The sequence below is a fragment of the Salmo trutta genome, chromosome 35 (assembly GCF_901001165.1).
Source record: "Salmo trutta chromosome 35, fSalTru1.1, whole genome shotgun sequence".
In the NCBI taxonomy this organism is placed as follows: domain Eukaryota; kingdom Metazoa; phylum Chordata; class Actinopteri; order Salmoniformes; family Salmonidae; genus Salmo; species Salmo trutta.
The window spans coordinates 29,692,725-29,764,433 of record NC_042991.1 but is presented as its reverse complement, the minus strand read 5'-3'; the positions used below and the strand labels follow the sequence as shown (position 1 = coordinate 29,764,433).

The 71,709-nt window shown below is 42.0% G+C and overlaps 5 protein-coding genes across 7 annotated transcripts in view; 1 reads left to right on the top strand and 4 right to left on the bottom strand.

Annotated features, from left to right (window-relative positions):
• nrbp1 (nuclear receptor binding protein 1) overlaps nt 1-4,180 on the top strand; it is a 14,784-nt gene extending 10,604 nt beyond the window's left edge. For both annotated transcript variants that reach the window (XM_029734146.1, XM_029734145.1), the window contains exons 16-18: nt 47-110; nt 1,134-1,189; nt 1,337-4,180. In XM_029734146.1, coding sequence (XP_029590006.1) covers nt 47-110; nt 1,134-1,189; nt 1,337-1,432 — 216 coding nt within the window. In that variant the 3' untranslated portion in view covers nt 1,433-4,180. The remainder of the gene's footprint in view (nt 1-46; nt 111-1,133; nt 1,190-1,336) is intronic.
• A 2,326-nt stretch (nt 4,181-6,506) lies between these two features.
• On the bottom strand, nt 6,507-8,704 carry LOC115175023 (macoilin-like). The gene is made up of 2 exons (XM_029734144.1): nt 7,912-8,704; nt 6,507-6,750 (listed from the first exon to the last, which is right to left on the bottom strand). Exons 1-2 carry the CDS (start codon nt 8,014-8,016, stop codon nt 6,550-6,552), a joined length of 306 nt encoding a protein of 101 aa, XP_029590004.1. The 5' UTR covers nt 8,017-8,704; the 3' UTR covers nt 6,507-6,549.
• A 4,755-nt stretch (nt 8,705-13,459) lies between these two features.
• LOC115174418 (macoilin-like) lies at nt 13,460-24,680 on the bottom strand. The gene is made up of 4 exons (XM_029732925.1): nt 24,629-24,680; nt 19,258-19,340; nt 17,919-18,096; nt 13,460-15,026 (listed from the first exon to the last, which is right to left on the bottom strand). The coding sequence occupies exons 1-4, from the start codon at nt 24,678-24,680 to the stop codon at nt 14,836-14,838; spliced, it is 504 nt and encodes a 167-aa protein (XP_029588785.1). The 3' UTR covers nt 13,460-14,835.
• Nucleotides 24,524-30,900, bottom strand: LOC115175022 (macoilin-like). The gene is made up of 3 exons (XM_029734142.1): nt 30,633-30,900; nt 29,294-29,471; nt 24,524-26,380 (listed from the first exon to the last, which is right to left on the bottom strand). Exons 1-3 carry the CDS (start codon nt 30,735-30,737, stop codon nt 26,190-26,192), a joined length of 474 nt encoding a protein of 157 aa, XP_029590002.1. The 5' UTR covers nt 30,738-30,900; the 3' UTR covers nt 24,524-26,189.
• A 5,523-nt stretch (nt 30,901-36,423) lies between these two features.
• si:dkey-12h9.6 (macoilin) lies at nt 36,424-52,997 on the bottom strand. Of its 2 annotated transcripts, XM_029734141.1 has the most exons (11): nt 52,683-52,997; nt 49,848-49,989; nt 49,372-49,498; nt 48,841-48,976; nt 48,388-48,566; nt 46,333-46,828; nt 45,878-46,036; nt 44,672-44,845; nt 41,975-42,101; nt 40,633-40,810; nt 36,424-37,719 (listed from the first exon to the last, which is right to left on the bottom strand). In XM_029734141.1, exons 1-11 carry the CDS (start codon nt 52,757-52,759, stop codon nt 37,529-37,531), a joined length of 1,986 nt encoding a protein of 661 aa, XP_029590001.1. In that variant the 5' UTR covers nt 52,760-52,997; the 3' UTR covers nt 36,424-37,528. The 2 variants fall into 2 exon arrangements, 1 of the variants encoding a protein (XP_029590001.1); XR_003871896.1 differs by lacking the exon at nt 41,975-42,101 and having other exon boundaries at nt 37,643-37,719.
• Nucleotides 52,998-71,709: the final 18,712 nt, after the last annotated feature.

Below are 71,709 nucleotides of genomic sequence, written 5' to 3'. Positions count from 1 at the left end.
CAAACCTATAAAACATAGATCATCTATATCTTACTTCTTTTTCCAGCTTACGCTGTTGCTGAAACTTGAGGACAAGTTGAACAGGCACTTAAGTTGTGATTTGTTACCAAGTAAGTATCCACACGTCTTTAGTCCATGCTAGGGTTGATTTGGGGGTGTACAGAGCTATATTTCTGCATGCTGTATTTATAAATACTTAGGCATTTGGATTGACATGGATTAAAAAACAACATATACATGAGCTGCTTAAGAAGCTGAAATTTAAAGTTGGCTTTTTCTAAAACAAATCGTGTCTTTCTCTAAGCAGTAGGAAGCAGATTATTCAATCAACCTTTTTGTCTGTTGTCATGGTGATATTATTTATCAAAGTGCAGCTGCTACTACTCTTAAACCTTTTCCATCTACCATAGTGCCCTTCGTTTTGTTACAGACAACAGTTTTGATATCCATCACTGTATCCTGTATCAAAAGGTTTGCTGGACTTCGCTAAAAACATGTAGATCTCTACATTACTCCCTTTTTGTTTACAAGGCCGTACTTCAGAAACTTCCGTCTTATCTAACTTTGCTGTTGAAGTATAGACATCTGAGGTTCCTAACCCGTTCACAGGGTTGGTTAACTCTTGAGGTTCCTAGGGTCTCCGCCGAACTAGGTACATCTGCTTTTAGTTTTAATGCACCTTATTACTGGAACAAAATACATTTAATCTTGATGTTCTGGGGCAGTTTGGGCAATTTAAAGTATTGATTGGGGATTTATTTGTGGATGAATGTAACTGTTTTTCAGGGTGATTTTGTGATGTTTTATTTGTGCATACCATGATTGTGTGTTTTTTATTATACAGGGTGCATTTTGAAAAGAGACCTACGTCTCTGTCTTCCCTGTCAAAATAAAGGTTAAATACAAAAGAAATGGACACATCAAGAGTGTTGTGCTTTACCTTTTTAAATTTATTTTCAGATTTTTATTGAACATGTAGAAAGAGCGAGTGGGGAAAGATGGATTTTGTTTCAGAGGGCAGAAGGCCAGATTCAAACCTTTACCGACACTGTAGATGTGTGTGCCGGAGGGTGCAACATCATCACTAGACCAGCCAGGTCACAGGGTTGTTGACCTGTGTGTTTTGTGTACAGATGAGAATGTGCAGGAGCTGGCCGTGGAGCTCGTTCAGCTGGGATTCATCAGCGAGGTAAGACGAGGTCAATCCCTGTGACCTCACAGCATGCCTGCAGCCCCAGGCTCAAAACACTACAGCAGGATACACAGGGCTGAGGATGAGGCATTCTGACAATTTGCCTTTCAAATGGGGTCCTGAATTCTCTTTTCTCTCGTCCAGGGTGACCAGCCACGACTCGCTTCGGTTCTGGAAGAGGCCTTCTCTAAGTTCTACAGCCGGAACGGATTCTTGAATCCAGTCACCGTCTCCTCATAGCAGAGGAGCCTCACCCCCTCTCTCCTCAACCCCCCCCTTGTCCTCATCCTCTCCCACAGGACTTTGCTGTCGCTCACAAAAAAAATGATTGTGGGAAAGCTTTGCAGGGACATGGGGAACCCTTGGCCTGTCCCTGTCCCACCCCCCACTAGGTGTTTTAGTATTTTTGTACTTATGCTTCTAGTATATTTTGTGTAGCCATTTGCTTCTGTTTTAAAAGAAAAAAACTACTCGTTGTCACTTTAGTCAGTATTATGAGCTATGTTTTGAACATTTTTAAGGAGTTTTTACACGACTATCAGAATTTTCAGTCAGTGAGCGAAAAATATCTTCGGTCTCGCGTATTCCGATGTACTTATGCATGGTGCTGTGTGTGGGCAGAGTCTGGTTGTGATTGGTCCTCTTCTCTACTTTCTCCCAGCAAACGAGGCGTCTTCCTTTGATGTGTCAAGCATTCTGTATTATCAGAATGAGATGTAGCTGTAGTTATGATGACATCTTTACTGAGCTCAGGTGGGAGAGCTGATTGCAGTCCAAATGTTGGGATGATTAAGAAGTTATCAATACGGTCTATCATAAACTTTCAGCACGGAGCCAGTTGGTTCTCTTAGTGAATGTTTAGTTCATTAGGATCCCCAGTAGTTGTTTCCCATGCAGCAGCTACTCTTCCTGGGCTCCACATACAAACGTGTCAATTTGAATTATTCTATGAGAAGGAACTTTGTCACTCGACTGTTTCTTGCCCTTTAACGTTTAATTTTGCAAATGTTAGAAAGTGGTCATGCATTTTCTCCAATTTATGTTTTGGTGCCATTTCAGACACAGTGAAACAGTATTCATGTAAGGACCTCTGTTTTACACTTTAAGACTATTGGCTTACCTCAATAGTCTACATTCCTTAACAAATAAATTGACTATATATTGACTCATAACGTGTAGTGAATAGATGCATGCTCTCTTTATACCTTAAACTAAACTGGCTGCAAGTTAACAATTATCACTCCCTAATTGACAACACTACATTCCTATTCAATCAACCATTGTGAAGGGAAGATCTTTTCTTTACAGAAACTAAAGTGAGGAATGTGGTGTGGGCGAAGGCCTGTATGTTAAACTGAGAATAATGTATTGTCATAACGGACATACAGTATCAGTGTGGGAGTTACAGGACTGTCTCGCTGATCCTCTGAAAGCACACGTTCTGCTTGAAATCATATGCAGCACAGAATATGCTAAGAAGTCACGAAAGCACCCACTGTTCCTAGTATCTGTCGAGTCCACTTGCTGCTAGTTTGCACTAATGTACTGTTTTGGTTGTTTTAACTCGTCTTTTCAAATACAATAGCTACTACTGCTTAGGTATGGTTTTAACCAGCAACGTAACGATGTGCATGTGTTAGGGGAGGGAGGGGTGTGTGTCTGGTAAGCGGGATGCATGGGTTGGTATTGGTCTTCTATAGTGTATGTCATGCTGGACATAATGCTGTGTCTCGGTAGGCAACCCTGGTCCTGGAGGGCCAGCTGTGTTGAATATAGGCAATCACTGAGCTGATCAATTAGCTCCGTTGGCCAGCTGTGTTGAATATAGGCAATCACTGAACTGACCAATTAGCTCCGTTGGCCAGCTGTGTTGAATATAGGCAATCACTGAACTGATCAATTAGCTCCGTTGGCCAGCTGTGTTGAATATAGGCAATCACTTAACTGATCAATTAGCTCCGTTGGCCAGCTGTGTTGAATATAGGCAATCACTGAACTGACCAATTAGCTCCGTTGGCCAGCTGTGTTGAATATAGGCAATCACTGAACTGACCAATTAGCTCCGTTGGCCAGCTGTGTTGAATATAGGCAATCACTGAACTGACCAATTAGCTCCGTTGGCCAGCTGTGTTGAATATAGGCAATCACTGAACTGACCAATTAGCTCCGTTGGCCAGCTGTGTTGAATATAGGCAATCACTGAACTGACCAATTAGCTCCGTTGGCCAGCTGTGTTGAATATAGGCAATCACTGAACTGACCAATTAGCTCCGTTGGCCAGCTGTGTTGAATATAGGCAATCACTGAACTGACCAATTAGCTCCGTTGGCCAGCTGTGTTGAATATAGGCAATCACTGAACTGACCAATTAGCTCCGTTGGCCAGCTGTGTTGAATATAGGCAATCACTGAACTGACCAATTAGCTCCGTTGGTCAGCTGTGTTGAATATAGGCAATCACTGAACTGACCAATTAGCTCCGTTGGCCAGCTGTGTTGAATATAGGCAATCACTGAACTGACCAATTAGCTCCGTTGGCCAGCTGTGTTGAATATAGGCAATCACTGAACTGACCAATTAGCTCCGTTGGTCAGCTGTGTTGAATATAGGCAATCACTGAACTGATCAATTAGCTCCGTTGGCCAGCTGTGTTGAATATAGGCAATCACTGAACTGATCAATTAGCTCCGTTGGCCAGCTGTGTTGAATATAGGCAATCACTGAACTGATCAATTAGCTCCGTTGGCCAGCTGTGTTGAATATAGGCAATCACTGAACTGATCAATTAGCTCCGTTGGCCAGCTGTGTTGAATATAGGCAATCACTGAACTGATCAATTAGCTCCGTTGGCCAGCTGTGGTGCCTAGTTAGAACAAAATGTAAATGCACTCCAGGAACAGGGTTGCCTCTGCTGTATCTGGCTCTGCAACACCTTTCTCTTTTTTTATTCCACTTCCTGAAATAAACACGACACCTAGCACTTCAATAACTTGTTTGACTCCCTTCTGGTTTCTGTTGACCTAGATTGTTTTGTATTTTATGTAATAGTGTTTTCCTTTGAATGTTTGTCTGCTGAAGAATAGATAAACTGATGACTTGCACACAGGGTTAGGGTCAGTTCAGTCACTAAACTGAAATTCCAATTTCATAGAATTTGGTATTGGAATTTCAGTTTACGTCTGGAATGTAATTGACCCCAACCCTGCTCGCATACCTATCGTATTACCAGGTGCATGCAGAAAAATGGTATGCTCAAACGAAACAACTCCAGGTAACTGGTGATGCTCCACTGATGGAATGGATCTTATAACCAACGTTTTGGTCTCAACCTAAATAAAGATCTTTTTCCGCAAAGCTCATGTACAACTTCAGAAAAAGCAAGTTCTGTGATAATTGGTTAATTTGTACATTTAAAAAAAAAAATTATCAACTGTTTCATCAGAATTGTAAGAATAGCTGGAGCCATTGTGCAGTACATACATATTATAGTTCAATCTTTAGTCACCAATGACATTGTGCCCAAAGAACTTGTACTGTATTACACACACCAGTGTCATGCTGACAAAAACATTGATTTACTCAATTAAAGCAGTAAACTTCCATGTGAAAAGTACATCAAGCCTAAAAAGTATTGTTTTGATAGATTTAATGTTTACAGTTTTCTAACAAAAAGAGACCAAAAAAATTGTAAGATCAACTTCATTAGTATTCATCAATTTGAAAAACAATTCGGGGTGTGTTTTCAAATTCTTTACATTGTGTGTGTGTGTGTGTGTGTGTGTGTGTGTGTGTGTGTGTGTGTGTGTGTAAAAAAGACTACAAAAACATTACATATCACTTCAATTCAAACACATTACTGTCTCACATTAAATAGTGTTTTACCTCCTATTTTGAAAGTAATGTTTACAGGCACATTAAATTTATGGGTCATTTTGCACATCGCTACATAATTTTTGGTCCAACAAAATTCCATGTTATTCACAATGCTGCCCAAATTTATAGACTATCAATTTTCAGATGACTTAACATGACTGGTAAATGGTAGTGGTTTCAACCACATCTGGGTTCAAATACTAATACTATATCTTTGAAATACTTTAGCGTTTGCTTTAGTCTGTCTCGAAGAGTTCAAACCCAGATGGTTTGGGTCTGAACTCTTGCAACTAAGCTATTGGTTCCATTGTTCCAGACAAGCTCAAGGAAGTATTGATTTCAAATACGACCTGATCATCTCGAGATAAAATTCTACAGAGCTATAACATAATTATATAGACCTATGACATAATTCTATAAAGCTATGACATTCTACAAAGCTATAACATAATTCTATACAGCTATAACATAATTCTATAAAGCTATGACATAATTATACAAGGCTATGACAATTCTATAGACCAATAACAATTCTATAAAGCAATGACATAATTCTACAAAGCTATGACATTCTACAAAGCTATAACATAATTATATTTCTTTATTTCTCCTATTTTCTAGATTGTAGTATAATAGTGAAGACATCAAAACTATGAAATAACACATATGGAATCATGGAGTAACCAAAAAAGTGTTAAACAAATCAAAATATATTTCATATTTGACATTCTTCAAAGTAGCCATCCTTTGCCTTGATGACAGCTTTGCACACTCTTGGTATTCTCTCTACCAGCTTCACCTGGAATGCTTTTCCAAATCTCTTGAAGGAGTTCCCACATATACTGAGCACTTGTTGGCTGCTTTTCCTTCACTCTGCGGTCCAACTCATCCCAAACCATCTCAATTGGGTTGAGGTCGTGTGATTGTGGAGGCCAGGTCATCTGATGCAGCAGTTTCTCTTTCTTTTTCTTTGAGCTGTTCTTGCCATAATATGGACTTGGTATTTTACCATATAGGGCTATCGTCTGTATACCACCCCTACCTTGTCACAACACAACTGATTGTCTCAAACGCATTAAGAAGGTATGAAATTCCACAAATACATTTTTAACAAGGCACACCTGTTAATTTAAATGCATTCATGAAGCTGGTTGAGAGGATGCCAAGAGTGTGCAAAGCTGTCATCAAGGCAAAGGGTGGCTACTTTGAAGAATCTCAAACATAAAATATATTTTGATTTGTTTAACACTTTTTTGGTTACTACATGATTCCATATGTGTTATTTCATCATTTTGATGTCTTCACTATTATTCTACAATGTAGAAAATAGTAAAAATAAAGACAAAACCTGGAATGAGTAGGTATGTCCAAACTTTTGACTGGTACTGTAATTCTATAGAGCTATAAAATATTTCTATAAAGCTATAACATAATTATAGAGCTATAACATAATTATATAAAGCTATAAAATGATTATATAGCGCTTTAACATAAATGGGGAGGGGGACCTTGTGTTATCTCCAGCTGCCTGCGGGTGTCTCCCAGGGCTGAGAACAGGTCCAGTTTGATACGCGTCTCGGCGCTCAGGTTGTACTCCAGGTGCTGAGCCTTGTCCTGCAGGGCCGACAGGGCAGAGAGCAGCACATCCTGCTCCTCCTGTTCCACACAACGATACTTCCCCAGGGCCTGGGATGGGATCAGGGAGAGAGACACTCGCAATAGCCCCAGGGCTACATAGAAGCAGACTGGTTGGCACCCAAATGGATTAAGCTATGTTTCACTGTTGTTGTAAAGCAAAGCGATGGTGAAATGTAGCGAATTCAGTTTGGATGCCAGGCTAACACAGGAGCGTGGACCAACAGGGCAGTGTTCAGTAGGTACGATACAGGAGAACACGGTTTGGAATTGAGTGTAACGTGGTGGTTCTGCCTGGAGTTGTCCAATAAGAAACGATTGGTTTCGTTTTCCGTTTCAAAACTTTGTAAACCGTGTGTCCTACTGAACATGACCCTGGTGGTTTAGCAGTCATTCTGAGGTGCTTTTAACAGGATGTGCTTTGGTTCCCCAAACTTGTAGAATGCATTTTTTTTTTATACTCGTTTTTGTGTGCTGAAGAATTGCAACACCCTCATTAAAGCCATTTTCCCCAGTTCGGGAACCAATGCACCACATGACCACAATATCTATTTCCAACAGTGATGGTGGATTGGTGGATGGCCAGCCATTCAAAAAACAATGTGAGCTGAATATTTTTTCAAACGCTCTAAGGACATGATTCCTTCTTTGTTTTTTGTAAAAGAGGTTTTTAAATATTCACAAGTTAAGTGGAGGTAAAACAGTTGTATTGGGTTGAATTACTAAATAACTAACTAGTAACCTATGATGAATTCACTTTAAGATGTACAATGTTTTATGAAAGACTTGGCTTCTTCCTCTGCAATGTCTGCATGCTTCATGGAGTATATGTCACCACAAGAAAACAATAATCACAAACGACAAGATATTAAATATATGTGAAACGAATACAGTTAGCATACAGTATCGATGAATGCAAATACAATGTGCCCACATTACAGTACTTGAGTTCAGGCCAACACAAAAAAAAATGATGATCTGAAAGTCCTCAAAGCACTGGCCCAAACACCATTTCCTGCTACTCAAATCCACAAACACAAATAATGACACAGATAGTCACAGGAAAGCCACAAGTCTACAAAACGGCATATCCAAAAACACAAGACAACGGAGTATCACTTCAACAACGAGCAAGACGTGAAAACTCACAAACTCGACACGTACATTCGTACGGAACCCACTCATGTGAAAGAGTAGTATTTATTTTTTTACCTCCACTTCATTCACTAGAGCTATTAGACGGCCCTCTTTCCCTTGACTCTCCAGCTGTAGTTGTTTGTACTCTGTCTCTAGATCTTTTTCTTTTTTCCTTAACATTAGGGTCACAGAGTGTTCCTGCCTAGTGTGGTGGAAGATAGAGAGAATAGTACATGCTTTGTTTCAGGCGGTCAGAGAGGTGCTGCTTATTTGTGGGATTGGGGAGGTGGGGTAGTCCAAACACAAAGAAACATGACATCATCAACAGCAAGCGATCTTGGGATTTTGGGAGGGGGGCATTTTGAAATCCATCTGTACTTTTGTTTGCGTAAAACAAATATTATACTTCACTAATTATTATGCTTTTTAACTATGATTGTTGTTACCGTCTGCAATGAAAAGAAAGTTAATAGTACAGCAAATAAAAGAAAGAAAGCAAGTGTTGGTGAAAATAGGAATGATCTGGAGCAGGGGTTCTCAGGGATCCATGGAGGTACTGCAGGGGGACCGCTGTCAGATCTCAAAATATATATCTTTTTTTATGAATATTACTAACAACAACAGATTAAATTAATTTTGGCCAAGCGATCCGATTAACTTTAGAGGGTGCTATACAATACAATATTATTAATCTACAATGTATGTTTTTAACCCTGGGCAACATGGGCCTGGGAGGGTCACAGGGTTATTGGTATCCACAGTACTCCACCAATTATATTTTTTCAACTCAATAGGTCTTGTATTGAATACTTCTCAATACATGAATGTACTGTAATTTCAACTAGAAAACTGCAACATTTTCGCTCTGATGCCAAGAGGCAGCCCTTTAAAATGTTCCTTCCTAGGGCCTGAAACTTGGTTAGTCCGGCCATGCACTACATTTACATTTACATTTACGCCATTTAGCAGACGCTCTTATCCAGAGCGACTTACAAATTGGTGCATTCACCTTATGATATCCAGTGGGACTGATCAGAGCCTGAAGGTACGGAGGTGCCGTTCCCCTCACAGCTCCGTAGGCAAGCGCCACGGTCTTGTAGCAGATGCGAGCTTCAACTGGAAGCCAGTGGAGTGTGCGGAGGAGCGGGGTAACGTGAGAGAACTTGGGAAGGTTGAACACCAGATGGGCTGCGGCGTTCTGGATGAGTTGTAGGGGTTTAATGGCACAGGCAGGGAGCCCCGCCAACAGCGAGTTGCAGTAATCCAGACGGGAGATGGCAAGTGCCTGGATTAGGACCTGCGCCGCTTCCTGTGTAAGGCGGGGTCGTACTCTGCGAATGTTGTAGAGCATGAACCTACAGGATCGGGTCACCGCCTTGATGTTAGCGGAGAACGACAGGGTGTTGTCCAGGGTCACGCCAAGGCTCTTAGCACTCTGGGAGAAGGACACAATGGAGTTGTCAACCGTGATGGCGAGATCATGAAACGGGCAGTCCTTCCCCGGGAGGAAGAGCCGAGGTTCAGCTTGAGGTGGTGATCCGTCATCCACACTGATATGTCTGCCAGACATGCAGAGATGCGATTCGCCACCTGGTTATCAGAAAGGGGAAAGGAGAAGATTAATTGTGTGTCGTCTGCGTAGCAATGATAGGAGAGACCATGTGAGGATATGATAGAGCCAAGTGACTTGGTGTATAGCGAGAATAGGAGAGGGCCTAGAACTGAGCCCTGGGGGACACCAGTGGTGAGAGCACGTGGTGCGGAGATGGATTCTCGCCATGCCACCTGGTAGGAGCGACCTGTCAGGTAGGATGCAATCCAAGAGTGAGCCGCGCCGGAGATGCCCAACTCGGAGAGGGTGGAGAGGAGGATCTGATGGTTCACAGTATCAAAGGCAGCAGATAGGTCTAGAAGGATGAGAGCAGAGGAGAGAGAGTTAGCTTTAGCAGTGCGGAGAGCCTCCGTGACACAGAGAAGAGCAGTCTCAGTTGAATGACCAGTCTTGAAACCTGACTGATTTGGATCAAGAAGGTCATTCTGAGAGAGATAGCAAGAGAGCTGGCCAACGACGGCACGCTCAAGAGTTTTGGAGAGAAAAGAAAGAAGGGATACTGGTCTGTAGTTGTTGACATCGGAGGGATCGAGTGTAGGTTTTTTGAGAAGGGGTGCAACTCTCGCTCTCTTGAAGACGGAAGGGACGTAGCCAGCGGTCAAGGATGAGTTGATGAGCGAGGTGAGGTAAGGGAGAAGGTCTCCGGAAATGGTCTGGAGAAGAGAGGAGGGGATAAGGTCAAGCGGGCAGGTTGTTGTGCGGCCGGACGTCACAAGTCGCAAGATTTCATCTGGAGAGAGAGGGGAGAAAGAGGTCAAAGCATAGGGTAGGGCAATGTGAGCAGGACCAGCGGTGTCGTTTGACTTAACAATAGAGGATCGGATGTCGTCGACCTTCTTTTCAAAATGGTTGACAAAGTCATCCGCAGAGAGGGAGGAGGGGGGGGGAGGGGGAGGAGGATTCAGGAGGGAGGAGAAGGTGGCAAAGAGCTTCCTAGGGTTAGAGGCAGATGCTTGGAATTTAGAGTGGTAGAAAGTGGCTTTAGCAGCAGAAACAGAGGAAGAAAATGTGGAGAGGAGGGAGTGAAAAGATGCCAGGTCCGCAGGGAGGCTAGTTTTCCTCCATTTCCGCTCGGCTGCCCGGAGCTCTGTTCTGTGAGCTCGCAATGAGTCGTCAAGCCACGGAGCAGGAGGGGAGGACCGAGCCGGCCGGGAGGATAGGGGACATAGAGAGTCAAAGGATGCAGAAAGGGAGGAGAGGAGGGTTGAGGAGGCAGAATCAGGAGATTGGTTGGAGAAGGCTAGAGCAGAGGGAAGAGATGATTGGATGGAAGAGGAGAGAGTAGCAGGAGAGAGAGAGTGAAGGTTGCGACGGCGCAATACCATCTGAGTAGGGGCAGAGTGAGTAGTGTTGGAGGAGAGCGAGAGGGTAAAGGATACAAGGTAGTGGTCGGAGACTTGCAGGGGAGTTGCAGTGAGATTAGTAGAAGAACAGCATCTAGTAAAGATGAGGTCAAGCGTATTGCCTGCCTTGTGAGTAGCGGGGGAAGGTGAGAGGGTGAGGTCAAAAGAAGAGAGGAGTGGAAAGAAGGAGGCAGAGAGAAATGAGTCAAAGGTAGACGTAGGGAGGTTAAAGTCACCCAGAATTGTGAGGGGTGAGCCATCCTCAGGAAAGGAACTTATCAAGGCGTCAAGCTCATTGATGAACTCTCCAAGGGAACCTGGAGGGCGATAAATGATAAGGATGTTAAGCTTGAATGGGCTAGTGACTGTGACAGCATGGAATTCAAAGGAAGGGATAGACAGATGGGTCAGGGGAGAAAGAGAGAATGTCCACTTGGGAGAGATGAGGATTCCAGTGCCACCACCCCGCTGACCAGATGCTCTCGGGGTATGCGAGAACACGTGGTCAGACGAGGAGAGAGCAGTAGGAGTAGCAGTGTTTTCTGTGGTAATCCATGTTTCTGTCAGCGCCAAGAAGTCAAGGGACTGGAGGGTAGCATAGGCTGAGATGAACTCAGCCTTGTTGGCCGCAGACCGGCAGTTCCAGAGGCTGCCGGAGACCTGGAACTCCACGTGGGTCGTGCGCGCTGGGACCACCAGGTTAGAGTGGCAGCTGCCACGCGGTGTGAAGCGTTTGTGTGGCCTGTGCAGAGAGGAGAGAACAGGGATAGACAGACACATAGTTGACAGGCTACAGGAGAGGCTACGCTAATGCAAAGGAGATTGGAATGAAAATTAACTAAACAACTGGGGAAGCGAGAGAGCAGGGCCTCCCTCACTAACCATTCACTGAAACACTCAAATATAACTCTTCCAACTTCCACTTTAGAAATGATAATTGATGTAAACTACAGTGGTTCAATGTTTCCAGGAATAGGCTCAAACTTAGTTTATTCAGCTAGATAACTTGATACAGTATTCTTCCGTGAAACCCACCCAGTGCACCGTATCCTATGACGCCGTAGCTAACTAGCATGCTAGCATCCAATAACACACGGTTAGCACCAATACTTGGTTACAACAAACTACCAATGGATCATTCGTGTCCGTGTCTAATTCCTTTCATAACGCATAAGTAATTAAACGTTGGCTAGCTAACACAATGTCAGTCCTGCTAGCTACACAAGTGGACTACACAACTCGAAAGTTCAGAAAGTTAAGATTATGTTGCAAAAATCTAATTGACTAAAAATGATACAGTACTGCTAGCTGGTAGAGTTGGCTAGCTAGCAGTGGCTGCGTTTACCTTTATCTTTGATACAAAGACAACTATGTAGCTAGCTAACAATACACTAATCAAATCGTTCCGTTGTCATAGTAAAAGTCTTTGTATGCTATTTTTTGTGTTTTGATTATGAGGGTCCCTGATGAATTTTCTCCGACCCCATACATTTTGAGAAGTTTGAGAACCACTGATCTGGAACATTGACTCAAACACTGCCTTCAGAGTATTCACGCTTTTTCCAAAATTTGTTGTGTTACAGCCTGAATTTAAAATGGATTAAGTTGAGATTAATTTTTTACAAATTAATACAAAATGAAAAGCTGAAATGTTTTGACTCAATAATTGAGAGTGAGTCCATGCAACTTATTATGTGACTTGCTAAGCCAGCAGCATACCACCCTGCATCCCACTGCTGGCTTGCTTCTGAAGCTAAGCAGGGTTGGTCCTAGTCAATCCATGGATGGGAGACCAGATGGTGTTGGAGGGCAAGTAGGAGGCACTCTTTTCTCTGGTCTAAAAAATATCCCAGTTCCCCAGGGCAGTGATTGGGGACCCTGTGTAGGGTGCTGTTTTTTGGATGGGACGTTAAACGGGTGTCCTGACTCTCTGAGGTCATTAAAGATCCCATTGCACTTATCGTAAGAGTAGGGGTGTTAACCCCGGTGTCCTGGCTAAATTCCCAATCTGGCCCTCATACAATCATGGCCACCTAATAATCCCCAGTTTCCAATTGGCTCATTCATCCCCCTCCTCTCCCCTGTAACTATTCACCAGGTCGTTGCTGCAAATGAGAATATGTTCTCAGACAACTTACCTGGTAAAATAACGGTAAAATAAATAAGTATTCAACCCTTTTGTTATGTCAAGCCTAAATCATTTCAGGAGTAAAAATGGGCTTCATTAATAAGTTGCATGGAACTCACTCTATGTGCAATAATAGTGTTGAACATGATTTTTGAATGACTACCTCATCTCTGTACCCCACACATACAATTATCTGTAAGGTCCCTCAGTCAAGCAGTGAATTTCAAACTTAAGAAAAAGCAAGTTCTGTGGTAACTGGTTAATTTGTACATTTTTTTTTTATTATCAACTGTTTCATCAGAATTGTAAGAATACCTTGAGCCCTTGAACTATAATATGTATGTACTGCACAATCTTTAGTCACCAATGACGTTGTGCCCAAAGAACTTGTACTGTATTACACACACCAGTGTCATGCTGACAAAAACATTGATTTACTCAATTAAAGCAGTAAACTTCCATGTGAAAAGTACATCAAGCCTAAAAAGTATTGTTTTGATAGAAAACTGTAAACATTAAATCTAACAAAAAGAGACCAAAAATGGTAAGATCAACTTCATTAGTATTCATCAATTTGAAAAACAATTCGGGGTGTGTTTTCAAATTCTTTACATTGTGTGTGTGTGTGTGTGTGTGTGTGTGTGTGTGTGTGTGTGTGTGTGTGTGTGTGTGTGTGTGTGTGTGTGTGTGTGTGTGTGTGTGTGTGTGTGTGTGTGTGTGTGTGTGTGTAAAAAAAAGACTACAAAAACATTACATATCACTTCAATTCAAACACATTACTGTCTCACATTAAATAGTGTTTTACCTCCTATTTTGAAAGTAATGTTTATAGGCACATTCAATTTACGGGTAATTTTGCACATCGCTACACAATTTTTGGTCCACAAAATTCCATGTTATATCCATGTTATTCACAATGCTGCCCAACTTTTATAGACAATATCAATTTTCAGATGACTTAACATGACTGGTAAATGGTACAGTGGCGTCAACCACATCTGGGTTCAAATACTATTTGAAATCTTTGAAATACTTTAGCGTTTGCTTTAGTCTGTCTCGAAGAGTTCAAACCCAGATGGTTTGGGTCTGGACTCTTGCAACTAAGCTATTGGTTCCATTGTTCCAGACAAGCTCAAGGAAGTATTGATTTCAAATAGTATTTGAACCCAGGTCTGGTACGACCTGATCATCTTTAACTTGAAGTGACACTGTCCAAAGGACCCAAAAGGTTGATAATCAAGGCCAGGGGTTTGTCCACTGGCAATACATGCATTGAATAAATGTTGCCCATCAATATAAGGCAAATGAATAGGCGAGAGAAACCGAAAACAACGACATAAGGACAGAGTTGCTAAGAGTGAGCTCAGACAGCCCAATCTCTTCCAACCTAATCTTGCTCAACCCAAATCACATTACACGGTACATTGTGCCAGGATTCTGAATTAAAAAGCCAATAGTGTCCTAACGGACGAGCATCTATGAAATGTCATATTTACTGTAGCCAAGGGAGCTCAATGTTACATTAACACATCACCTTAGGCATCAGTAATCTCACAAGTCCTCTGAACTCAAATACTTCTTCAGAGGAAAGACTGAGGAATATTTGCTTTGTGAATGAAGCACCTGTGAAGCAGCCAAAGGCTTTTTGTTTCCCACCTCGCCAATGATTTATGGAGGGTTACTGAGAAGGTAATCATCTCAGACAGTTTATGTTTTGTGAGAACTACCGTATACAAATCCTTGAGACTGAGAATGTTGTTGAGCACTGTGACATCGTCGCCACATCCAGGAAGTCTCTTGGGTGCTCTCCGTCTCTAGGAGATAGACGTGTTACAAGTGACTGCACAGACGGAGCCCTGCTCAAGAGAAGGCTTAAGATGGTCTACCGCATGTTTTCAACAGGTCGTGATGGATTCTTATTTCTTAAGACACTGGTACATCAGCGCCCGTGGGTTGAGCACATAGCGCTCTGAGTTGAGGAACTTGGTGAGGTACTGCGGTACGGCGGGCCGCGGCGTCATGAAGGACATGCCAGGACTGACGGCCATGACCTCGGCGATCTTCCGTTTCATCTCGCCAATCTCCTTATCCTGCTTGAGTACTTTTCCTGTGGGACAGAGGTACAGTAGAGTCATGATAAGCGACGGAGGAGTTACAGATTTAAAAAAAAAGATGTATTAAGTCACTGAATTACTGTAGCTAATCTCTCCTTACAGTGTGAAATCCTCACATAATAATCGGGCATACAGTATAAATGGAATATTCAAGCAAATCTTCCATTGATATCAATGCAAGATTTAAGCGAAAGTTCAAGCTACACGTGCATATCTCAAGTTGGCAATCGGCTAAATCAATGCTATATAGAACTATTACATAATTCTACAGAGCTATAACACAATTCTACAGAGCTATAACATAATTATATAAAGCTATAACACAATTCTATAAAGCTATAACATAATTCTACAGAGCTATAAAACAATTCTATAAAGCTATAACACAATTCTATAAAGCTATAACATAATTTTATAAAGCTATAACATAATTCTATAAAGCTATAACATAATTCTATAAAGCTATAACATAATTCTATAGACTTATAACATAATTCTATAAAGCTATAACATAATTCTATAAAGCTATAACATAATTCTATAAAGCTATAACATAATTCTATAGACTTATAACATAATTCTATAAAGCTATAACATAATTCTATAAAGCTATAACATAATTCTATAGACTTATAACATAATTCTATAAAGCTATAACATAATTCTATAAAGCTATAACATAATTCTATAAAGCTATAACATAATTCTATAAAGCTATAACACAATTCTATAGACTTATAACATAATTCTATAAAGCTATAACATAATTCTATAAAGCTATAACACAATTCTACAGAGCTATAACATAATTCTACAGAGCTATAACATAATTATATAGACCTATAAAATAATTATATAAAGCTATAAGACAATTCTATTAAGCTATAACATAATTATATAGACCTATAGCATAATTCTACAGAGCTATAACATAATTCTATTAAGCTATAACATAATTATATAGACTTATAACATAATTATATAGAACTATAACATAATTATATAAAGCTATAACATAATTCTATTAAGCTATAACATCATTATATAGACCTATAACATAATTATATAGACCAATAACATAATTATATAGAACTATAACATAATTCTATAAAGCTATAACATAATTCTATAAAGCTATAACATAATTATATAGACCTATGACATACTTCTATAGACCTATAACATAATTATATAAAGCTATGACATACTTCTATAGACCTATAACATAATTATATAGACCTATGACATAATTCTATAAAGCTTTGACACAGTACCAGTCAAAAGTTTGGACCCACCAACTCATTCAAGGGTTTTTCTTTATTTCTCATATTTTCTACATTGTAGTATAATAGTGAAGACATCGAAACTATGAAATAACACATATGGAATCATGGAGTAAGCAAAAAAGTGTTAAACAAATCAAAATATATTTAATATTTGAGATTCTTCAAAGTAGCCATCCTTTGCCTTGATGACAGCTTTGCACACTCTTGGCATTCTCTCTACCAGCTTCACCTGGAATTATTTTCCAACAGTCTTGAAGGAGTTCCCACATATACTGAGCACTTGGTGGCTGCTTTTCCTTCACTCTGCGGTCCAACTCATCCCAAACCATCTCAATTGGGTTGAGGTCGTGTGATTGTGGAGGCCCTTACACAGCCTATTTGAGGAGGCCCTCAAATAGCCCTTGCACAGCCTGGAGGTGTGTTGGGTCATTGTCCTGTTGAAAAACAAATTCTAGTCCCACTAAGCGCAAACCAGTTGGAATGGTGTATCGCTGCAGAATGCTGTGGTAGCCATGCTGGTTAAGTGTGCCTTGAATTATAAATCACTGACAGTGTCACCAGCAAAGCACCATCACACCTCCTCCTCCATGCTTCACGCTGAGAACCACACATGCGGAGATCATCCGTTCACCTACTATGTGTCAGATTTCCACTGGTCTAATGTCCATTGCTCCTGTTTCTTGGCCCAAGCAAGTCTCTTCTTCTTATTGGTGTTCTTTAATAGTGGTTTCTTTGCAGCAATTTGATCATGAAGGCCTGATTCACACAGTCTCCTCTGAACAGTTGATGTTGAGATGTGTCTGTTACTTGAACTCTATATTGCATTTATTTGGGCTGCAATTTCTGAGGCTGGTAACTCTAATGAACTTATCCTCTGCAGCAGAGGTAACTATGGGTATTCCTTTCCTGTGGCTGTCCTCATGAGAGCCTGTTTCATCATAAAACTTGACGGTTTTTGCCGACAGCACTTGAAGAAACGTTTAAAGTTCTTGAAATGTTGTGTATTGACTGACCTTCATGTCTTAAAGTAATGATGGACTGTCTTTTCTCTTTCTTTTTCTTTGAGCTGTTCTTGCCATAATATGGACTTTGTCTGTTACCAAATAGGTCTATCTTCTGTATACCACCCCTAACTTGTCACAACACAACTGATTGTCTCAAACGCATTAAGAAGGAATGAAATTCCACAAATACATTTTTAACAAGGCACACCTGTTAATTTAAATGCATTCATGAAGCTGGTTGAGAGGATGCCAAGAGTGTGCAAAGCTGTCATCAAGGCAAAGGGTGGCTACTTTGAAGAATCTCAAACATAAAATATATTTTGATTTGTTTAACACTTTTTTGGTTACTACATGATTCCATATGTGTTATTTCATCATTTTGATGTCTTCACTATTATTCTACAATGTAGAAAATAGTAAAAATAAAGACAAAACCTGGAATGAGTAGGTATGTCCAAACTTCTGACTGGTACTGTAATTCTATAGAGCTATAAAATATTTCTATAAAGCTATAACATAATTATAGAGCTATAACATAATTATATAAAGCTATAAAATGATTATATAGCGCTTTAACATAAATGGGGAGGGGGACCTTGTGTTATCTCCAGCTGCCTGCGGGTGTCTCCCAGGGCTGAGAACAGGTCCAGTTTGATACGCGTCTCGGCGCTCAGGTTGTACTCCAGGTGCTGAGCCTTGTCCTGCAGGGCCGACAGGGCAGAGAGCAGCACATCCTGCTCCTCCTGTTCCACACAACGATACTTCCCCAGGGCCTGGGATGGGATCAGGGAGAGAGACACTCGCAATAGCCCCAGGGCTACATAGAAGCAGACTGGTTGGCACCCAAATGGATTAAGCTATGTTTCACTGTTGTTGTAAAGCAAAGCGATGGTGAAATGTAGCGAATTCAGTTTGGATGCCAGGCTAACACAGGAGCGTGGACCAACAGGGCAGTGTTCAGTAGGTACGATACAGGAGAACACGGTTTGGAATTGAGTGTAACGTGGTGGTTCTGCCTGGAGTTGTCCAATAAGAAACGATTGGTTTCGTTTTCCGTTTCAAAACTTTGTAAACCGTGTGTCCTACTGAACATGACCCTGGTGGTTTAGCAGTCATTCTGAGGTGCTTTTAACAGGATGTGCTTTGGTTCCCCAAACTTGTAGAATGCATTTTTTTTTTATACTCGTTTTTGTGTGCTGAAGAATTGCAACACCCTCATTAAAGCCATTTTCCCCAGTTCGGGAACCAATGCACCACATGACCACAATATCTATTTCCAACAGTGATGGTGGATTGGTGGATGGCCAGCCATTCAAAAAACAATGTGAGCTGAATATTTTTTCAAACGCTCTAAGGACATGATTCCTTCTTTGTTTTTTGTAAAAGAGGTTTTTAAATATTCACAAGTTAAGTGGAGGTAAAACAGTTGTATTGGGTTGAATTACTAAATAACTAACTAGTAACCTATGATGAATTCACTTTAAGATGTACAATGTTTTATGAAAGACTTGGCTTCTTCCTCTGCAATGTCTGCATGCTTCATGGAGTATATGTCACCACAAGAAAACAATAATCACAAACGACAAGATATTAAATATATGTGAAACGAATACAGTTAGCATACAGTATCGATGAATGCAAATACAATGTGCCCACATTACAGTACTTGAGTTCAGGCCAACACAAAAAAAAATGATGATCTGAAAGTCCTCAAAGCACTGGCCCAAACACCATTTCCTGCTACTCAAATCCACAAACACAAATAATGACACAGATAGTCACAGGAAAGCCACAAGTCTACAAAACGGCATATCCAAAAACACAAGACAACGGAGTATCACTTCAACAACGAGCAAGACGTGAAAACTCACAAACTCGACACGTACATTCGTACGGAACCCACTCATGTGAAAGAGTAGTATTTATTTTTTTACCTCCACTTCATTCACTAGAGCTATTAGACGGCCCTCTTTCCCTTGACTCTCCAGCTGTAGTTGTTTGTACTCTGTCTCTAGATCTTTTTATTTTTTCCTTAACATTAGGGTCACAGAGTGTTCCTGCCTAGTGTGGTGGAAGATAGAGAGAATAGTACATGCTTTGTTTCAGGCGGTCAGAGAGGTGCTGCTTATTTGTGGGATTGGGGAGGTGGGGTAGTCCAAACACAAAGAAACATGACATCATCAACAGCAAGCGATCTTGGGATTTTGGGAGGGGGGCATTTTGAAATCCATCTGTACTTTTGTTTGCGTAAAACAAATATTATACTTCACTAATTATTATGCTTTTTAACTATGATTGTTGTTACCGTCTGCAATGAAAAGAAAGTTAATAGTACAGCAAATAAAAGAAAGAAAGCAAGTGTTGGTGAAAATAGGAATGATCTGGAGCAGGGGTTCTCAGGGATCCATGGAGGTACTGCAGGGGGACCGCTGTCAGATCTCAAAATATATATCTTTTTTTATGAATATTACTAACAACAACAGATTAAATTAATTTTGGCCAAGCGATCCGATTAACTTTAGAGGGTGCTATACAATACAATATTATTAATCTACAATGTATGTTTTTAACCCTGGGCAACATGGGCCTGGGAGGGTCACAGGGTTATTGGTATCCACAGTACTCCACCAATTATATTTTTTCAACTCAATAGGTCTTGTATTGAATACTTCTCAATACATGAATGTACTGTAATTTCAACTAGAAAACTGCAACATTTTCGCTCTGATGCCAAGAGGCAGCCCTTTAAAATGTTCCTTCCTAGGGCCTGAAACTTGGTTAGTCCGGCCATGCACTACATTTACATTTACATTTACGCCATTTAGCAGACGCTCTTATCCAGAGCGACTTACAAATTGGTGCATTCACCTTATGATATCCAGTGGGACTGATCAGAGCCTGAAGGTACGGAGGTGCCGTTCCCCTCACAGCTCCGTAGGCAAGCGCCACGGTCTTGTAGCAGATGCGAGCTTCAACTGGAAGCCAGTGGAGTGTGCGGAGGAGCGGGGTAACGTGAGAGAACTTGGGAAGGTTGAACACCAGATGGGCTGCGGCGTTCTGGATGAGTTGTAGGGGTTTAATGGCACAGGCAGGGAGCCCCGCCAACAGCGAGTTGCAGTAATCCAGACGGGAGATGGCAAGTGCCTGGATTAGGACCTGCGCCGCTTCCTGTGTAAGGCGGGGTCGTACTCTGCGAATGTTGTAGAGCATGAACCTACAGGATCGGGTCACCGCCTTGATGTTAGCGGAGAACGACAGGGTGTTGTCCAGGGTCACGCCAAGGCTCTTAGCACTCTGGGAGAAGGACACAATGGAGTTGTCAACCGTGATGGCGAGATCATGAAACGGGCAGTCCTTCCCCGGGAGGAAGAGCCGAGGTTCAGCTTGAGGTGGTGATCCGTCATCCACACTGATATGTCTGCCAGACATGCAGAGATGCGATTCGCCACCTGGTTATCAGAAAGGGGAAAGGAGAAGATTAATTGTGTGTCGTCTGCGTAGCAATGATAGGAGAGACCATGTGAGGATATGATAGAGCCAAGTGACTTGGTGTATAGCGAGAATAGGAGAGGGCCTAGAACTGAGCCCTGGGGGACACCAGTGGTGAGAGCACGTGGTGCGGAGATGGATTCTCGCCATGCCACCTGGTAGGAGCGACCTGTCAGGTAGGATGCAATCCAAGAGTGAGCCGCGCCGGAGATGCCCAACTCGGAGAGGGTGGAGAGGAGGATCTGATGGTTCACAGTATCAAAGGCAGCAGATAGGTCTAGAAGGATGAGAGCAGAGGAGAGAGAGTTAGCTTTAGCAGTGCGGAGAGCCTCCGTGACACAGAGAAGAGCAGTCTCAGTTGAATGACCAGTCTTGAAACCTGACTGATTTGGATCAAGAAGGTCATTCTGAGAGAGATAGCAAGAGAGCTGGCCAACGACGGCACGCTCAAGAGTTTTGGAGAGAAAAGAAAGAAGGGATACTGGTCTGTAGTTGTTGACATCGGAGGGATCGAGTGTAGGTTTTTTGAGAAGGGGTGCAACTCTCGCTCTCTTGAAGACGGAAGGGACGTAGCCAGCGGTCAAGGATGAGTTGATGAGCGAGGTGAGGTAAGGGAGAAGGTCTCCGGAAATGGTCTGGAGAAGAGAGGAGGGGATAAGGTCAAGCGGGCAGGTTGTTGTGCGGCCGGACGTCACAAGTCGCAAGATTTCATCTGGAGAGAGAGGGGAGAAAGAGGTCAAAGCATAGGGTAGGGCAATGTGAGCAGGACCAGCGGTGTCGTTTGACTTAACAATAGAGGATCGGATGTCGTCGACCTTCTTTTCAAAATGGTTGACAAAGTCATCCGCAGAGAGGGAGGAGGGGGGGGAGGGGGAGGAGGATTCAGGAGGGAGGAGAAGGTGGCAAAGAGCTTCCTAGGGTTAGAGGCAGATGCTTGGAATTTAGAGTGGTAGAAAGTGGCTTTAGCAGCAGAAACAGAGGAAGAAAATGTGGAGAGGAGGGAGTGAAAAGATGCCAGGTCCGCAGGGAGGCTAGTTTTCCTCCATTTCCGCTCGGCTGCCCGGAGCTCTGTTCTGTGAGCTCGCAATGAGTCGTCAAGCCACGGAGCAGGAGGGGAGGACCGAGCCGGCCGGGAGGATAGGGGACATAGAGAGTCAAAGGATGCAGAAAGGGAGGAGAGGAGGGTTGAGGAGGCAGAATCAGGAGATTGGTTGGAGAAGGCTAGAGCAGAGGGAAGAGATGATTGGATGGAAGAGGAGAGAGTAGCAGGAGAGAGAGAGTGAAGGTTGCGACGGCGCAATACCATCTGAGTAGGGGCAGAGTGAGTAGTGTTGGAGGAGAGCGAGAGGGTAAAGGATACAAGGTAGTGGTCGGAGACTTGCAGGGGAGTTGCAGTGAGATTAGTAGAAGAACAGCATCTAGTAAAGATGAGGTCAAGCGTATTGCCTGCCTTGTGAGTAGCGGGGGAAGGTGAGAGGGTGAGGTCAAAAGAAGAGAGGAGTGGAAAGAAGGAGGCAGAGAGAAATGAGTCAAAGGTAGATGTAGGGAGGTTAAAGTCACCCAGAATTGTGAGGGGTGAGCCATCCTCAGGAAAGGAACTTATCAAGGCGTCAAGCTCATTGATGAACTCTCCAAGGGAACCTGGAGGGCGATAAATGATAAGGATGTTAAGCTTGAATGGGCTAGTGACTGTGACAGCATGGAATTCAAAGGAAGGGATAGACAGATGGGTCAGGGGAGAAAGAGAGAATGTCCACTTGGGAGAGATGAGGATTCCAGTGCCACCACCCCGCTGACCAGATGCTCTCGGGGTATGCGAGAACACGTGGTCAGACGAGGAGAGAGCAGTAGGAGTAGCAGTGTTTTCTGTGGTAATCCATGTTTCTGTCAGCGCCAAGAAGTCAAGGGACTGGAGGGTAGCATAGGCTGAGATGAACTCAGCCTTGTTGGCCGCAGACCGGCAGTTCCAGAGGCTGCCGGAGACCTGGAACTCCACGTGGGTCGTGCGCGCTGGGACCACCAGGTTAGAGTGGCAGCTGCCACGCGGTGTGAAGCGTTTGTGTGGCCTGTGCAGAGAGGAGAGAACAGGGATAGACAGACACATAGTTGACAGGCTACAGGAGAGGCTACGCTAATGCAAAGGAGATTGGAATGAAAATTAACTAAACAACTGGGGAAGCGAGAGAGCAGGGCCTCCCTCACTAACCATTCACTGAAACACTCAAATATAACTCTTCCAACTTCCACTTTAGAAATGATAATTGATGTAAACTACAGTGGTTCAATGTTTCCAGGAATAGGCTCAAACTTAGTTTATTCAGCTAGATAACTTGATACAGTATTCTTCCGTGAAACCCACCCAGTGCACCGTATCCTATGACGCCGTAGCTAACTAGCATGCTAGCATCCAATAACACACGGTTAGCACCAATACTTGGTTACAACAAACTACCAATGGATCATTCGTGTCCGTGTCTAATTCCTTTCATAACGCATAAGTAATTAAACGTTGGCTAGCTAACACAATGTCAGTCCTGCTAGCTACACAAGTGGACTACACAACTCGAAAGTTCAGAAAGTTAAGATTATGTTGCAAAAATCTAATTGACTAAAAATGATACAGTACTGCTAGCTGGTAGAGTTGGCTAGCTAGCAGTGGCTGCGTTTACCTTTATCTTTGATACAAAGACAACTATGTAGCTAGCTAACAATACACTAATCAAATCGTTCCGTTGTCATAGTAAAAGTCTTTGTATGCTATTTTTTGTGTTTTGATTATGAGGGTCCCTGATGAATTTTCTCCGACCCCATACATTTTGAGAAGTTTGAGAACCACTGATCTGGAACATTGACTCAAACACTGCCTTCAGAGTATTCACGCTTTTTCCAAAATTTGTTGTGTTACAGCCTGAATTTAAAATGGATTAAGTTGAGATTAATTTTTTACAAATTAATACAAAATGAAAAGCTGAAATGTTTTGACTCAATAATTGAGAGTGAGTCCATGCAACTTATTATGTGACTTGCTAAGCCAGCAGCATACCACCCTGCATCCCACTGCTGGCTTGCTTCTGAAGCTAAGCAGGGTTGGTCCTAGTCAATCCATGGATGGGAGACCAGATGGTGTTGGAGGGCAAGTAGGAGGCACTCTTTTCTCTGGTCTAAAAAATATCCCAGTTCCCCAGGGCAGTGATTGGGGACCCTGTGTAGGGTGCTGTTTTTTGGATGGGACGTTAAACGGGTGTCCTGACTCTCTGAGGTCATTAAAGATCCCATTGCACTTATCGTAAGAGTAGGGGTGTTAACCCCGGTGTCCTGGCTAAATTCCCAATCTGGCCCTCATACAATCATGGCCACCTAATAATCCCCAGTTTCCAATTGGCTCATTCATCCCCCTCCTCTCCCCTGTAACTATTCACCAGGTCGTTGCTGCAAATGAGAATATGTTCTCAGACAACTTACCTGGTAAAATAACGGTAAAATAAATAAGTATTCAACCCTTTTGTTATGTCAAGCCTAAATCATTTCAGGAGTAAAAATGGGCTTCATTAATAAGTTGCATGGAACTCACTCTATGTGCAATAATAGTGTTGAACATGATTTTTGAATGACTACCTCATCTCTGTACCCCACACATACAATTATCTGTAAGGTCCCTCAGTCAAGCAGTGAATTTCAAACTTAAGAAAAAGCAAGTTCTGTGGTAACTGGTTAATTTGTACATTTTTTTTTTATTATCAACTGTTTCATCAGAATTGTAAGAATACCTTGAGCCCTTGAACTATAATATGTATGTACTGCACAATCTTTAGTCACCAATGACGTTGTGCCCAAAGAACTTGTACTGTATTACACACACCAGTGTCATGCTGACAAAAACATTGATTTACTCAATTAAAGCAGTAAACTTCCATGTGAAAAGTACATCAAGCCTAAAAAGTATTGTTTTGATAGAAAACTGTAAACATTAAATCTAACAAAAAGAGACCAAAAAATGGTAAGATCAACTTCATTAGTATTCATCAATTTGAAAAACAATTCGGGGTGTGTTTTCAAATTCTTTACATTGTGTGTGTGTGTGTGTGTGTGTGTGTGTGTGTGTGTGTGTGTGTGTGTGTGTGTGTGTGTGTGTGTGTGTGTGTGTGTGTGTGTGTGTGTGTGTGTGTGTGTGTGTGTGTGTGTGTGTGTGTAAAAAAAAGACTACAAAAACATTACATATCACTTCAATTCAAACACATTACTGTCTCACATTAAATAGTGTTTTACCTCCTATTTTGAAAGTAATGTTTATAGGCACATTCAATTTACGGGTAATTTTGCACATCGCTACACAATTTTTGGTCCACAAAATTCCATGTTATATCCATGTTATTCACAATGCTGCCCAACTTTTATAGACAATATCAATTTTCAGATGACTTAACATGACTGGTAAATGGTACAGTGGCGTCAACCACATCTGGGTTCAAATACTATTTGAAATCTTTGAAATACTTTAGCGTTTGCTTTAGTCTGTCTCGAAGAGTTCAAACCCAGATGGTTTGGGTCTGGACTCTTGCAACTAAGCTATTGGTTCCATTGTTCCAGACAAGCTCAAGGAAGTATTGATTTCAAATAGTATTTGAACCCAGGTCTGGTACGACCTGATCATCTTTAACTTGAAGTGACACTGTCCAAAGGACCCAAAAGGTTGATAATCAAGGCCAGGGGTTTGTCCACTGGCAATACATGCATTGAATAAATGTTGCCCATCAATATAAGGCAAATGAATAGGCGAGAGAAACCGAAAACAACGACATAAGGACAGAGTTGCTAAGAGTGAGCTCAGACAGCCCAATCTCTTCCAACCTAATCTTGCTCAACCCAAATCACATTACACGGTACATTGTGCCAGGATTCTGAATTAAAAAGCCAATAGTGTCCTAACGGACGAGCATCTATGAAATGTCATATTTACTGTAGCCAAGGGAGCTCAATGTTACATTAACACATCACCTTAGGCATCAGTAATCTCACAAGTCCTCTGAACTCAAATACTTCTTCAGAGGAAAGACTGAGGAATATTTGCTTTGTGAATGAAGCACCTGTGAAGCAGCCAAAGGCTTTTTGTTTCCCACCTCGCCAATGATTTATGGAGGGTTACTGAGAAGGTAATCATCTCAGACAGTTTATGTTTTGTGAGAACTACCGTATACAAATCCTTGAGACTGAGAATGTTGTTGAGCACTGTGACATCGTCGCCACATCCAGGAAGTCTCTTGGGTGCTCTCCGTCTCTAGGAGATAGACGTGTTACAAGTGACTGCACAGACGGAGCCCTGCTCAAGAGAAGGCTTAAGATGGTCTACCGCATGTTTTCAACAGGTCGTGATGGATTCTTATTTCTTAAGACACTGGTACATCAGCGCCCGTGGGTTGAGCACATAGCGCTCTGAGTTGAGGAACTTGGTGAGGTACTGCGGTACGGCGGGCCGCGGCGTCATGAAGGACATGCCAGGACTGACGGCCATGACCTCGGCGATCTTCCGTTTCATCTCGCCAATCTCCTTATCCTGCTTGAGTACTTTTCCTGTGGGACAGAGGTACAGTAGAGTCATGATAAGCGACGGAGGAGTTACAGATTTAAAAAAAAAGATGTATTAAGTCACTGAATTACTGTAGCTAATCTCTCCTTACAGTGTGAAATCCTCACATAATAATCGGGCATACAGTATAAATGGAATATTCAAGCAAATCTTCCATTGATATCAATGCAAGATTTAAGCGAAAGTTCAAGCTACACGTGCATATCTCAAGTTGGCAATCGGCTAAATCAATGCTATATAGAACTATTACATAATTCTACAGAGCTATAACACAATTCTACAGAGCTATAACATAATTATATAAAGCTATAACACAATTCTATAAAGCTATAACATAATTCTACAGAGCTATAAAACAATTCTATAAAGCTATAACACAATTCTATAAAGCTATAACATAATTTTATAAAGCTATAACATAATTCTATAAAGCTATAACATAATTCTATAAAGCTATAACATAATTCTATAGACTTATAACATAATTCTATAAAGCTATAACATAATTCTATAAAGCTATAACATAATTCTATAAAGCTATAACATAATTCTATAGACTTATAACATAATTCTATAAAGCTATAACATAATTCTATAAAGCTATAACATAATTCTATAGACTTATAACATAATTCTATAAAGCTATAACATAATTCTATAAAGCTATAACATAATTCTATAAAGCTATAACATAATTCTATAAAGCTATAACACAATTCTATAGACTTATAACATAATTCTATAAAGCTATAACATAATTCTATAAAGCTATAACATAATTCTATAAAGCTATAACACAATTCTACAGAGCTATAACATAATTCTACAGAGCTATAACATAATTATATAGACCTATAAAATAATTATATAAAGCTATAAGACAATTCTATTAAGCTATAACATAATTATATAGACCTATAGCATAATTCTACAGAGCTATAACATAATTCTATTAAGCTATAACATAATTATATAGACTTATAACATAATTATATAGAACTATAACATAATTATATAAAGCTATAACATAATTCTATTAAGCTATAACATCATTATATAGACCTATAACATAATTATATAGACCAATAACATAATTATATAGAACTATAACATAATTCTATAAAGCTATAACATAATTCTATAAAGCTATAACATAATTATATAGACCTATGACATACTTCTATAGACCTATAACATAATTATATAAAGCTATGACATACTTCTATAGACCTATAACATAATTATATAGACCTATGACATAATTCTATAAAGCTTTGACACAGTACCAGTCAAAAGTTTGGACCCACCAACTCATTCAAGGGTTTTTCTTTATTTCTCATATTTTCTACATTGTAGTATAATAGTGAAGACATCGAAACTATGAAATAACACATATGGAATCATGGAGTAAGCAAAAAAGTGTTAAACAAATCAAAATATATTTAATATTTGAGATTCTTCAAAGTAGCCATCCTTTGCCTTGATGACAGCTTTGCACACTCTTGGCATTCTCTCTACCAGCTTCACCTGGAATTATTTTCCAACAGTCTTGAAGGAGTTCCCACATATACTGAGCACTTGGTGGCTGCTTTTCCTTCACTCTGCGGTCCAACTCATCCCAAACCATCTCAATTGGGTTGAGGTCGTGTGATTGTGGAGGCCCTTACACAGCCTATTTGAGGAGGCCCTCAAATAGCCCTTGCACAGCCTGGAGGTGTGTTGGGTCATTGTCCTGTTGAAAAACAAATTCTAGTCCCACTAAGCGCAAACCAGTTGGAATGGTGTATCGCTGCAGAATGCTGTGGTAGCCATGCTGGTTAAGTGTGCCTTGAATTATAAATCACTGACAGTGTCACCAGCAAAGCACCATCACACCTCCTCCTCCATGCTTCACGCTGAGAACCACACATGCGGAGATCATCCGTTCACCTACTATGTGTCAGATTTCCACTGGTCTAATGTCCATTGCTCCTGTTTCTTGGCCCAAGCAAGTCTCTTCTTCTTATTGGTGTTCTTTAATAGTGGTTTCTTTGCAGCAATTTGATCATGAAGGCCTGATTCACACAGTCTCCTCTGAACAGTTGATGTTGAGATGTGTCTGTTACTTGAACTCTATATTGCATTTATTTGGGCTGCAATTTCTGAGGCTGGTAACTCTAATGAACTTATCCTCTGCAGCAGAGGTAACTATGGGTATTCCTTTCCTGTGGCTGTCCTCATGAGAGCCTGTTTCATCATAAAACTTGACGGTTTTTGCCGACAGCACTTGAAGAAACGTTTAAAGTTCTTGAAATGTTGTGTATTGACTGACCTTCATGTCTTAAAGTAATGATGGACTGTCTTTTCTCTTTCTTTTTCTTTGAGCTGTTCTTGCCATAATATGGACTTTGTCTGTTACCAAATAGGTCTATCTTCTGTATACCACCCCTAACTTGTCACAACACAACTGATTGTCTCAAACGCATTAAGAAGGAATGAAATTCCACAAATACATTTTTAACAAGGCACACCTGTTAATTTAAATGCATTCATGAAGCTGGTTGAGAGGATGCCAAGAGTGTGCAAAGCTGTCATCAAGGCAAAGGGTGGCTACTTTGAAGAATCTCAAACATAAAATATATTTTGATTTGTTTAACACTTTTTTGGTTACTACATGATTCCATATGTGTTATTTCATCATTTTGATGTCTTCACTATTATTCTACAATGTAGAAAATAGTAAAAATAAAGACAAAACCTGGAATGAGTAGGTATGTCCAAACTTTTGACTGGTACTGTAATTCTATAGAGCTATAAAATATTTCTATAAAGCTATAACATAATTATAGAGCTATAACATAATTATATAAAGCTATAAAATGATTATATAGCGCTTTAACATAAATGGGGAGGGGGACCTTGTGTTATCTCCAGCTGCCTGCGGGTGTCTCCCAGGGCTGAGAACAGGTCCAGTTTGATACGCGTCTCGGCGCTCAGGTTGTACTCCAGGTGCTGAGCCTTGTCCTGCAGGGCCGACAGGGCAGAGAGCAGCACATCCTGCTCCTCCTGTTCCACACAACGATACTTCCCCAGGGCCTGGGATGGGATCAGGGAGAGAGACACTCGCAATAGCCCCAGGGCTACATAGAAGCAGACTGGTTGGCACCCAAATGGATTAAGCTATGTTTCACTGTTGTTGTAAAGCAAAGCGATGGTGAAATGTAGCGAATTCAGTTTGGATGCCAGGCTAACACAGGAGCGTGGACCAACAGGGCAGTGTTCAGTAGGTACGATACAGGAGAACACGGTTTGGAATTGAGTGTAACGTGGTGGTTCTGCCTGGAGTTGTCCAATAAGAAACGATTGGTTTCGTTTTCCGTTTCAAAACTTTGTAAACCGTGTGTCCTACTGAACATGACCCTGGTGGTTTAGCAGTCATTCTGAGGTGCTTTTAACAGGATGTGCTTTGGTTCCCCAAACTTGTAGAATGCATTTTTTTTTTATACTCGTTTTTGTGTGCTGAAGAATTGCAACACCCTCATTAAAGCCATTTTCCCCAGTTCGGGAACCAATGCACCACATGACCACAATATCTATTTCCAACAGTGATGGTGGATTGGTGGATGGCCAGCCATTCAAAAAACAATGTGAGCTGAATATTTTTTCAAACGCTCTAAGGACATGATTCCTTCTTTGTTTTTTGTAAAAGAGGTTTTTAAATATTCACAAGTTAAGTGGAGGTAAAACAGTTGTATTGGGTTGAATTACTAAATAACTAACTAGTAACCTATGATGAATTCACTTTAAGATGTACAATGTTTTATGAAAGACTTGGCTTCTTCCTCTGCAATGTCTGCATGCTTCATGGAGTATATGTCACCACAAGAAAACAATAATCACAAACGACAAGATATTAAATATATGTGAAACGAATACAGTTAGCATACAGTATCGATGAATGCAAATACAATGTGCCCACATTACAGTACTTGAGTTCAGGCCAACACAAAAAAAAATGATGATCTGAAAGTCCTCAAAGCACTGGCCCAAACACCATTTCCTGCTACTCAAATCCACAAACACAAATAATGACACAGATAGTCACAGGAAAGCCACAAGTCTACAAAACGGCATATCCAAAAACACAAGACAACGGAGTATCACTTCAACAACGAGCAAGACGTGAAAACTCACAAACTCGACACGTACATTCGTACGGAACCCACTCATGTGAAAGAGTAGTATTTATTTTTTTACCTCCACTTCATTCACTAGAGCTATTAGACGGCCCTCTTTCCCTTGACTCTCCAGCTGTAGTTGTTTGTACTCTGTCTCTAGATCTTTTTCTTTTTTCCTTAACATTAGGGTCACAGAGTGTTCCTGCCTAGTGTGGTGGAAGATAGAGAGAATAGTACATGCTTTGTTTCAGGCGGTCAGAGAGGTGCTGCTTATTTGTGGGATTGGGGAGGTGGGGTAGTCCAAACACAAAGAAACATGACATCATCAACAGCAAGCGATCTTGGGATTTTGGGAGGGGGGCATTTTGAAATCGATCTGTACTTTTGTTTGCGTAAAACAAATATTATACTTCACTAATTATTATGCTTTTTAACTATGATTGTTGTTACCGTCTGCAATGAAAAGAAAGTTAATAGTACAGCAAATAAAAGAAAGAAAGCAAGTGTTGGTGAAAATAGGAATGATCTGGAGCAGGGGTTCTCAGGGATCCATGGAGGTACTGCAGGGGGACCGCTGTCAGATCTCAAAATATATATCTTTTTTTATGAATATTACTAACAACAACAGATTAAATTAATTTTGGCCAAGCGATCCGATTAACTTTAGAGGGTGCTATACAATACAATATTATTAATCTACAATGTATGTTTTTAACCCTGGGCAACATGGGCCTGGGAGGGTCACAGGGTTATTGGTATCCACAGTACTCCACCAATTATATTTTTTCAACTCAATAGGTCTTGTATTGAATACTTCTCAATACATGAATGTACTGTAATTTCAACTAGAAAACTGCAACATTTTCGCTCTGATGCCAAGAGGCAGCCCTTTAAAATGTTCCTTCCTAGGGCCTGAAACTTGGTTAGTCCGGCCATGCACTACATTTACATTTACATTTACGCCATTTAGCAGACGCTCTTATCCAGAGCGACTTACAAATTGGTGCATTCACCTTATGATATCCAGTGGGACTGATCAGAGCCTGAAGGTACGGAGGTGCCGTTCCCCTCACAGCTCCGTAGGCAAGCGCCACGGTCTTGTAGCAGATGCGAGCTTCAACTGGAAGCCAGTGGAGTGTGCGGAGGAGCGGGGTAACGTGAGAGAACTTGGGAAGGTTGAACACCAGATGGGCTGCGGCGTTCTGGATGAGTTGTAGGGGTTTAATGGCACAGGCAGGGAGCCCCGCCAACAGCGAGTTGCAGTAATCCAGACGGGAGATGGCAAGTGCCTGGATTAGGACCTGCGCCGCTTCCTGTGTAAGGCGGGGTCGTACTCTGCGAATGTTGTAGAGCATGAACCTACAGGATCGGGTCACCGCCTTGATGTTAGCGGAGAACGACAGGGTGTTGTCCAGGGTCACGCCAAGGCTCTTAGCACTCTGGGAGAAGGACACAATGGAGTTGTCAACCGTGATGGCGAGATCATGAAACGGGCAGTCCTTCCCCGGGAGGAAGAGCCGAGGTTCAGCTTGAGGTGGTGATCCGTCATCCACACTGATATGTCTGCCAGACATGCAGAGATGCGATTCGCCACCTGGTTATCAGAAAGGGGAAAGGAGAAGATTAATTGTGTGTCGTCTGCGTAGCAATGATAGGAGAGACCATGTGAGGATATGATAGAGCCAAGTGACTTGGTGTATAGCGAGAATAGGAGAGGGCCTAGAACTGAGCCCTGGGGGACACCAGTGGTGAGAGCACGTGGTGCGGAGATGGATTCTCGCCATGCCACCTGGTAGGAGCGACCTGTCAGGTAGGATGCAATCCAAGAGTGAGCCGCGCCGGAGATGCCCAACTCGGAGAGGGTGGAGAGGAGGATCTGATGGTTCACAGTATCAAAGGCAGCAGATAGGTCTAGAAGGATGAGAGCAGAGGAGAGAGAGTTAGCTTTAGCAGTGCGGAGAGCCTCCGTGACACAGAGAAGAGCAGTCTCAGTTGAATGACCAGTCTTGAAACCTGACTGATTTGGATCAAGAAGGTCATTCTGAGAGAGATAGCAAGAGAGCTGGCCAACGACAGCACGCTCAAGAGTTTTGGAGAGAAAAGAAAGAAGGGATACTGGTCTGTAGTTGTTGACATCGGAGGGATCGAGTGTAGGTTTTTTGAGAAGGGGTGCAACTCTCGCTCTCTTGAAGACGGAAGGGACGTAGCCAGCGGTCAAGGATGAGTTGATGAGCGAGGTGAGGTAAGGGAGAAGGTCTCCGGAAATGGTCTGGAGAAGAGAGGAGGGGATAAGGTCAAGCGGGCAGGTTGTTGTGCGGCCGGACGTCACAAGTCGCAAGATTTCATCTGGAGAGAGAGGGGAGAAAGAGGTCAAAGCATAGGGTAGGGCAATGTGAGCAGGACCAGCGGTGTCGTTTGACTTAACAATAGAGGATCGGATGTCGTCGACCTTCTTTTCAAAATGGTTGACAAAGTCATCCGCAGAGAGGGAGGAGGGGGGGGGGAGGGGGAGGAGGATTCAGGAGGGAGGAGAAGGTGGCAAAGAGCTTCCTAGGGTTAGAGGCAGATGCTTGGAATTTAGAGTGGTAGAAAGTGGCTTTAGCAGCAGAAACAGAGGAAGAAAATGTGGAGAGGAGGGAGTGAAAAGATGCCAGGTCCGCAGGGAGGCTAGTTTTCCTCCATTTCCGCTCGGCTGCCCGGAGCTCTGTTCTGTGAGCTCGCAATGAGTCGTCAAGCCACGGAGCAGGAGGGGAGGACCGAGCCGGCCGGGAGGATAGGGGACATAGAGAGTCAAAGGATGCAGAAAGGGAGGAGAGGAGGGTTGAGGAGGCAGAATCAGGAGATTGGTTGGAGAAGGCTAGAGCAGAGGGAAGAGATGATTGGATGGAAGAGGAGAGAGTAGCAGGAGAGAGAGAGTGAAGGTTGCGACGGCGCAATACCATCTGAGTAGGGGCAGAGTGAGTAGTGTTGGAGGAGAGCGAGAGGGTAAAGGATACAAGGTAGTGGTCGGAGACTTGCAGGGGAGTTGCAGTGAGATTAGTAGAAGAACAGCATCTAGTAAAGATGAGGTCAAGCGTATTGCCTGCCTTGTGAGTAGCGGGGGAAGGTGAGAGGGTGAGGTCAAAAGAAGAGAGGAGTGGAAAGAAGGAGGCAGAGAGAAATGAGTCAAAGGTAGACGTAGGGAGGTTAAAGTCACCCAGAATTGTGAGGGGTGAGCCATCCTCAGGAAAGGAACTTATCAAGGCGTCAAGCTCATTGATGAACTCTCCAAGGGAACCTGGAGGGCGATAAATGATAAGGATGTTAAGCTTGAATGGGCTAGTGACTGTGACAGCATGGAATTCAAAGGAAGAGATAGACAGATGGGTCAGGGGAGAAAGAGAGAATGTCCACTTGGGAGAGATGAGGATTCCAGTGCCACCACCCCGCTGACCAGATGCTCTCGGGGTATGCGAGAACACGTGGTCAGACGAGGAGAGAGCAGTAGGAGTAGCAGTGTTTTCTGTGGTAATCCATGTTTCTGTCAGCGCCAAGAAGTCAAGGGACTGGAGGGTAGCATAGGCTGAGATGAACTCAGCCTTGTTGGCCGCAGACCGGCAGTTCCAGAGGCTGCCGGAGACCTGGAACTCCACGTGGGTCGTGCGCGCTGGGACCACCAAGTTAGAGTGGCAGCGGCCACGCGGTGTGAAGCGTTTGTGTGGCCTGTGCAGAGAGGAGAGAACAGGGATAGACAGACACATAGTTGACAGGCTACAGGAGAGGCTACGCTAATGCAAAGGAGATTGGAATGAAAATTAACTAAACAACTGGGGAAGCGAGAGAGCAGGGCCTCCCTCACTAACCATTCACTGAAACACTCAAATATAACTCTTCCAACTTCCACTTTAGAAATGATAATTGATGTAAACTACAGTGGTTCAATGTTTCCAGGAATAGGCTCAAACTTAGTTTATTCAGCTAGATAACTTGATACAGTATTCTTCCGTGAAACCCACCCAGTGCACCGTATCCTATGACGCCGTAGCTAACTAGCATGCTAGCATCCAATAACACACGGTTAGCACCAATACTTGGTTACAACAAACTACCAATGGATCATTCGTGTCCGTGTCTAATTCCTTTCATAACGCATAAGTAATTAAACGTTGGCTAGCTAACACAATGTCAGTCCTGCTAGCTACACAAGTGGACTACACAACTCGAAAGTTCAGAAAGTTAAGATTATGTTGCAAAAATCTAATTGACTAAAAATGATACAGTACTGCTAGCTGGTAGAGTTGGCTAGCTAGCAGTGGCTGCGTTTACCTTTATCTTTGATACAAAGACAACTATGTAGCTAGCTAACAATACACTAATCAAATCGTTCCGTTGTCATAGTAAAAGTCTTTGTATGCTATTTTTTGTGTTTTGATTATGAGGGTCCCTGATGAATTTTCTCCGACCCCATACATTTTGAGAAGTTTGAGAACCACTGATCTGGAACATTGACTCAAACACTGCCTTCAGAGTATTCACGCTTTTTCCAAAATTTGTTGTGTTACAGCCTGAATTTAAAATGGATTAAGTTGAGATTAATTTTTTACAAATTAATACAAAATGAAAAGCTGAAATGTTTTGACTCAATAATTGAGAGTGAGTCCATGCAACTTATTATGTGACTTGCTAAGCCAGCAGCATACCACCCTGCATCCCACTGCTGGCTTGCTTCTGAAGCTAAGCAGGGTTGGTCCTAGTCAATCCATGGATGGGAGACCAGATGGTGTTGGAGGGCAAGTAGGAGGCACTCTTTTCTCTGGTCTAAAAAATATCCCAGTTCCCCAGGGCAGTGATTGGGGACCCTGTGTAGGGTGCTGTTTTTTGGATGGGACGTTAAACGGGTGTCCTGACTCTCTGAGGTCATTAAAGATCCCATTGCACTTATCGTAAGAGTAGGGGTGTTAACCCCGGTGTCCTGGCTAAATTCCCAATCTGGCCCTCATACAATCATGGCCACCTAATAATCCCCAGTTTCCAATTGGCTCATTCATCCCCCTCCTCTCCCCTGTAACTATTCCCCAGGTCGTTGCTGCAAATGAGAATATGTTCTCAGACAACTTACCTGGTAAAATAACGGTAAAATAAATAAGTATTCAACCCTTTTGTTATGTCAAGCCTAAATCATTTCAGGAGTAAAAATGGGCTTCATTAATAAGTTGCATGGAACTCACTCTATGTGCAATAATAGTGTTGAACATGATTTTTGAATGACTACCTCATCTCTGTACCCCACACATACAATTATCTGTAAGGTCCCTCAGTCAAGCAGTGAATTTCAAACTTAAGAAAAAGCAAGTTCTGTGGTAACTGGTTAATTTGTACATTTTTTTTTTATTATCAACTGTTTCATCAGAATTGTAAGAATACCTTGAGCCCTTGAACTATAATATGTATGTACTGCACAATCTTTAGTCACCAATGACGTTGTGCCCAAAGAACTTGTACTGTATTACACACACCAGTGTCATGCTGACAAAAACATTGATTTACTCAATTAAAGCAGTAAACTTCCATGTGAAAAGTACATCAAGCCTAAAAAGTATTGTTTTGATAGAAAACTGTAAACATTAAATCTAACAAAAAGAGACCAAAAAATGGTAAGATCAACTTCATTAGTATTCATCAATTTGAAAAACAATTCGGGGTGTGTTTTCAAATTCTTTACATTGTGTGTGTGTGTGTGTGTGTGTGTGTGTGTGTGTGTGTGTGTGTGTGTGTGTGTGTGTGTGTGTGTGTGTGTGTGTGTGTGTGTAAAAAAAAGACTACAAAAACATTACATATCACTTCAATTCAAACACATTACTGTCTCACATTAAATAGTGTTTTACCTCCTATTTTGAAAGTAATGTTTATAGGCACATTCAATTTACGGGTAATTTTGCACATCGCTACACAATTTTTGGTCCACAAAATTCCATGTTATATCCATGTTATTCACAATGCTGCCCAACTTTTATAGACAATATCAATTTTCAGATGACTTAACATGACTGGTAAATGGTACAGTGGCGTCAACCACATCTGGGTTCAAATACTATTTGAAATCTTTGAAATACTTTAGCGTTTGCTTTAGTCTGTCTCGAAGAGTTCAAACCCAGATGGTTTGGGTCTGGACTCTTGCAACTAAGCTATTGGTTCCATTGTTCCAGACAAGCTCAAGGAAGTATTGATTTCAAATAGTATTTGAACCCAGGTCTGGTACGACCTGATCATCTTTAACTTGAAGTGACACTGTCCAAAGGACCCAAAAGGTTGATAATCAAGGCCAGGGGTTTGTCCACTGGCAATACATGCATTGAATAAATGTTGCCCATCAATATAAGGCAAATGAATAGGAGAGAGAAACCGAAAACAACGACATAAGGACAGAGTTGCTAAGAGTGAGCTCAGACAGCCCAATCTCTTCCAACCTAATCTTGCTCAACCCAAATCACATTACACGGTACATTGTGCCAGGATTCTGAATTAAAAAGCCAATAGTGTCCTAACGGACGAGCATCTATGAAATGTCATATTTACTGTAGCCAAGGGAGCTCAATGTTACATTAACACATCACCTTAGGCATCAGTAATCTCACAAGTCCTCTGAACTCAAATACTTCTTCAGAGGAAAGACTGAGGAATATTTGCTTTGTGAATGAAGCACCTGTGAAGCAGCCAAAGGCTTTTTGTTTCCCACCTCGCCAATGATTTATGGAGGGTTACTGAGAAGGTAATCATCTCAGACAGTTTATGTTTTGTGAGAACTACCGTATACAAATCCTTGAGACTGAGAATGTTGTTGAGCACTGTGACATCGTCGCCACATCCAGGAAGTCTCTTGGGTGCTCTCCGTCTCTAGGAGATAGACGTGTTACAAGTGACTGCACAGACGGAGCCCTGCTCAAGAGAAGGCTTAAGATGGTCTACCGCATGTTTTCAACAGGTCGTGATGGATTCTTATTTCTTAAGACACTGGTACATCAGCGCCCGTGGGTTGAGCACATAGCGCTCTGAGTTGAGGAACTTGGTGAGGTACTGCGGTACGGCGGGCCGCGGCGTCATGAAGGACATGCCAGGACTGACGGCCATGACCTCGGCGATCTTCCGTTTCATCTCGCCAATCTCCTTATCCTGCTTGAGTACTTTTCCTGTGGGACAGAGGTACAGTAGAGTCATGATAAGCGACGGAGGAGTTACAGATTTAAAAAAAAAGATGTATTAAGTCACTGAATTACTGTAGCTAATCTCTCCTTACAGTGTGAAATCCTCACATAATAATCGGGCATACAGTATAAATGGAATATTCAAGCAAATCTTCCATTGATATCAATGCAAGATTTAAGCGAAAGTTCAAGCTACACGTGCATATCTCAAGTTGGCAATCGGCTAAATCAATGCTATATAGAACTATTACATAATTCTACAGAGCTATAACACAATTCTACAGAGCTATAACATAATTATATAAAGCTATAACACAATTCTATAAAGCTATAACATAATTCTACAGAGCTATAAAACAATTCTATAAAGCTATAACACAATTCTATAAAGCTATAACATAATTCTATAAAGCTATAACATAATTCTATAAAGCTATAACATAATTCTATAAAGCTATAACATAATTCTATAGACTTATAACATAATTCTATAAAGCTATAACATAATTCTATAAAGCTATAACATAATTCTATAAAGCTATAACATAATTCTATAGACTTATAACATAATTCTATAAAGCTATAACATAATTCTATAAAGCTATAACATAATTCTATAGACTTATAACATAATTCTATAAAGCTATAACATAATTCTATAAAGCTATAACATAATTCTATAAAGCTATAACATAATTCTATAAAGCTATAACACAATTCTATAGACTTATAACATAATTCTATAAAGCTATAACATAATTCTATAAAGCTATAACATAATTCTATAAAGCTATAACACAATTCTACAGAGCTATAACATAATTCTACAGAGCTATAACATAATTATATAGACCTATAAAATAATTATATAAAGCTATAAGACAATTCTATTAAGCTATAACATAATTATATAGACCTATAGCATAATTCTACAGAGCTATAACATAATTCTATTAAGCTATAACATAATTATATAGACTTATAACATAATTATATAGAACTATAACATAATTATATAAAGCTATAACATAATTCTATTAAGCTATAACATCATTATATAGACCTATAACATAATTATATAGACCAATAACATAATTATATAGAACTATAACATAATTCTATAAAGCTATAACATAATTCTATAAAGCTATAACATAATTATATAGACCTATGACATACTTCTATAGACCTATAACATAATTATATAAAGCTATGACATACTTCTATAGACCTATAACATAATTATATAGACCTATGACATAATTCTATAAAGCTTTGACACAGTACCAGTCAAAAGTTTGGACCCACCAACTCATTCAAGGGTTTTTCTTTATTTCTCATATTTTCTACATTGTAGTATAATAGTGAAGACATCGAAACTATGAAATAACACATATGGAATCATGGAGTAAGCAAAAAAGTGTTAAACAAATCAAAATATATTTAATATTTGAGATTCTTCAAAGTAGCCATCCTTTGCCTTGATGACAGCTTTGCACACTCTTGGCATTCTCTCTACCAGCTTCACCTGGAATTATTTTCCAACAGTCTTGAAGGAGTTCCCACATATACTGAGCACTTGGTGGCTGCTTTTCCTTCACTCTGCGGTCCAACTCATCCCAAACCATCTCAATTGGGTTGAGGTCGTGTGATTGTGGAGGCCCTTACACAGCCTATTTGAGGAGGCCCTCAAATAGCCCTTGCACAGCCTGGAGGTGTGTTGGGTCATTGTCCTGTTGAAAAACAAATTCTAGTCCCACTAAGCGCAAACCAGTTGGAATGGTGTATCGCTGCAGAATGCTGTGGTAGCCATGCTGGTTAAGTGTGCCTTGAATTATAAATCACTGACAGTGTCACCAGCAAAGCACCATCACACCTCCTCCTCCATGCTTCACGCTGAGAACCACACATGCGGAGATCATCCGTTCACCTACTATGTGTCAGATTTCCACTGGTCTAATGTCCATTGCTCCTGTTTCTTGGCCCAAGCAAGTCTCTTCTTCTTATTGGTGTTCTTTAATAGTGGTTTCTTTGCAGCAATTTGATCATGAAGGCCTGATTCACACAGTCTCCTCTGAACAGTTGATGTTGAGATGTGTCTGTTACTTGAACTCTATATTGCATTTATTTGGGCTGCAATTTCTGAGGCTGGTAACTCTAATGAACTTATCCTCTGCAGCAGAGGTAACTATGGGTATTCCTTTCCTGTGGCTGTCCTCATGAGAGCCTGTTTCATCATAAAACTTGACGGTTTTTGCCGACAGCACTTGAAGAAACGTTTAAAGTTCTTGAAATGTTGTGTATTGACTGACCTTCATGTCTTAAAGTAATGATGGACTGTCTTTTCTCTTTCTTTTTCTTTGAGCTGTTCTTGCCATAATATGGACTTTGTCTGTTACCAAATAGGTCTATCTTCTGTATACCACCCCTAACTTGTCACAACACAACTGATTGTCTCAAACGCATTAAGAAGGAATGAAATTCCACAAATACATTTTTAACAAGGCACACCTGTTAATTTAAATGCATTCATGAAGCTGGTTGAGAGGATGCCAAGAGTGTGCAAAGCTGTCATCAAGGCAAAGGGTGGCTACTTTGAAGAATCTCAAACATAAAATATATTTTGATTTGTTTAACACTTTTTTGGTTACTACATGATTCCATATGTGTTATTTCATCATTTTGATGTCTTCACTATTATTCTACAATGTAGAAAATAGTAAAAATAAAGACAAAACCTGGAATGAGTAGGTATGTCCAAACTTTTGACTGGTACTGTAATTCTATAGAGCTATAAAATATTTCTATAAAGCTATAACATAATTATAGAGCTATAACATAATTATATAAAGCTATAAAATGATTATATAGCTCTTTAACATAAATGGGGAGGGGGACCTTGTGTTATCTCCAGCTGCCTGCGGGTGTCTCCCAGGGCTGAGAACAGGTCCAGTTTGATACGCGTCTCGGCGCTCAGGTTGTACTCCAGGTGCTGAGCCTTGTCCTGCAGGGCCGACAGGGCAGAGAGCAGCACATCCTGCTCCTCCTGTTCCACACAACGATACTTCCCCAGGGCCTGGGATGGGATCAGGGAGAGAGACACTCGCAATAGCCCCATGGCTACATAGAAGCAGACTGGTTGGCACCCAAATGGATTAAGCTATGTTTCACTGTTGTTGTAAAGCAAAGCGATGGTGAAATGTAGCGAATTCAGTTTGGATGCCAGGCTAACACAGGAGCGTGGACCAACAGGGCAGTGTTCAGTAGGTACGATACAGGAGAACACGGTTTGGAATTGAGTGTAACGTGGTGGTTCTGCCTGGAGTTGTCCAATAAGAAACGATTGGTTTCGTTTTCCGTTTCAAAACTTTGTAAACCGTGTGTCCTACTGAACATGACCCTGGTGGTTTAGCAGTCATTCTGAGGTGCTTTTAACAGGATGTGCTTTGGTTCCCCAAACTTGTAGAATGCATTTTTTTTTTATACTCGTTTTTGTGTGCTGAAGAATTGCAACACCCTCATTAAAGCCATTTTCCCCAGTTCGGGAACCAATGCACCACATGACCACAATATCTATTTCCAACAGTGATGGTGGATTGGTGGATGGCCAGCCATTCAAAAAACAATGTGAGCTGAATATTTTTTCAAACGCTCTAAGGACATGATTCCTTCTTTGTTTTTTGTAAAAGAGGTTTTTAAATATTCACAAGTTAAGTGGAGGTAAAACAGTTGTATTGGGTTGAATTACTAAATAACTAACTAGTAACCTATGATGAATTCACTTTAAGATGTACAATGTTTTATGAAAGACTTGGCTTCTTCCTCTGCAATGTCTGCATGCTTCATGGAGTATATGTCACCACAAGAAAACAATAATCACAAACGACAAGATATTAAATATATGTGAAACGAATACAGTTAGCATACAGTATCGATGAATGCAAATACAATGTGCCCACATTACAGTACTTGAGTTCAGGCCAACACAAAAAAACTGATGATCTGAAAGTCCTCAAAGCACTGGCCCAAACACCATTTCCTGCTACTCAAATCCACAAACACAAATAATGACACAGATAGTCACACGCAACAAGCCACAAGTCTACAAAACGGCATATCCAAAAACACAAGACAACGGAGTATCACTTCAACAACGAGCAAGACGTGAAAACTCACAAACTCGACACGTACATTCGTACGGAACCCACTCATGTGAAAGAGTAGTATTTATTTTTTTTACCTCCACTTCATTCACTAGAGCTATTAGACGGCCCTCTTTCCCTTGACTCTCCAGCTGTAGTTGTTTGTACTCTGTCTCTAGATCTTTTTCTTTTTTCCTTAACATTAGGGTCACAGAGTGTTCCTGCCTAGTGTGGTGGAAGATAGAGAGAATAGTACATGCTTTGTTTCAGGCGGTCAGAGAGGTGCTGCTTATTTGTGGGATTGGGGAGGTGGGGTAGTCCAAACACAAAGAAACATGACATCATCAACAGCGAGCGATCTTGGGATTTTGGGAGGGGGGCATTTTGAAATCCATCTGTACTTTTGTTTGCGTAAAACAAATATTATACTTCACTAATTATTATGCTTTTTAACTATGATTGTTGTTACCGGCTGCAATGAAAAGAAAGTTAATAGTACAGCAAATAAAAGAAAGAAAGCAAGTGTTGGTGAAAATAGGAATGATCTGGAGCAGGGGTTCTCAGGGATCCATGGAGGTACTGCAGGGGGACCGCTGTCAGATCTCAAAATATATATCTTTTTTTATGAATATTACTAACAACAACAGATGAAATTAATTTTGGCCAAGCGATCCGATTAACTTTAGAGGGTGCTATACAATACAATATTATTAATCTACAATGTATGTTCTTAACCCTGGGCAACATGGGCCTGGGAGGGTCACAGGGTTATTGGTATCCACAGTACTCCACCAATTATATTTTTTCAACTCAATAGGTCTTGTATTGAATACTTCTCAATACATGAATGTACTGTAATTTCAACTAGAAAACTGCAACATTTTCGCTCTGATGCCAAGAGGCAGGCCTTTAAAATGTTCCTTCCTAGGGCCTGAAACTTGGTTAGTCCGGCCATGCACTACCGAAGTCATAGTAAAAGTCTTTGTATGCTATTTTTTGTGTTTTGATGATGAGGGTCCCTGATGAATTTTCTCCGACCCCAAAAAGTTTGAGAAGTTTGAGAACCACTGATCTGGAACATTGACTCAAACACTGCCTTCAGAGTATTCACGCTTTTTTCCAAATTTGTTGTGTTATAGCCTGAATTTAAAATGGATTAAATTGAGATTTAATGTTTACAAATTAATACAAAATGAAAAGCTGAAATGTCTTGACTCAATAAGTATTCAACCCCTTTGTTATGTCAAGCCTAAATCATTTCAGGAGTAAAAATGGGCTTAACAAGTCACATAATAAGTTGCATGGACTCACTCTGTGTGCAATAATAGTGTTGAACATGATTTTTTAATAACTACCACATCTCTGTACCCCACACATACAATTATCTGTAAGGTCCCTCAGTCAAGCAGTGAATTTCAAACACAGATTCAACCACAAAGACCAGGTAGGTTTTCCAATGCTTTGCAAAGAACGACGCCTATTGGTAGAAGGGTAAAAATTCAAAAACAGACAATGAATATCCCTTTGAGCATGGTGAAGTTTGGATGGGGTATCAATACACCCAGTCACTACAAAGATACAGGCGTTCTTCCTAACTCAGTTACCGGAGAGGAAGGAAACCGCTTTGGGATTTCACCATGAAACCAATGGTGACTTTAAAATAGTTACAGAGTTTGGCTGTGATAGAAGAAAACTTAGGATGGATCAACAACATTGTAATTACTCCACAATACTAACCTAAATGAGAGAGTGAAAAGAAGGAAGCCTGAACAGAACAAAAATATTCCAAAACATGCATCCTGTTAGCAACAAGGCACTAAAGTAATACCGCAAAGAAATGTGGCAAAGCAATTCACTTTTTATCCTGAATATAAAGTGTTAAGTTCGGGGAAAATCCAAAATAACACATTACTGTGTACCACTCTCCCTATTTTCAAGTATAGTGGTGGCTGCATCATGTTATGGGTATGCTTGTAATCGTTAAGGGCTGGGGAGTTTTCAGGATAAAAATGAAACGGAATGGAGCAATGATCACGGCAAAATCCTTGAGGAAAACCTGTTTCAATCTGCTTTCCACCAGACACTGTGTGATGAATTCACCTTTCAGCAGGACAATAACCTAAAACACAAGGCCAAATCTACACTGGAGTTGCTTACCAAGAGGACAGTGAATGTTCCTGAGTGGCCGAGTTACAGTTTTGACTTAAATCTACTTAAATCTATGGCAAGACTTGAAAATGGTTGTCTAGCAATATTCAACAACCAATTTGACAGAGCTTGAAGAATTTGTTTAATAATAATGGGCAAATATTGCACAATCCAGGTGTGGAAAGTTCTTACAGACTTACCCAGAAAGACTCACAGCTGTAATCGCTGTCAAAGGTGCTTCTACAAAGTATTGACTCAGGGGTGTGAATACATATGTAAATTAGATTTCTCTATTTCTTTTTCAATAAATTTGCTAAAATTTCTAAAAACATGTTTTCACTTTGTCATTATGGGGTATTATGTGTAGATGGGTGAAAAAATATTGAATCCATTTTGAATTCAGGGTGTAACACAACAAAATGTGGAATAAGTCAAGGGGTATAAATACTTTCTGAAGGCACTGTATATAGTGTGCACTACTTTTGACCATAGTCAAAAATAGTGAACTACATAGGGAATAGGGTGCCATTTGGGACGCACCCTCAATAGCATCTGAGGGTAAAGGTTATTGTGTAACATGCAAGTCATACATTTATATGCATTTGAATACAAAATAATGGCGGAAGGAGAGAGAGTGAGTGTCATACCTGTTTGGTAGACTACTACGAGCTAAGATGGCCGCCTCCTCTAGTTTGTGAGCCTGGAGTTCGGCCAGTTGTTTCTCTATGGAGAGCCTGGCCTCTGTCTCTGCTCTGGTCTTCTTCTCTAGCACGGCGCTGATCTGCTTATCTTTCTGCTTGGTCTTGGTCAGAGACAAGATCCTGAAACAGAGTCAAACCACAATGTTCTAGACCAGGGATGGGCAACTGCCGCATGCCCCCTTTTGTAGGCCTGAGGCCTGTGGGTACGCAAACTCATGAGCCACTAGTGGTGGCCCCCACCCCAATCAAAGTTGCCCATCCCTGTTCTAGACTAAAGGGAGTATTTGGTGTGTATCCTACATGGTACTCTATTCCCTACATAGTGCACTACATTTGACCAGAGCCCTATGGGCCCAATAAGGTGCATTTCGCATGCAGCATTGGTGTATGTGAATCAATACATTCCATTCCCACTAAATTGGTTAGAAGGTTCGAAACGTGAAAAAGATTTCAGCAGCACTTCATGGGATTCTCCAAAGCTAAAGTATAATTTCAGCCAGTAGTTTTGGAAGAAGTGCTCACGAGCCAAAACGGGTCCCTGAAAATGTTGCACAATTGGGTACCACGTAATTAATTTCATGTTCCGTCCTGTTTTTTTGGGCAATTTGTAGGAAATGTTTGGAATTCCAATGTGTAAAATATGTTATGAATTTGTAAGTGCTTAAGATCCCGGACTGCATCTTTAACATAGTTAGTTATTTCATTTTAGTATAATCACATTATTGCATCAAGGTACTACACCACATAGCTTACTTGTGCTAACCTGGCTTGAGTACAATACTCAGTGTAATAGTGCCATATGTGGAGGGTGGTGGGGTAGAGGGGGGACATGACATAACATTTCAAACAGAGTGTCAGTGCATATGATAATTAGAAACAGTAAATATTTTATTGTCACATCCACTAGAGGTGCAGGGAAAAGTGTTGTTTTACAGTGTAGAATTACGACATATCTATAGATGTTTCACCTTGTCCGCTCGGGTATTCAAACAAGGGACCTTTCGTTTACTGGCCCAATGCTCTACCCACTAGGCTACCTGCCTACTAACCAGCAGAGGGAGCCAAAAACAGTGTATGGCAGACATACAGGGCAATAGGGTCACGATGCGAGGCAAAACAAAATAGACCATAAAATGCAATGTTATCACTCACTTGCTCTGGAGCAGCTCGTTGTTCTGCCTGAGCAGAGACACCTCGGGCCTCAGGCTGTGCTCGCTGTTGGTCAGGTTGCAGACGTGGCTGCGCAGCTCCTGCTCACCTTGTCTGCTGGCCTGCAGCTCGCCCTTCAGCCTCCTCATCTCCTGCTCCAGCCTGGGAAATGGGGGAGAGGGGGAGGGAGAAGGGGTAGGGGTAGGGGAGAGAAGGAGGTAGAGAGAGGGAGGGAAATCGATAGAGGGAGGTAGAGAGAGAGAGGGAGGTGAGAGAGAGGGACGTAGAGAGAGAGGGAGGTGGAGAGATAGGGAGGTGGAGAGAGAGGGAGGTGGAGAGGGAGTGGAAAAGAGATATGGGGGAGGTAGAGAGAGAGGTAGAGAATAAGAAGAGAACCATCACTCTGTGTGTCTCCAAAGACAATGAAATCAAAGTGAACGGCGGCGGAGTATCCCTACTTGGTGATTTGGTCAGCGTGAGGATTTGACGCGGCGGGGCCCTTGTCTGCGGCGTGCCGATTGGGGCTGACCGTTTTGGCCCCGTTCTTCTGCTTCCTTTCAGCCCTGCCAGTGGGAGGAGGCGAAGGGATGCTAGCGGCGCCAGGGGACATTTTGCGTGCTTTGGGGGAGGAGGATGAGCTTTTGGCGGCACGGGGGACTTTGCCGCCTTGCTCCTCCTGAGGTAGATTTTCGGTGGTGGCCGAAGACTCAGTCGACCCTCCTGTCGACCTTCCTCCTGTCCCACCGTCGGTGGGGGGGTCTCTGGGTTTGGAGGACGGGGGTGGCTGGGGATTTGAGTCTCCCAGCGTTGTTGCCTCCACACCCCTCTCGGTCCCTCCCTGCTCCACCCCGCTGTGGATCTGGAGGCAGTCCATGGTGAGTCTCTCGTCAGACGCCACAGCACCGTTCTGACACTGGTACTGACTGGACTCAGGTTTAGGCCTCCACTTTGAGTCTGTAGAGCGAAAGAGCTATATTTCAAAGACAATATCTAGCTACAGAGTATTGAACTCACAGTGAGATGTAACATTTATCTACTTCCTACACGCACAGGGATATTAAAGTGGAGCATTAACTAAAAATTTCCTCCTTTGGCATTATATGAGTTCCAAATGGCTCCACTTTCTCTATGTACTGAACTGCCTTACCAGGGCCCATCTAAAGGGTTTAACTTGAGAACAACTGCCTTACCAGGTCCCATCTAATGGGTTTAACCTGAAAACAACTGCCTTACCAGGGCCCATCTAAAGGGTTTAACCTGAAACCAACTGCCTTACCAGGGCCCATCCAAAGGGTTTAACCTGAAAACAACTGCCTTACCAGGGCCCATCTAAAGGTTTTAACCTGAAAACAACTGCCTTACCAGGGCCCATCCAAAGGGTTTAACCTGAGAACAACTGCCTTACCAGGGCCCATCTAATGGGTTTAACCTGAAAACAACTGCCTTACCAGGGCCCATCTAAAGGTTTTAACCTGAAACCAACTGCCTTACCAGGGCCCATCTAAAGGGTTTAACCTCAAACCAACTGCCTTACCAGGGCCCATCCAAAGGGTTTAACCTGAAAACAACTGCCTTACCAGGGCCCATCCAAAGGGTTTAACCTGAAAACAACTGCCTTACCAGGGCCCATCTAAAGGGTTTAACCTGAAACCAACTGCCTTACCAGGGCCCATCTAATGGGTTTAACCTGAGAACAACTGCCTTACCAGGGCCCATCTAATGGGTTTAACCTGAAAACAACTGCCTTACCAGGGCCCATCTAAAGGGTTTAACCTGAAACCAACTGCCTTACCAGGGCCCATCCAAAGGGTTTAACCTGAAAACAACTGCCTTACCAGGGCCCATCTAAAGGTTTTAACCTGAAAACAACTGCCTTACCAGGGCCCATCCAAAGGGTTTAACCTGAAAATAACTGCCTTACCAGGGCCCATCTAAAGGGTTTAACCTGAAACCAACTGCCTTACCAGGGCCCATCCAAAGGGTTTAACCTGAAAACAACTGCCTTACCAGGGCCCATCTAAAGGTTTTAACCTGAAAACAACTGCCTTACCAGGGCCCATCCAAAGGGTTTAACCTGAAAATAACTGCCTTACCAGGGCCCATCTAAAGGGTTTAACCTGAAACCAACTGCCTTACCAGGGCCCATCTAAAGGGTTTAACCTGAAAACAACTGCCTTAGCAGGGCCCATCCAAAGGGCTTAACCTGAAAACAACTGCCTTAGCAGGGCCCATCCAAAGGGCTTAACCTGAAAACAACTGACTTACCAAACAAAGTAGTACTACCATTGGGGAATCATCTCATAACAGTGTAAAACAGTGCAGAAATGAATGAGTAGAAGCACAATCTCCGCTGTACTTACTGCCGTTGCAGCTGTACTTACTGCCGTTGGTGTATGTGATACTCTTGGGGTAAAGCTGTACTTACTGCCGTTGGTGTATGTGATACTCTTGGGGTAAAGCTGTACTTACTGCCGTTGGTGTATGTGATACTCTTGGGGTAAAGCTGTACTTACTGCCGTTGTCATCTGTGATGCTCTTGGGGTAAAGCTGCAGGCCCAGAGGTAGGGACTGTTCCAGGAGGTGCATATGGAAGTTGTTTTCGCTCTGCACAGCTTTCTGCGTCCGCAGTTTGAAGATGCTGGTGAAGTAACATGTGGCGTCGAACCCCAGATAGACAACAGGGTAGCCAATGCTGGGGGGAAGGGGGGAGCGGGAGAGAGAAAATAAATATTAAATAATGGCCTACATTATTGTGTGTCATGATGACAAACACATGCATGAGCAGAGTACGCCACTTGTGATTCATTGCGATTTTAAGACGTTAGCTTAAACCCACTCAATTCAAGCGGTTGTGAAAATCCTTGGCATTTAGAAAGTATCTACAGCGTATACACTGGGTTTGTTTGGAAGATTCTGCTCGAGGGTGAACATTTGGTGAGAAGTGCTTTGTGTTTCAATCGACCTACCAGTGCGCAGCGAAGAGATGAGACAGGTTGGCGTGGGAGTTGTTCAGATCTTTGAGCCTCAACGAAGCATCCGTGTACACCAGCATCACCCACAGGGACACCCACAGGGACACCGTTGACATACAGATGCCTTTCTCTGAGAAGAATAAATCAATTATTATAAAAAAACATCACAACTAACCAAGAGAAAATACTAAGCTTATGTTCATTGCCAGTGTAGCTACCATCAGAACTGTGCTTTTACAAACAAAACAGCATAATGCGGTTCCATTTCTCTGTAACGGGTTGAAACATTAAATTACGTCCATTTTCATAATTTTTATTATAAATAGCAGATTTCATAATTGTAAATGTTTACATAATGGAAGGTTTCACCTGTTACCGGAATGGTTTGTTTCAACTCTTTACAGAAACGTGTGACTTGTTAGACAACAATTAAATAACATTCTACATTATCCTTATCTAAGGCATTCCACAGCTAGGCAATACAATACATATTGTTAAGCTGTAAAACAGGCTTGATATACTTACCTGTGTGCCAAATGTAATTGAATAAGACATAGGTGCTGGCTGCGAAGAACAACCAGTGGAGGGGAACAAAAATGAAACAAAAGATGTCCAGGGTGAACGCCGCACACACAAACACCACACAAATCACCTGCAACAGAGAGACATTATGTTGGTGCTGTGTTGGACAGCTACATTTTATTCTGTCTGCTTGAGTTTCGAACAAGAAGACAATGGCTGTCGTATATAACAGGTTTATAACATTTATATAACAGGTTGCAAGGCCTAAAACTATTTTCAACAATATTTTGATCTCAATACTTTACTGTTATTAACTTCCATCTAGTAGACCATTAAGGTAGGGGCTGTATCCCTAATGGCACCCTATTCCCTTTAATATAGGGCACTACTTTCAAAAGTAGGGTTCTAGTCAAAAGTAGTGCACTACATTATAGGGAATAGGGTGCCATTTGGAATACAAGCTAACTGATAGTCCTCACCAGCCCATGGCAGTGGAAAGTGGTGTAGACGCTCCTGAAGAATAGCCAACAGGGCCACAGGTATTCCAATCGAAATTCCAGTATAAAATCTGCCAGGAGCACCAGAGTCCACACGATCATAAACTTCAGAAAGGTGTAAGCGCTGCAAAACAGGCATAAGAGGAGGATATGAAGAGTTTCATTCCAAAACGCTATATATCCATTTTCAGAAATGTTGGTAAATTCTTTTTTTTTGTTTAAAGAACTATGGGGAAAAATTGCAAGATTATGTTATAATACTTTTATTGCATCAAATGGTTGTTTTATGCAACATAATAGAGTATTCTGTTAACTATTGTGTGTGTGTTCTACTGAGGATGGGCCTCTGGGAGATAATACTGACAGGAGATTTACGATGTCTTTTGGGTGATAAAACCTAAAGAGCATTCCAGAGGATGAGTTAATGTTTCTGTTCAATACAAGGCCAGACACTGGTCTCTACACAATGAAAACTGTTGACACAGCAGATACTGTCTGCTATGTATTATAGGTATCTTTCATACAAATCTTAACCTTGTGACCAATTCTATATATCTGTTGTTCGTCATGTAGGTTGAAAGGGGTGTATCTTGGCTATAAAAGACCTTTGTACTTTTGTCTCGGGGCTCTCAACGAATCATCTGAGCGTGAATCGTCGACCAGCCATGACCAGCCATCATTATCGTAGAGCACTCAATCGATTCACTTTATATGTGTGCGTTGTATTGACCTGCTCCCTTATTAATAAGTGATTAAAGATTTAGTTTAAGTATAACTCTGACTTGTGTGATAAGTTTATCTCTCCTCATTTGATAGTAAAGAAATGAACCACCACAGAACTTAGGAAAGAGACTGGTGTGTTTTTTCACTATCTAATCATGGCATTGGGTTGTTCAACGACAGACATGTATTTGTTTGAAACCTATCACTTGATTGTTTCATTTCATAGAGACAAACAATCACATTTTGTTGAAAAACCCCCAGATATATCCGCCTCAAAAAGTTAGCATTGCAAGGTTTTACACCGTCTAATGTTACAAATAATGACATTTTTTGTAACGAGCTGTACAAATGATACATTTGTGACATCATATTTAAAAAAAATATATATATATATATTTTAAAATGAATCAGTACAGTAATATGAGATGGTGGGTGGTGGACCATTCTTGATACAAACGGGAAACTGTTACAGTTCTTGACTCAAACCGGTGAGCTACCATACCCCATTCAAAGACACTTCAATCTTTTGTCTTGCCCAGTCATTCTCTGACACAAACACAATCCATGTCTCAATTGTCTCAAAGCTTGAAAATCAATTAATAACCCCCCCCCTTCTCCTCCCCTTCATCTACACTGATGGAGGTGGATTTACCAAGTGACATCAATAAGGGATCATAGCTTTAACCTGGATTCACCTAGTTAGTCTATGTCATGGAATGAGCAGGTGTTCCTAATGTTTTGTACACCCAGTGTAGTGTTTTGCAACAAAAGAGGACAGTCATATTTTACACACTGGTTACCATAAGCATTCATTTCTGATGAAAAAACACAAGTGTGAAAATTAGTGGATATAACTTTTTGTAAATAAAATCTTCTGATGTAAAATGTGTGTGTTATAATTTTATTGAAATAATGGTAAAAATGTCATGCTGATGATCTGTGATTGAAGGTTAAAAAAAAAGTTAATCTACTGGAAGAGCTAAATGTAGCTTATTTCTCACGATATAGGCCTAAGCCTGTCATTATCATGCATTTGGCAGGAATATTAGCAAACTGTGAAAGACACTGTTACTTTTATGTAAAAAGTGTGCACAACATTTTGAAGTCTTGCGTCAATAAATATAATAAACAGACTTACACATATAAAGCTTCATTAAATTAGGTGATCATACACTCATATAGGGATTCATCTCATTAGGCAAATATTGTAATCACGAAACATTACATTATTTAACATTTGGGAACATAACCTAGTTTTATATAGGCTATCATCTTGTAGAAAATAGACACTTGGATAAGATAATGCCTGCATTCTCTCATTATAGACTACACTCCTGTCTTGTTTTCAACAACTCCTTTGTTCGTGCGCTCGACACCTCCATAGCGTACTGTTATTACAGCAACCCCCTTTTTGTTTGGTAACCATGACGACGTTTCATCCGCGACACTGGGTACCCACCCCCCCACACACACACACAAAAAGGAGAGGAAAGAGGAGATGATCTCAATTGAAATGTATATTGTAGTCCTTTTACCAGACACGCAGAGCAACTTCCAGTTAGTGCATTCATCCACGGAACAGCGCTTTGTCTCGTCACAAAGGGGACACTGCGAATTCTCTATTGGTCTAGACACGCTGTCTGTAACTAAATGCCTGAAATGGCTACCTGGTCGTAACATAATATTGTACGAATAGGTTTAAGAAGGCCTATATCTATTAAGGTCAGAGCATATAATAATAATAATAATAATAATAATAATAGCCTACACGATTTTCATTCTGATTATTGTAGCATAATTGAATGGTTAGCCTTCAAATGAGAGAAGATAGCCTGAATCATGTACTGTAAAAACTACCCACATCACGTAGCAAAGGTTTCTTTTTCAAGTTGACTCCGCTATAATGTTTGTAGGCCTATTTAGCAACCACAATGCCCTTTTCCATATCATACAGCGTCCAAGAGTAGGCTAAAGGGAAGAAGCAATTATTGTGATAAAAATAGACATCAGGTGAGAATGACGAAGATGCGCATTACACAAAGCCTAGCAACAACAAAAGCAACGGCATCCGGTCGATGCGTCACCTCACTATACCTTTCAGATATCTCCTCCGTAATTTTTATCTTTTTCATTTTCCGTAGCTTGCTTGCGTCCACATAACGTTTCTTCATTGTATGGCTTCTATTCCTCGTGCCCTAATAAACCGCAAAAAGCGGCAATCAATGTAGAAAAAAACGAATATGGATGGCCTTGTTAGAAAACAACCTGATATTTTGAGGCTTTGTGTATGAATGAAACTCCACCTCGGATGCTGCTGTGCGCATGTGCAATACTTCGACATCTCAAAGCGCGCGATGGAGACAGCCCTCACATGACTACTATACGGAATCACTGGGACGCTGCTACCCTAAACCCTAACCTTAATCCCTACCCCTAACCTTAACCCCTACCTTAACCATTTTAAATGTATACTTCAAATGGGATAGGGACGTACCAAGGATTCCGGATAGCACTAACCCTTGCTGTGGCCACCCGCTACATCCTTGTATTATACGTCAGAGGCTACACCGAGCTGAGGGGAGAATCATAGTACTTAGGCTATGAAAAATGTTTGAAAGCAAAGAGAAACGGCCCAATAGTCGAGGAGCTGGACAAGGACGACCAAATATTCCCCTTTCAGGTCCGGTGCGAAATCTTGCTATCAGCTCTCTCACCTGATACATTTTGAGTTAAAGGGATTATTCCAGGTGTCTTCTAGGCCTATATGTGTCTCCTCATAGCCCTATTCGGATGATTAGTTTTCATGTAAGGAGTATACTTTTTTTAAATAGAGGAAAGTAGAGAACAGCTGTGTAGGCCACATGTAGACCTACTAAATAGCTCTAAACGTCAATTTACAGTAGTAGGAACTTAAACCTGGTCCGGAGCCTTTATCATTGGTATGCTCATCAGGGTTGGGGTCAATTCCATTTTACATTTACATTTTACATTTTAGTCATTTGGCAGACGCTCTTATCCAGAGCGACTTACAGTAGTAATTCCATTTCAATTCGGTCAATTCTGGAAGTGCATTTAGGCATAACTTCAAACATGTCAGCCTCAGCTGTAAGTGCATAGATCATAAACGTGCAAAAGATATATTCAACATATTCATAAAGTCTTTAGGTAGTTACTATTCACTTACGTCCCTCCCCAATAATTTGTGTGTCCGAAATGGCATGCTATTCCATATAGTGAACTGCTTTTGACCAGGGCCCATGGCTTTGGTCAAAATAGTGCACTAGGGCATACCCACTCAACACAGACTCAGTTCAACGTCTAGTTTTGATTTACATTTGGTTGACTTATCAACTAAGGTGAATTCAACGTGAAATTAACCCAAAATGTCACCATGCCATTAGATTTGGGTTAAAAGTTGGGTTAAAAAGAAAATACAAAATGCTCTTATGTTGATTACTTTTTGCAAATCCAATTAGTTTTCCATGTTGATTCAACGTCATCACAGACACATTCAGACACAGACATGGTTATCTGGTGAATTCAATTTTATTGTTCTGTCTGTGCAACTATCCAGCCATATTTGAAAAACATGCTTTGTGTGCTTGTGTCATCTTTTGTCCTTACAATCAACATTGCTACCTGCCCTAGACTATGGCGACGTCAGAGTGTAAAACAGCCAACTTAACCAATTGCTTAATCAGCGTTATTCTGTGAGTTGAGTGGACTTCAAACAAGAATTTGAGCTAATGTGTTAAAGTTTGTTATCACAACAAACTCTGCTCGAAAGCGAGCTGAATTTTAAAAAAGCTTGTTGAGTAAATTACAAATGTATGTTTTCTCAAGACAACTCAAAACCACGCCATCATTATGATATTTCCCAGCATGCTTTATTGCAGGTTGATTTTCAGAACTGTTTGTTCCAATACCTGTGTTTTTGCATAGAAAAATTAATGGTAAATAATGTATTGTGTCATTTTGGATTCACTTGTATTGAAAAGAAGAATATAATATGTTTCTACACACTTCTGCATTAATATGGACGCTACCATGATTACGGATAATCATTAGTGAATCATGAATAATGATGAGTGAGAAAGTTACAGAGAAATGAATACCATACCCCCCCAAACAATTCTAACCTCCCCTTAGCATGCCTTAGTATGTTAGCATGTCTTGGGGTAGGATCTTTCTGGCTCTGTAACTTTCTCACTCATCATTATTGATGATTTATTCATAGTTGCATCCACATTAATGTGTTTAGAAACATATTATATACTGCTCAAAAAAATAAAGGGAACACTTAAACAACACAATGTAACTCCAAGTCAATCACACTTCTGTGAAATCAAACTGTCCACTTAGGAAGCAACACTGATTGACAATACATTTCACATGCTGTTGTGCAAATGGAATAGACAACAGGTGGAAATTATAGGAAATTGCAAGACACCCCCGATAAAGGAGTGGTTCTGCAGGTGGTGACCACAGACCACTTCTCAGTTCCTATGCTTCCTGGCTGATGTTTTGGTCACTTTTGAATGCTGGCGGTGCTTTCACTCTAGTGGTAGCATGAGACGGAGTCTACAACCCACACAAGTGGCTCAGGTAGTGCAGCTCATCCAAGATGGCGCATCAATGCGAGCTGTGGCAAGAAGGTTTGCTGTGTCTGTCAGCGTAGTGTCCAGAGCATGGAGGCGCTACCAGGAGACAGGCCAGTACATCAGGAGACGTGGAGGAGGCCGTAGGAGGGCAACAACCCAGCAGCAGGACCGCTACCTCCGCCTTTGTGCAAGGAGGAGCAGGAGGAGCACTGCCAGAGCCCTGCAAAATGACCTCCAGCAGGCCACAAATGTGCGTGTGTCTGCTCAAACGGTCAGAAACAGACTCCATGAGGGCCCGACGTCCACAGGTGGTGGTGGTGCTTACAGCCCAACACCGTGCAGGACGTTTGGCATTTGCCAGAGAACACCAAGATTGGCAAATTCGCCACTGGCGTCCTGTGCTCTTCACAGATGAAAGCAGGTTCACACTGAGCACATGTGACAGATGCCATGGAGAACGTTCTGCTGCCTGCAACATCCTCCAGCATGACCGGTTTGGCGGTGGGTCAGTCATGGTGTGGGGTGGCATTTCTTTGGGGGGGCCGCACAGCCCTCCATGTGCTCGCCAGAGGTAGCCTGACTGCCATTAGGTACCGAGATGAGATCCTCAGACCCCTTGTGAGACCATATGCTGGTGCGGTTGGCCCTGGGTTCCTCCTAATGCAGGACAATGCTAGACCTCATGTGGCTGGAGTGTGTCAGTAGTTCCTGCAAGAGGAAGGCATTGATGCTATGGACTGGCCCGCCCGTTCCCCAGACCTGAATGTGAGTGTGACTCCAAATCCAGACCTCCATGGGTTGATAAATTGGATTTCCATTGATTATTTTTGTGTGATTTTGTTGTCAGCACATTCAACTATGTAAAGAAAAAAGTATTTAATAAGATTATTTCATTCATTCAGATCTAGGATGTGTCATTTTAGTGTTCCCTTTATTTTTTTGAGCAGTGTATTATTATTTACAATAAAAGTGACTCCAAAATGACACAATCAATTATTTACCATTAATTTCTATTGGGCACAAAATAATCTGAAACACAACCAAAACAAACTGCAAATGCGTCCAACACGTTTGTAGAGTCACAAGCTTGATGTAGTCATTGTGTGCATTGTAGTCATATGAACACTGAATGCTCTGGCTCAAATACAAATTATAATAATATATGTTAAAAATATACTCCATCAGAGGATTCCCCAATGCAACAAATGGATATTTGTGTGTATGTGAGGACTGCTCGAGCCTGGCAAAGAAGTGGAGCTGCAACCACCCTCAAGTTGCCACCTGATGTCCAAGTGCACCAATTGATCTCCTGACCTGAGACACCATGAGATGATAGGCTCACCTGTCAACTTAATGAATCAACTTCACTTTAATTAATATAGCTGGAAGCTGTACGGTTGTATTTAAGCCGTTTCTATCCTCCCTACAGAACAAATTAGACTAGGAACATTTAAAGTTTGATTGTTGGAGGACTGGTTTGCTGGACGGCCATGTGTATCATAATGACTTGTAGTTTACATTTTGACTCAAGCATCAAACTCCAAGTACACTTTTATTTTTACAACTTCATTCAAGATTTAAAAAATAATAATATGTATCAAGGACATGATAAGAGTTTGCAATGTTATGCAAAGACACAAGTGCAGCCACTTAACAAGGCCACTGAGCTATGTGTTAAAAACAACTTGGTATACAGCTGAAGGAAGGGCATGGAGGAATGTAACCACTCTCAACTGATCAACGTGATAGTTTTAAACATATTTGGAGGCAACACAAAGTTTGTTTACAAAAACTCAAAACATTTAGTAATACAACCTTTGCAATATGATGGGGTTCTAAGCTCATGGTACATTTAAAAGGTATATTCTCCAAGAATAAATAGGTATTCATTGAAATTACCATTGAGCAGCATTACATATCCCAGATTGTGCCTTTAAAATAAAAGGGTGCAGTGTTGTTCATTGGCCCAGAGAGGTCAGTATTGTATAGAGTTAACTTGAGTAGTTATAGCATGACTTGTTTGAAAAAATGTTTGATAAAAAAACATTCAAGGACAACCAAATTAAGTGATGTGTCGTTTACATAGTGGGGTTCGTTGTGACCTTCCTCTATACATTATACACTTTCTACTACCAGCCAATCACCGTGCTCATCAATGGTGTAGACGGTTTGAAAGTTAGTTTAAAGTATACTGTAGCTGTTGGGTGACTGGGTTGAGTGATTCTCTTGCTGAACAGTACTGTGGACTTGGGACTACATGATATGTACAGTGGGGGAAAAAAGTATTTGATCCCCTGCTGATTTTGTACGTTTGCCCACTGACAAAGAAATTATCGGTCTATAATTTTAATGGTAGGTTTATATGAACAGTGAGAGACAGAATAACAACCAAATAATCCAGAAAAAAAATGCATGTCAAAAATGTTATAAAATGATTTGCATTTTAATGAGGGAAATAAGTATTTGACCCCTCTGCAAAACATGACTTAGTACTTGGTGGCAAAACCCTTGTTGGCAATCACAGAGGTCAGACGTTTCTTGTAGTTGGCCACCAAGGATTTTGTCCCACTCCTCTTTGCAGTTCTTCTCCAAGTCATTAAGGTTTTGAGGCTGATGTTTGGCAACTCGAACCTTCAGCTCCCTCCACAGATTTTCTATGGGATTAAGGTCTGGACACTGGCTAGGCCAATCCAGGACCTTAATGTGCTTCTTCTTGAGCCACTCCTTTGTTGCCTTGGCCATGTGTTTTGGGTCATTGTCATGCTGGAATACCCATCCACGACCCATTTTCAATGCCCTGGCTGAGGGAAGGAGGTTCTCACCCAAGATTTGATGGTACATGGCCACATCAAATGATGCAGTGAAGTTGTCCTGTCCCCTTAGCAGAAAAACACCCCGAAAGCAAAATGTTTCCACCTCCATGTTTGACGGTGGAGATGATGTTCTTGGGGTCATAGGCAGCATTCCTCCTCCTCCAAACACGGCGAGTTGAGTTGATGCTAAAGAGCTCCATTTTGGTCTCATCTGACCACAACACTTTCACCAGTTGTCCTCTGAATCATTCAGATGTTCATTGGCAAACTTCAGACGGGCATGTATATGTATTCTTGAGCAGGGGGACCTTGCGGGCGCTGCAGGATTTCAGTCCTTCACGGCGTAGTGTGTTACCAATTGTTTTCTTGGTGACTATGGTCCCAGCTGCCTTGAGATCATTGACAAGATCCTCCCGTGTAGTTCTGGGCAGATTCCTCACCGTTCTCATGATCATTGTAACTCCACGAGGTGAGATCTTGCATGGAGCCCCTGGCTGAGGGATAATAACAGTTCTTTTGTGTTTCTTCCATTTGCGAATAATCGCACCAAATGTTTTCACCTTCTCACCAAGCTGCTTGGCGATGGTCTTGTAGCCCATTCCAGCCTTGGAGAGCTCTTTGGTCTTGGCCATGGTGGAGAGTTTGGAATCTGATTGACTGATTGCTTCTGTGGACAGGTGTCTTTTTTACAGGTAACAAGCTGCGGTAAGGAGCACTCCCTTTATGAGTGTGCTCCTAATCTCAGCTCGTTACCTGTATAAAAGACACCTGGGAGCCAGAAATCTTTATGATTGAGAGGGGGTCAAATACTTATTTCTCTCATTAAAATGCAAATCAATTTATAAGTCTTCCCTGTGGCTCAGTTGGTAGAGCATGGTGTGTGCAACGCCAGGGTTGTGGGTTCAATTCCCACGGGGGGCCAGTACAAAGATATGTACATTTCCAATTGCTTCCTTCTAAATGAAAACAATTCCACATATGGATTATCCAGGCATAAATGATCAGTCTGAAAGATCATTGGGCTACACTATATATTCAAAAGTATGTGGACACTACTTCAAATGAGTGGATTTGGCTATTTCAGCCACACCCTTTGCTGACAGGAATATAAAATTGAACACACAGCCATGCAATGTACATAGGCAAACACTGGCAGTAGAATGGAGAAGAGCTAGGGGCAGCAGGTAGCCTGGGGCAGCAGTTTTCCTAGTGATTAGAGTGTTGGACTAGTAACTGAAAGGTTGCAAGATTGAATCCTTGAGCTGACAAGGTAAAAATCTGTTGTTCTTCCCCTGAATAAGGCAGTTAACCTACTGTACCTAGGCCATCATTGAAAATAAGAATTTGTTCTTAACTGACTTGCCTAGTTAAAAAAAGAGCTCTGTGATTTTCAATGTGGCACTGTCACATGATGTCAAGTTTCTGCCCCTAGAGTTAACCTGGTCAACTGTAAATGCTGTTGTGAAGTGGAAACCTCTAGAGCAACCACTGAGTTCCAAACTGCCTCTGGAAGCAACGGCAACACAAGAACTGTTCATCTGGAGCTTCATGAAATAGGTTTCCATGGCCGAGCAGCTGCATAGAAGCCTAAGAACCTGACTAGTTCTCTCTAGGAGTCTAAGGCCTAGCTAAATGGTCTGGAACCTGACTAGTTCTGTCTAGGGGTCTAAGGCCTAGCTACATGGCCTAGAACCTGATTTGATGTGTCCATAAATGTGAGAGGTAAGCATGTGTGACCAGGTTTTGAATGCACGTACCCAGGAGACAGCCACCTTACCTTAAGTCCAGCTCCCTCTTGACCTCTTGATCCAGGCGGATTATTATTTGTTCAGATGGTGGTGAATATAAATTTCTTAGTTACATCATGATAAGCAGTTCTACAATAAACAGTGGGTAATCTGGAAACTTCATCAAAAGGCATTGGCATAATAGGCTTACTGGGGTTGTTGTTGGCTGTCTGTGCTGGGGCTAGTCTCACTGTTCCTCTGGCGTCTTTCTCTCTCCCTCAGAGCAGGAACAAGGAAGCCCAAGCTAGTACCTGCTCAATGAACCACAGCCCCTGGAACCAAAGAGAGATCAGCAATACACTCCCTCCTCCTCCACCACCTCTCTCAGAGCCACATACTGCACAGACATGGCACATCTGGAGCACTGGCAACATCACCTGAAAACAGCTCCTTCTACTCCTATAATAGTCACAGACAGACAGACAGACAGACAGACAGACAGACAGACAGACAGACAGACAGACAGACAGACAGACAGACAGACAGACAGACAGACAGACAGACAGGTTCAAATAGAATTTGTTTTCTTTCAAATATGTTAAGATTTTGATTGAGTCAAGCGTAGCTAAAGTATTTGAATAGACAGATTCCATTGTCTACATGATCATCAGATCAGAGACACATGGATAACTTAAGCAGAACTGTAAATACTTGTCATGGATGGTTGTTAGTTTTGTGGGAGACCAGACATTGAGACTTGTAAGGTCTAATTTGTTAATAAATGGACGACTTAGAGAATATACCATATTTCAGATGCTTTCCAGATATTAGGCTGAGTTAAAGTAATCATCTGACCCCAGGGGAAAGGTAGGAGGGTTTCTTCAATTTCCTGCCTTCACAAAGACAGATCCAGTCACTGTGCACAGGAGGGACGTGTTTCCCTTGATGCCTAATCCTCAAGTGAGGGAAGAATCTTATTGCTTTACCATATGGCTCACCTAATACTGACACCAAACTCCCCCCTTTACCGTTTCTCTATTTTCAACCAGCCAGCAGTTGTGAAGATAACCTGTGTAAGGCCAGCTACAATAGCTCCTGGAGTAATATCATCCACTCCTGGACCGCCGAGATGAAGGTGCATCTATGTACTGTATATAAACATATTATAGCAATGAATAACATTTATGTAGCTCTTTTCACCAAGGTCTCAAAATGCTTTCCATTCTGAAAGGTTAACTCACCTATCATCCACCACCCACCATTTGAAAAAACATTTGCCATTATCATATTGATTCTGTATACATATTTCACTCTATTACAAACAAAACATACTGTTCAAGGTATAACAACAATTTGTAGCCTTCTCACAGGGCGTCATGATCATACTATACATACGCTCTTGAATGAGCCTGTGTCTTGTTTCTGCTCTCATGACCATCCAGATCTGCCGTACTGTGGTCCCCTGCTCCTACTACAAGTACTTCTATGTCAACCGCTACTGTTCTTCTCAACAGGATCATACCATATAAGATATTTCATGTATACATGAGCCACCCATTCACATGGCATTGTCCTTCTCAGTCTTTACACATTTCGTGGCTCTCCAGGACCGTCTATCCCTGCTATACTGTGGCATGTTATGGCTCAGAGAATGTGTGTGTGTGTGTGTGTGTGTGTGTTAACGTTTTATGCTCAGATCTATTACAGTGGAAACTACAACAACCACCCCTACAAGTCAGGATGCACCTCTGGAGACTGTCCTGGTGCCTGTGATAGCAGACTGTGCAGTAAGTGGCTAAAAGCAACACAATCAAACTCACATTTGTTGTTGAACTCAATTACCTTTGCCAGAATTATATGATTAAAATTTCCTTTGCAACTTATCTCTTTTGTTTTCTTTTTGTAACACATTTCTTTTTCTGTTAGTGACAGACAAAGTTAATCTAAGCTATTTATTTTTGATGGTTTGTTTCTCACAATCTATTTGTTTCTCTCTCTTATTCTCTGTCCCTCCCTTCTCATAGCCAGCCCCTGCCCCTATGCTGATAAGCACACCAACTGTGCTGACACGGCCAAGCAGCCGGGGCTGCAGCAACAGTCATGTCACCTCCTGGTGTCCTGCTACCTGCAGGACTCATCAGATGGTCTGATCAGCTAGAGACACGTTGTCACGTCTTGACCAGTAAAAAGGGTCATTTGTCATTGTAGTATGGTCAGGGCGTGGCAGGGGGTGTTGTTTTTGTGTGTTTTGGGGTTGGTTTGTTTCATGGGGATTTGTTCTAGTTTTCATTTTCTATGTGTGGCCGAGTGTGGTTTCCAATCAGAGGCAGGTGTCTTTCGTTGTCTCTGATTGGAAGCCATACTTAGGCAGCCTGTTTTTTCCTGTGGGTTGTGGGTGGTTGTTTTCCGTATTAGTCTTTGTACCTTACGGAACTGTTTGTCGTTTGTTCACTTTTGTTTAAGTGTTCTCTCTAAACTGTTCTCTCTAAACTGTTCTCTCTAAATAAAAAGAAGATGAGCACTCAACACGCTGCGCCTTGGTCTGTCCCTTTCGACGCATGTGACACACGTTCTGACCAATCATCCCGATAGACAACAACAATCATCCTGATAGACAACAACAATCATCCTGATAGACAACAACAATCTCCTAATAAACCTGGTCATGACTAAGGTGTCCTCCGTCCTGCAATAAATAATCATCCTTTGGTTAAGTTGCAAAATGCAATTAAGGGACAATACTTACTCTTTCCCTTTCAGGTTTGTGGCTGCTTCTCTGTCAGTCTTATAAGGAAAGCAATTTCTAAACTGTTCTCAGGTGAGGTAGGGCAAAGAACCTATGGTAAATTCTCCCCTGGCACCCAATGATCTTGGCAAAACAGTACGCACAGGGACAAAACTGATGACTACATCTGAGATGTTAGGTGAGGGGGGGATGAACCAACTGATAGAGGTCTGCTTTTGGTAGGGTCCAACATGGAAAAGTAAAACTTCACATACAATGGAGTCCCCCCAACAGAGCCCAATGTCAGAAATGATGTCCCCTCTCTTTCACACCCTTTGGCGCATCCCATCAGTCTGGGCTTAACACAGTAGGACCGGAAGCAACCACTTGGTTTAGGGACTTTGCATCCGCTAAATAAAATACACAAGTCTGGGTTGCGTTCATCAGGATATGACATTGTGTATCATTCAGATAAATATATTATGTAGAACAAACATGTCTATCTGGAATGTTCCACAATGTTTACCTTCTGACCGTGGCCCTGACTCAAAGTCAGATGAAATCTAACAAGGTGTATATTAGTTTGAACATTTCTGCAAAGTAGGTATAAATGTGTCAGTGGCACTTTGAAGAAAAAAATATTTTTACTAGTGGTCATCTGGTTTTCAATGTTTACTTTCCACCCTCTTCTTGTAAAACTACACAACTCCCTTCCCAGTGAAAACAAGGCAAAGCAGTCTAGATGACAGTAACTGACAGTGAAGTGCAGGATATGAGGAGTAACATAGGAAGTGTCTCAGTAACACAGGAAGCTGGAGAGAGGACTTCCTGTCTGCTGAGGTGAGGACTTAATTGGGACCTTGGCATTCAGAGCTCTCACGTAACTCCCCAAGGTCAGAACTCTTCAAGTGAGGAGCTTGGTCGCAGATGTTTGAAGTTGTAGACAGAATCCGGACTCACTGATCCCCTTTGAATGAGGCTCTACATTGGTGTCTTACTACATTGTAAAAACAATTTAAACTGAGCCATGTTGGTTTAAAAAGCTGACTCTTCCAAATGAAAAATTGATCACTTTAATCATCAAAATAATAATAATTACAATCAACTCCTGAAGAAAAATATGCACAAAAATGGTATTGCTACCATTAAAGAATATAACCTTTTTATCGGACAAAAAACGTATCATACAGCATATAATACTATCCTCACCCCCCACATGCCATTTTACTGGATTGATGGCCTGCATCTGATGGTCAGGGATGGAGAGAGCAGAGGTAAGGCTGCCTCTCACCCGACTCTCTGTCCCTCCGCTCTCCCTCCATGTGCTTTGAAAAGGGGACACAGTCTTCCATCTGATGGAGAAACTCCAGTCGCGCTGAATTATTTCTGCCTCATTTACCAATTCATGTTGTTACTCCTACGACCAGAAAACGTGAAATATTCCTCGATATTAAAAGAGATACAAGCCACTAATAATAACAGTGTAGGCTTATCAAAACACTTCGCTACTCATTCAGTGCAGCTGCAGTACTGATTGAAGTGGAAGTGGATGTAGCGCATTTTATTTCTTATAAAAGTGTTGAACAAAGTGTTGAGAGTGATGAACAGGCACGTGCACAGATAGGGCATTACTTGTGCAGAGCACATTCCCCTTTGCCCTTCTAGCCAAAGTGCCCTTTTCGGTGGTGGTTTGTATACATTTTATGTCGTTGTTGTTCTGAACCCACTGCCTACAAGTCCTCGTTAAAATCTCATCTAACCCAAAACTGGTACATCTTTATTGTTGACCAATGACCAGTCATCAATATTGGCACACAGGCGGGTGTGCATATCCAGATTCGTGACCAGAAAGAACTTGTTTCATATTTTTCCTCATCAATCTACACACAATACCCCAAAATGACAAAGCGAAAACAGAAATACCTCATTTACATAAGTATTCAGACCCTTTGCTATGAGACTCAAAATTGAGCTCTGGTACATCCTGTTTCTACTGATCCTCCTTGAGATATTTCTACAACTTGATTGGAGTCCACCTGTGGTAAATCCAATTGATTAGACTTGGAAAGGCACACACCTGTCTATATATGGTCCCACAGTTGACAGTGCATGTCAGAGCAAAAATCAAGCCATGAGGTCTAAGGAATTGCCCATAGAGCTCTGGGACAGGATTGTGTTGAGGCACAGATCTGGGGAGGGGTACCAAAAAGTTTCTCCATGATTCTTAAATGGAAGAAATTTGGAACCACCAAGACTCTTCCTTGAGCTGGCTGCCCAGCCAAACTGAGTAATCGGGGGAGAAGGGCCTTGGTCAGGGAGGTGACCAAGAACCCGATGGTCTCTGACAGAGCCCCAGAGGTCCTCTGTGGAGATGGGAGAAACTTCCAGAAGGACAACCATCTCTGCAGCACTCCACCAATCAGGCCTTTTTGGTAGAGTGGCCAGACGGATGCCACTCCTCTGTAAAAGCACACGACAGCCCACTTGGAGTTTGCCAAAAGGCACCTAAGGACTCTCAGACCATGAGAAACAAGATTCTCTGGTCTGTTGAAACCAAGATTGAACTCTTTGGCCTGAATGCCAAGCGTCACATCTGGAGGAAACCTGGCACCATCCCTACGGTGAAGCATGGTGGTGGCAGCATCATGCTGTGGGGATGTTTTTCAGCGGCATAGACTGGGAGACTAGTCAGGATCGAGGGAAAGATGAACGGAGCAAAGTACAGAGAGGTCCTTGATGAAAACCTGCTCCAGAGTGCTCAGGACCTCAGACTGGCGGGTGAAGGTTCACCTTCCAACAGGACAACGACCCTAAGCACACAGCCAAGACAACACAGAAGTGGCTTCGGGACAAGCCTCTGAATGTCCATGAGTGGCCCAGCCAGAGCTCAGACTTGAACCTGATCGAACATCTCTGGAGAGACCTGAAAATAGCTGTGCAGTGACACTCCCCATCCAACCTGACAGAACTTGAGAGGATCTGCAGAGAAGAAGGGAGAAACTCCCCAAATACAGGTGTGCCAAGCTTGTAGCGTCATACTCAAGAAGATGCAAGGCTGTAATTGCTGCCAAAGGTGCTTCAATAAAGTACTGAGTAAAGCGTCTGAATATTTCTGCAAATGTGATATTTCCAACCAAAAAATTATACATTTGCAAAAACGTCTAAAAACCTGTTTTTGCTTTGTCATTAATGGTGTATTGTGTGTAGATTGATGAGGGATTTTTTTAAAATCCATTTTAGAATAATGTTACAAAATGTGGAAAAAGTCAAGGCGTCTGAATACTTTCCAATAAACTGCATTTGTGTATACTTTCCAACATGCTCGCGTGTGTTTACGTCTGTCCATATGCTCAGGGGGGGCAAATGTTATGCCACTCCTTTTTTAGGGTTGTGGAAAACCACTGGAACACATGTTAGAGGCAACAAATAGAGTTGGATGGATATACACTGAACAAATATGTAAACGCAACATGTAAAGTGTTAGTGTCACGGGTGTCGTAGGGTAGAGACCAAGACGCAGCGGGGAAATGTACACTCATCTTTTTTATTTGGTGAAGGAGGAAAACACATAAAACGTATACAAAACGAACTTGAGTCTTGTCAGGCAAACAGCTAAACAAGAACAATCTCCCACAAAAACAAACTCCTAATTATAGGACAATGAGGCAACAATAACCAGCTGCCTCCAATTGAAGGTCAACCCCAATAAACTAAACATAGAAATACAAAAGACTAGATAAAACATAGAAATATACTAACATAGAACAATGACTAACAAACCCCGGACTAATAAATCAAATACCCCTCTACCTAAACACATACACAAAACACACCCTGAACCACATGAAACAAACACCCCCTGCCACGTCCTGACCAAACTACAATAACAAATAACCCCTATACTGGTCAGGACGTGACAGTACCCCCCCCCCCCCAAAGGTGCAGACCTCGGATGCACCTCACACAAAAAACAAAAATAACCCCCAAAACAAAAATAAATCCCAAAACTAAAGTGAGGGAAGGGAGGGTGGCTTGCGTCACCGACGGCTCCTGTGCTACACCCCCCCTCCCCAAACCTCCTACAGTGGAGGTGGCTTAGGCTCAGGCCTAAATCCTCTACCTGACCAACCCACCCCCACTGCATACCTTTGCCAGAGGCCAGTTACTGAAGACCCTGGACTGTCCTCTGGGAGCTCCGGACTGTAGGCCGACTCACTCGGTTCCGGACAGTGGGCCGTCTCTCTCGGTTCTGGACACTCTGGACGAGGCGCTGTCGCCGGAAGTTCTGGACGAGGCGCTGTCGCCGGAAGTTCTGGACGAGGCGCTGTCGCCGGAAGTTCTGGACGAGGCGCTGTCGCCGGAAGTTCTGGACGAGGCACTGTCGTCGGAAGCTCGGGACTGGGCTGACGCACTGGAAGCCTGATGCGTGAGGCTGGTAGTGGAGGTACCAGACTGGGGACACGCACCCCAAGGCTAGTGCGAGGAGCAGGAACAGGACGTACTGGACTGGGCTGATGCACTGGAAGCTTAGTGCGTGGGGCTGGTACTGGAGGTATCATACTAGGGACACGCACTACAGGGCTAGTACGAGGAGTGGGAACAGGATACACTGGGCCGTGAAGCATTACTGGCGGTCTGGAACATACAACCCCTACGGCCTGAGTGCTCACTCATGGCACTTGCGAGGGGCTGGAATCATTTTCACCGGACTGTGTGTGCGCATAGGCGAGATCGTGCGCACTTCCGCATAGTACGGTGCTCCTCTGATCCGCTGTTCCCCACAATAAGCACGGTGGTTTGGCTCTGGTCTACCTGACCTAGCCAATAACCCCGTGTGCCCCCCCAAAAAAATTCTGGGGCTGCCTCTCAGGTTTAATTGCCAACCGGGTACCTATATAACTGTTCCTCTTCGTTCCACTTTCGACGTTCCTCCCTCGCTGTCTCCACCTGTTTCCTCGTTGTCTCCACCCTGTTTCCATGGCAGGCGATCCATTCCAGCTTGGATCTCCTCCCATGTGTAGGATCCTTTCCCCTCCAAGATTTCCTCCCAACTCCAGTACTCCTTGTAGTCCATCTGTTGCTGCACCCTCCTCCACTGCTTGGTCCGTGTTTGGTGGGAGATTCTGTCACGGGTGTCGTAGGGTAGAGACCAAGACGCAGCGGGAAAATGTACACTCATCTTCTTTTTTATTTGGTGAACAAGGAAAACACATAAAACGTATACAAAACAAACTTGACAGTCTTGTCAGGAAAACAGCTAAACAAGAACAATCTCCCACAAAAACCCATGAAAAACAAACTCCTAATTATAGGACCCTCAATTAGAGGCAACAATAACCAGCTGCCTCCAATTAAAGGTCAACCCCAATAAACTAAACATAGAAATACAAAAGACTAGATAAAACATAGAAATATACTAACATAGAACAATGACTAACAAACCCCGGACTAATAAATCAAATACCCCTCTACCTAAACACATACACAAAACACACCCTGAACCACATAAAACAAACACACCCTGCCACGTCCTGACCAAACTACAATAACAAATAACCCCTATACTGGTCAGGACGTGACAGTTAGTCCCATGTTACATGAGCTGAAATAAAAGATCCCTGAAATTTTCCATACTCACAAAAAGCTTATTTCTCTCAAATTTTGTGCACGAATTTGTTTACATCCCTTTTAGTGAGCATTTATCCTTTGCCAAGATTATCCATCCACCTGACAGGTGTGTCATATCAAGAAGCTGATTAAACAGCATGATCATTACACAGGTGCACCTTGTGCTGTGGACAATAAAAACTCAATCTAAAATGTGTTGTTTGTCACACAACACAATGCCACAGATGCCCCAAGTTTTGAGGGAGCGTGCAATTGGCATGCTGAGTGCAGGAATGTCCACCAGAGCTGTTGCCAGAGTGTTCACTCCTCTACGATAAGCCGCCTCCAACGTCGTTTTAGAGAATTTGGCAGTACGTCCAATCGGCCTCAAAACCGTAGACCATGTGTATGGCATTGTGTGTGCAAGCAGTTTGCTGATGTCAAAGTTGTGAACAGAGTGCCCCACGGTGGCGGTGAGGTTATGGTATGGGCCGGCATAAGCTACTGACAACAAACACAATAGCATTTTATCGATGGCAATTTTAATGCACAGAGATACCGTGATGCGATCCTAAGGCCCATAGTCGTGCCATTAATCTGCCGCCATCACCTCATGTTTCAGCATGATAATGCACGGCCCCATGTTGCAAGGATCTGTACACAATTCCTGGAAGCTGAAAATGTCCCAGTTCATCCATGGCTACATACTCACTAGCCATGTCACCCATTGAGCAAGTTTGGGATACTCTGGATCAACGTGTTCGACAGAATGTTCCAGTTCCCGCCAATATCCAGCAACTTCACACAGCCATTGAAGAGGAGTGGGACAACATTCCACAGGCCACAATCAACAACCTGATCAACTCTATGCGAAGGAGATGTGTCGCGCTGCATGAGGCAAATGGTGGTCACACCACATACTGACTGGTTTTCTGATCCACGCCTCTACCTTTTTTTAAGGTATCTGTGACTAACAGATGCATATCTGTTCACGCAGCATTTATTTCAGTTCAATATAGTTTTGGAAAATACATGACTCATCAGATTGTGTTTTTTTCCCCTCTTCTTGTAATAATGAGTCTGTAACCATAGTTACGGGAAACAGATTTTAGGGGTGCCCTTTTTTTCGGAGCACAACATGAACTTACTCATAAAAACAGCAGCTCTTTGCTGTATTTGTTGGGTCTAGTCAGGGTTTTAAAAGTTTTGAAATCTTACAGTATCAACTTTGCTGTGCGCTTGAGGATTATTTTTATGATCTACACTGGGTGTAAAAAAACATTAAGAACACCTGCTCTTTCCATAATATAGACTGACCAGGTGAATCCAGGTGAAAGATACAATCACTTATTTATGTCACTTGTTAAATCCAATTCAATCAGTGTAGATCAGTGGTTCCCAAACGTTTTATAGTCCCGTACCCCTTCAAACACTCAACTTCCAGCTGCGTACCCCCTCTAGCACCAGGGTCAGCGCACTCTCAAATGCTGTTTTGAGCCATCATTGTAAGCCTGCCACACACGACACTATACGATACATTTATTAAACATAAGAATGAGTGTCAGTTTTGTCACAACCCGGCTCATTGGAAGTGACAAAGAATTCTTATAGGACCAGGGCACAAATAATAATAATATAATAATCAATCATTTTGCTCTTTATTTAACCATCTTACATATAAAACCTTATTTGTTCATCGGAAATTGTGAATAACTCACCACAGGTTCATGAGAAGGGTGTGCTTGAAAGGATGCTCATAACTCTGCAATGTTGGGTTGTATTGGAGAGAGTCTCAGTCTTAAATAATTTTCCACACACAGTCTGTGCCTGTATTTAGTTTTCATGCTAGTGAGGGCCGAGAATCTACTCTCACATAGGTACGTGGTTGCAAAGGGCATCAGTGTCTTAACAGTGCGATTTGCCTAGGCAGGATACTCTGAATGCAACCCAAATCAGAAATCTGCCACTGGCTTCTGATTAAATTACATTTTCACAGAACCGCTTGTTGCAATTTCGATGAGGATCTCTTGTTCAGATATCGATAAGTGGACTGGAGGCAGGGCATGAAAGGGATAACGAATCCAGTTGTTTGTGTAATCTGTTACGGGAAAATACCTGTGTAATTGTGCACCCAACTCACTCAGGTGCTTCGCTACATCACATTTGACATTGTCAGTAAGCTTGAGTTCATTTGAACACAAAAAATCATACAATGATGGAAAGACCTGTGTGTTGTCCTTGTTAAATGCAGACAGAGAAGAGCTCCAACTTCTTAATCATAGTCTCAATTTTGTCCCGCACATTGAATATAGTTGCGGAGAGTCCCTGTAATCCTAGATTCAGATAAGTCAGGCGAGAAAAAACATCACCCAGATAAGCAGGTCGTGTGAGAAACTCGTCAAGTGAAAATTATGGTCAGTAAAGAAAACTTTAAGCTTGTCTCTCAATTCAAAAAAACGTGTCAATACTTTGCCCCTTGATAACAAGTGTACTTCTTTATGTTGTAAAAGCCTTATATGGTCGCTGCCCATATCATTGCATAGTGCAGAAAATACACGAGAGTTCAGGGGCCTTGCTTTAACAAAGTTAACCATTTTCACTGTAGTGTCCAAAATGTCTTTCAAACTGTCAGGCATTCCCTTGGCAGCAAGAGTCTCTCGGTGGATGCTGCAGTGTACCCAAATGGCATCGGGAGCAACTGCTTGCACGCACGTTACTACTCCACTATGTCTCCCTGTCATGGCTTTTGCGCCATCAGTACAGATACCAACACATCTTGACCACCAAAGTCCATTTGATGTCACAAAGCTGTCCAGTATTTTAAAAATATCCTCTCCTGTTGTCCTGGTTTCCAGAAGAGGATGTCTTCCTTATTTGACCCCCCATAAACGTAACGGACATATACCAGGAGCTGTGCCAGGCCCGCCTCGTCTGTTGACTCATCCAGCTGTAACGCATAGAATTCACTGGCTTGTATGCGAAGCAGTAATTGTTTCAAAACATCTCCTGCCATGTCACTGATGCGTCGTGAAACAGTGTTGTTTGATGAAATGATTGGCCTTTTCCCCCAGCATTATCCCCCAGCATTATCCCAGCCATAGAACACAGTCATCTGGTAGCCAAAACAAAGTGAAAGTTCGCTGACTATGCCGACTAATACTACGCTAATCATAAATCAATCCAAGTGATGTTGGAGACTGTTAGAGACTAAAATGTATAACCAAAAACAGCTGAGCTTTTAGAACAAATGTTTACACATTAACAAACAGCTAATTTTTGAGACTCAAATATCAGACTGCCTGAGATGTTTCAGAACCCAATCCCCATGAAGTAAAAAAATGATTCTGAGTAGGAGAGAAACATGGCCCATCCGAGCAGGAAGCTAAAGAGAGGGCAGGAGTCAAGTGTTATTTATTCAGCTGGGGAAGATAAGGGGGATGAGTCTTTCCTGTGCCAATGGTACGAGCGATAGGAGTGGGGGCACTGGGCTCGGCCATACATGATAAGCCCAGTTATGCCATCCTGTGGGCCTTATCCCGTGTACCAGTGCACCTCGACAGTTAGTCCTACGGCAAATCAAAACAATTGTGAGAAGAAAAGAGAGAGAGGGAGAGATAGACAGACAGAAAGAGAGCGACAGAAAGAGAG

Bases quoted from the DNA above. Each gene is read 5' to 3' on its own strand.
- LOC115175023 (XM_029734144.1), bottom strand. From the start codon at position 8,016: ATGTTAAGGAAAAAAGAAAAAGATCTAGAGACAGAGTACAAACAACTA. The intron at 6,751-7,911 runs GTAAAAAAATAA...ATCCCATCCCAG, and splicing joins CTCTAGTGAATGAAGTGGAG to GCCCTGGGGAAGTATCGTTG.
- LOC115174418 (XM_029732925.1), bottom strand. From the start codon at position 24,680: ATGACACTGGTGTGTGTAATACAGTACAAGTTCTTTGGGCACAACGTC. The intron at 19,341-24,628 runs GTGACTAAAGAT...AAAAATAAAAAG, and splicing joins CTTTGGGCACAACGTCATTG to ATCTAGAGACAGAGTACAAA. The intron at 15,027-17,918 runs GTCCCCCTCCCC...TCTGTCCCACAG, and splicing joins GCAGCTGGAGATAACACAAG to GAAAAGTACTCAAGCAGGAT.
- LOC115175022 (XM_029734142.1), bottom strand. From the start codon at position 30,737: ATGTTAAGGAAAAAAGAAAAAGATCTAGAGACAGAGTACAAACAACTA. The intron at 29,472-30,632 runs GTAAAAAAATAA...ATCCCATCCCAG, and splicing joins CTCTAGTGAATGAAGTGGAG to GCCCTGGGGAAGTATCGTTG. The intron at 26,381-29,293 runs GTCCCCCTCCCC...TCTGTCCCACAG, and splicing joins GCAGCTGGAGATAACACAAG to GAAAAGTACTCAAGCAGGAT.
- si:dkey-12h9.6 (XM_029734141.1), bottom strand. From the start codon at position 52,759: ATGAAGAAACGTTATGTGGACGCAAGCAAGCTACGGAAAATGAAAAAG. The intron at 46,829-48,387 runs GTAAGTACAGCT...TTCGCTCTACAG, and splicing joins CATCACAGATGACAACGGCA to ACTCAAAGTGGAGGCCTAAA. The intron at 44,846-45,877 runs GTGAGTGATAAC...ACTCTGTTTCAG, and splicing joins AACGAGCTGCTCCAGAGCAA to GATCTTGTCTCTGACCAAGA.